Source organism: Dermacentor andersoni, chromosome 7 (assembly GCF_023375885.2).
Source record: "Dermacentor andersoni chromosome 7, qqDerAnde1_hic_scaffold, whole genome shotgun sequence".
Classification (NCBI taxonomy): domain Eukaryota; kingdom Metazoa; phylum Arthropoda; class Arachnida; order Ixodida; family Ixodidae; genus Dermacentor; species Dermacentor andersoni.
The window spans coordinates 53,886,114-53,947,763 of record NC_092820.1 but is presented as its reverse complement, the minus strand read 5'-3'; the positions used below and the strand labels follow the sequence as shown (position 1 = coordinate 53,947,763).

The following is a 61,650-nucleotide window of genomic DNA, read 5'->3' as shown; positions in this document are numbered from 1 at the left end:
GTTTTTGTTAATAACACTAAAGAGGTATACAATCATACTCGGGAGCTTGCTGCGCATGCACATAGTGTTTAGAGCTTCTGAGGAGTCTTCCTCAAACACTCGCGGAATACAACGCCTTGTGAATGCTGCTGTCGTTGACATTGACGTATTGTTAAGACTCGGCAGAAACTTACGTGCCTACGTGATGTGCGCGTGGGTGCAGTGAAGTGCGGTGAAGTGTAGTGATGTGCGAATGAAGAAACGACGAAGTGAAGATATATGTGGTGTAGTGCAGTAAAGTGCGGTGAAGTGCAGTGATGGGTGAACGAAGCGGCGAATGAAGTTATATGTGGTGTGACGAAGTGAAGTGCAGTGTCCGTGTAAATCCAAGAGGTGACGAGCAGTGAGGGAAGTTTTCGCGGAGCGAAAACTCGGAAAACAGGGGGGCCATTGTCAGGAGTGACAAGCGCCAACAAAGAAGGAAGACGAGGAAGAAGGAGTGGAGTGAGCGCGTGGAGCGGCCATCTTGGAGAAGAGGCGCGCGCAGGGAAGGACGTGGTGGCCGGGCGCAGCGTTCCAGGAGAAGACGGCCGGAGATCGCCTCTCTGGGTTCTGCCCCAGTTCCTAGGCGACACATCGACGTCCCGCCCGAGTACCAGGCTCGGCGAGCAGATGTCCAACGTCCCCGGAACTACCGCTGGCCCGGACCTACCTGCCAGGGCACGTCAGCGTTTGTGACGCGCGGAGGCTGGCTACAGTCAGTCACCATCCCGTAGACACGCGGAGGCTGGCTACAGCCAGTCACCATCCCGTCCAGAGAACTAAGCTGGGCCGGCGCGCACCGGGAGCGCCAGCCGGCACGAGCCGCTCTCTGCCGGAGCGCGACAGCTCCTCAGCGACCGTGCCTGCGTCACGTCGGCCGGGGCATCGGTGACGCCGGACACCAACAACGACTAAAGACTACCAGATTACAACGATGGACCACAGACCGCGGGACGCCGATACCTGCGTCGAACAGAACCGGTGCGATAAGCGCCCCTACTACAGCGAATAGACGATCGCCTCACAGACGTTTGTAAACGCGGTAGTGTGAGCGGAAAGCTTAGGAAGGGAGGACGCATTCTGTGTGCAATAAGTGTCAAAAGTTACCCGGTGTTCCTGTAGTTAAGTCCATATTGAATTAATGTTACGTGTGCTGCATCTTGCGTTCGTGTGTTTCTTCTGCCCGCTCAAGCTAGCGTACCAGGCGTTAACGTACGCGTGACACCCTCTTACGTACACCTCTGAAATGGATGCAGCATAATTTTCAACTGTTTCTTCGATTTCTTTTATATCTTCTATATTTGAGCTACTTTATTATTTGGCCATTGGGTTAGTGCCAGTTCATGCCAAACCACATAGCTTGAATGTGGCACTGTGACACGGGGGGCATATAATCCTTACATGTCTTAAGATATATATCGTGCTCTTCACCTTGGTTTCTTACAAAATAATCACACAGCGTCTTCATCCTCCCAACCATGCTGCCAGGGCGTCTGAATCTGTGCATTATGCCTATGAACCTGATTTCGTATTTGCATTCGGGCGTACCTTGCCATCACTGTGGTACAAAAACCAGCATTGCCTGAGATTACACGTCGCATAGAACGAGAATAAGCACAATTGTACACATGTTTTTTACTCGTACATCTATCTAAGGCTTCACGCAAGCTTCAATTCACATATATTCTAACCACCGTGTCGGATCTTTATTATTGTTTTTAAAAAAAAGTATGTTTATTCCCTACTTTTCGTTAATACAGGCAATTTACGCCGATGTCGGGCGTGTATGGTATGATGGGTACACGTATTCTCGGCATAGAAGGCCAGGACGCCACTGAAGAGGTCGAAGTGTCTTGCTTCACAAGTGGCGCTTCTGTTGCCGATCCCTCGCTTCCGAACTGCCTCTGTCGGAGTGCGATCGCTGCGCTGGATTTTCCCGATCTCTCGGCTGGCCACATCCTCTCGTTCAACGAAACACCAGTGGTCTCGGAGATAGGCTTGTGCCAGCATGACGAAAGTACAGCGCAAAGCGAGTGTGCTTATCCGTGTTGGTCCTAAACTGTACTGTCTCGTTACCCGCACGGAGACTTCACCTACAATGCGTCATTGCAGGTATAGAACTGCAATTCTGTATAGAAAACACGAAATGCACGATTGCATCATCACAACTGATTCGAATGTTCCATCAACGAATGTTACAGTGTAAACCGGCCTAGAATCGTCTCTAAGGTTCGTTCTTTGTACAGCGAAAGCTTTACTAACCTCGTCGAACCGAGTTCAATTCACGTCGAATCGCCGTCAATTCGACCTTCATTTGACCGCAGCTGCTCCGTAGGCTTGGTAACGCATCACGTGACTCGCCGCTGCCGAAGGCGGCGGCTTTGCGAATGGGTTCTCCGCAGCTGGGTCGCTGCCTGATCACGTGGCTCGACACACGCCTGGCTAAAGCAGCAGACTCAAGGTCGGATTCTTTGCCCTGGGAAAGCACCGGATCAGACGCCTGGCGCGTGGCAAACTGGGCATGTTTTTATCATCCGGCGCGTCTGACTGCCGCACCACCGTTTTGCCGCAGCCAATGACAAGCGGCGGGCATGTGACGTTCTCTGAAGTTCCGTGCACAGAGGTGGCGCCTGTGGGCCGGTTTCTCGCCTTCTTTTTTTTCCTGGCCAGCTACAGCTCGTTTCTGGCAAGAAATAGTTACCAGTACAGTAAAATGATCTCGAACGTATGCCTATTCTGCAAAGCAGCGCCTAGTGCACTAGTATTAAGCCACTGGCGAGATCGGGAGCCGCGATGCAAGGACATTTCGCAGGCAGAAAGCACACACCGACCGTCTGAGCGAGGCTGCTCGCTTGGCTTGCACGTTTGCCCTTCGCAACGACTGCGTCGAGTAAAGCTATTGTATTTAATTACGGGCGACCTAAGACTCCAGTGTTAATTGTTTTGCCTAAAAGAAGCGCTCTTCGACGAGCTCGGGCTGGAACGCAAAAGCAGTCGGCCGCGGCATCCGCCGGGCTATTCCTACCGGCCTTATCGCTGGCTGTCAGCGGAGTCGTGAGTTGACAACGCGCAGTTGCGAATTGCTTTCTCACTCGCAGTGACATAATCTTATTGGCAGTGTTCGCGCATTACGCAAAGTCGTTTATATTGCGTTTCTTGAAGTCTTGATATGAAGTCTTCTGGGCGTACAAGCTGGGGCGCTGCACCTGAGTGGAGCATACGCGCTGCTCGCTGGTTCGGATGCACGTACCGCGTGCACCCGAGTCCTCGTATGCCGCATGCCAGAGCATTCATCACCACACGTCGGATCGGACGCCGAGTCATGCCGTGTGTCTGAATGTATGGATGGATGGATGGATTTCATGAGCGTCTCCTCTGGAACGGGGCGGTGGGTTGCGCCACCAAGCTCGGGCTATTATACTACCTATGTCCTTCCTAGGCTAAAAAAGAAAAAAAAGAAGAAAAATAAATATTCTGAACTACCACAACCAAGATTTCCGACCCCCCATTGCGAACTTTGCTTCTGTACGTCTCCGTGTTTTCTGGTTTCCCTGCTTTTCTTCCACCATTCTTCCAATCGCCTCTTACTAATCTCTATTGTGGACTTGTTTACTTTTCGCCTGCTCTCACTGAAACCAAGGGTTTCAAGAAGGCCAGTGGTGCCTAAATCGACCGCTGTGCCGTTCTCTTCACATTCCAATATAAAATGCTCACTGGTTTCCTTATCTTTACCGCAGCAAGCACATGCTTCTTCTTCCGTCTTATATCTCGTTTTATTTGTGCGTGTCCTTAGGGATCCCGATCTTGCTTCGAAAAGTAATGAGCTTCCATTTGAGTTATCATAAAATGTTTCTTTCCTCATTTCGTTTTTTTCCTCTTATGTGATTACTTATGGCAGGTTTCTTTTCCGTGGCTGCCACCCACGAGATTATTTCAGCCTCTCTGACTTTCCGCTTGACGTTCTTTGCTGCTGTGTTGCCCACCCTACAGGTCGCATACTTGCTGCTATGGTTCCTAGTTCTCTTACTCCACTGTGAATCAAAGTTTTTTTCTGTGCAGATACCTCCAACACTCTTCCAGCCCAATTACTTTCTTCCATATTCCTCAGTAGTTCTTCATAATCAAATTTACTGTGAGCTTCTCTCACTTGATAACTAATCCAGCCCATATCACCCTGCACAGCTTCATTTTGAGCCTTCCCGTGAGCGCCCAATGCGAGGCGACCCACTGACCTTTGGTTCTCATTGAGTCCTGACAGTACCCCTGATTTCAAACACGCAAGCGCATTTCGAAAAGTAAGTCCTGAAACCATTACACCTTTCCACATACCCTGGAGCACCTCGTGCCTATTGTATCCCTATAAAGCTCTGTGTTTCATTATGGCTGCATTTCTCTTCCACTTTACTGTTATTGTGTTCCCTGTGTTTCCATATATCTATTGCCTTCGTTTATTCATATACCAAGTATCTATATTCTCTTACCCGAGGTATTTCCTGGCCCTGTATTGCCGTTGTCTGTTTAATGTTTTCATAACATCTGATTTTCTAACACAAAACTTCAAACCTAAATTATTGCCTTCCTGTCCACAGATATTAGCCACACGTTGCAAATCACTTTGTTTGTTAGCTAGCAACACAATGTCGTTTGCATAAAATAAACCAGGAAGCTGCTTCTCTACTGCTATACCCGCCGCCTGTGTGTATCAGAGATTAAACCCGATAATACTTTTCTCTGGCCCACACTCCACCCTCACCATGCACATCATAAACAGCAGTGGGGATAAAGGGCACCCGCGCCTCAGTCCCTTGTTGATATCAACTTTCTCCTCGCTCCTCATCCCTTCCAATTCCACGCAAAGGGTATTTCACGCAAACGGTATTTTCTAGGTAAATCTCTCTAAAAAGCTGTAGGGAATCGTCACCTAATTCTTCCCCTTACACAACATCCCACAAACCGTTGCGGTCTACTTTGTCATACGCTCCTATAATGTCTAAAAAGGCCACATCCCCTATGAAAATGACCATTGCCTTTATGTTTCCTTCATGTTTCCTTCTTGTGCCCTATGTGACCTTTATGATTCCTTGTCCTTTGTGTGACCTCCGGGACGTCAACTTTGTGTGTACCACGTGTTTACTCATCCTAACGTATACCTCGAGGAAGTGACCTTTATTAGACCTTTAGGATGTGTCCTTCACGTTTACGGCAGGATGTTAACTAGATGTGCACTGTGTGTTGCCTGAGTGTACACTTGAGTGCACATGTAGGTGACATAGAGTGCACATAACAACTGTTTGTGCATATAATACAGGCAGATCTATCTGTACTGCGTGACAGCCATTGATACAGTCAGCAGAGTCATTGTAAGTACTAAATCTTAACTTATCCTTTCATTTGCCCCAAAAAAACAACCGTTATTAAAATTCTTGTAGGATGTGTCGTTTGTGTTTACGGCGGGATGTTACCTAGGTGTGCACTTCAGGGCACACGTAGGTAACATAGAGCATTAATCTATATGGTGCACTCTATGTTACCTACATGTGCACTTGAGTGCACACGTAGGTAACAATGTGCGCAGTGAGCATCTTTTGCAAATTGTATAGTCAGATCTATCTGTACTGTTTGTTAGTCACTGGTGGATTCAGGGAAGAGGTACTGCTTGCCCCCTCACACTAGAGGCATGCCGACCGGCACTAATTGTGGCTATATCGTGCGGAAAATCGAACATGCCATGAAATAGGATGGTGTATAGTGCCTTATGCCATGCATTCTCGTTATATATAAAGTATTTAATAGTTTTTCAACCTGCTATTCTCCAGTAGCAAGTCAGATGCAAAAATCTGAAGTATTTTACCTTATATGCAAGAATTGCATGAAAGTTTTGCGACAGCTAGGCTATGAAATAAAGTTGATTGAATGTTTAAGACGGTTCTCGTAGCAGGCGTCCTTCATGTTCATCGCAGGAGATCGCCTGGACCCTTATGAAAATGGTTATGTCCTTTGTGTTTACTGTATGTTTCCTTGAGGTCACATGAGGAAATGTCCTTTATGTTTCCTCCATGTTGAAATTTGGCCACTGCTTTTATGTTTCCTTCATGTGTCCTCCCTTTATGTATCCCTTATGTTACCGTACTTTATGTTTCCTCCATGTTGAAATTTGGCCACTACTTTTATGTTTCCTTTATGTGTCTTTCCTTTGTGTATCCGTTATGTTACCGTCCTTTATGTTTCCTCTATGTTGAAATTTAGCCACTGCTTTTATGTTTCCTTCGTGTGTTCCACCTTTAGCATCCTTTATGTGGCCCCAGTGATTAAATCCTGTATTTTATGTAGACATGCACAGATGAAGATTGCAAGGTTACTGTTCCCTACAAGATGCAGCATACAGATTAGAACACTGCTATGGCACAGAAATTCATGCTAGCTTGTTCTAAAATTACAAACTAATTAGACTTCATAGAATATTTCAGTATAACACTTGGAATACTATTGTACGTTCCTCACCGCAGTGCTGCTGCTGTTCTAGTTATGTCTTTCTTACTAATATAAAATGTAATGTTTGGATGGAAAGATCACGCTGTATTGGTGTTTGTACTTTTAAAAGAAAGTTTTCACTGTACTTTGTAAAGGTTTGTCTGAAATTACGAGTATTTTATTGGACTATCTGTATGTTACTTCAATTTGCCACGTCTGCTCACAGCATACCTCTGCAATGTGGTGCTTGGATGAGAGCTCACAGGGCACCTGAAAAACAAAACAAAAGGAAATCTTTTTCACTTATTCAAAAATATTCATATAAGCAAGAACAGCTTGGCCTGTATGCACACAGCTAAGAAACTTGCAGCAGTCAGAAATAGCACATATAAAGATCAGGGCAACGAACAAGCTTTTAACTAATTGTTGTTTGAGCACTGTTATCTGCCATTCCACTCAGGTATGAAACTGTTCACAAATTATTTTAAACATTATTGCAGCAGCTGCTAAGTATTACATCAACTTTAGGACTAGGCAACTGGCCAATAAACCTTTGTGTGCTACCTCAAGCATCGAGGTTCCCAAAGTTGAGGCCCTCCCTATGCCGTGAGCAAGAACTTGCCAATATTTACCAGGAAAGCTTGCTAATATCACAGGCCTCCCATCGAGCAACACTACTGTCTACGCCATAAGGTGCTGTGGTTAAAAGTTAGTTGCGCACACATTCTAATGCCAAATTGAAAGGCATTACAATATCCTGTGCATTTTTCACATTTTCACAGTTTTTGTAGTTCTTACCCATCTTTATTGTCAGTTACAGGCTGCAGGTGTGCATTCTACTGAACGTTTAGCACAACACTTTACTGACTTCAGCATGCCACAGAAGGTGGCGGGCAAACATGCTGTGTATGTGTACCTACAGCAAACTTAATGGTAGCAGCATCTGCTTCACAAGCATGAAAAGGTGTTATTCGCGTGGCGAGTTGTTTAGGCTTTATCAAAACTGGACACACTATCAATAAACTTCATGTGAATACATTATTGCAATCTTATGCTTTCTGAACAGAAAAATGATGAGTTAACTGGTGTTTAATCTAAGACGAACTGCATTATATTTCATCACGTGCTCGTCATAGAGCAAAATGTGGGAGGCGATCGACATTTGTATTAAGCAATACCTTCCATCAATGCTGTATCCTTTAAGAGTTTTCAGTTGCATTGATATCCTGCAACTGCATGCTGCTATTAGATTCAGCGGTGGTGTTTAACAGGCGGGCGATATGCTGGCACGCAAGGGAGGCGGGCTAGCTTAGTATGTAATCAATGCTTTGCAAACTTCCACTACCAGTGAATAGCATACTCTAGTATCTGCATTGCAAGTGCAGGAACTGGAAGCCTAGATGTCACTGTTGCTACCTTAATCTGATAACACCACAGCGGTGCAAGCGAAAAGCGTTACCATGCCATGCCATCATTGGTGTGCTTTCCCTACTGTGCTACATAGCGCCAGCCCACATGCCTCAGCATGCCTGACAATATTATTGTGTATATCTTGTGTTGCTAATAAGCACAATGGCATGATTGCCTAGCCCAGTATACAGCTTTCTATCCATAAGAATCCGGCCAACAGCTCAACAAATCAGACAGCAGTCCAAGACAAACTAAGATACAGGATGCCAGCCAAAGCATCGCATTGTGCAGTGCAGAACATGCCATGAGCTCTCATTTCATCTCTAACCCACCACAATCAAAACCAGTACAAGTTGAAACCCAAACTGCCAAGTCACACATACAACAATCATCAAAAGAAACAACCACTGTGTCCATGCTTTCAGCTGAGGCTGGGAGATCTAGTTGGCCTTGAAGCCGCCACCATTACAGCAACAGTCAAGAATCCTTTGGAATTAACCAGACATAGTAAGACCGATTGGAGCGCTTATATTATTAAACAGACAAAAGTCTGTCACTACAAGAATAGTGGTTAAAAAGCAAGATGTTTGTTGCACACACAATTGTGTTGAAAAGCTAGGGCTTGAAAGCCAGAAATTTAGTTATGTATGGATCTTGCGACGTAGCGCATTGTTATACAACTTTTGTGTGACAGCATTACTTAGGAGACTTTCTGCCTAAACCATGTCTTTAGGTGGTTAAAACCTTTTCGTACAATCACCGCGAGCGCATTATTCACAGTAGGAAATATCAATTCAGTGAGAGTGCAACAAATAATTACACTATGTCAAAAAGTGGCTGTTTCAAAATTGCACCAAGCGCAGTGTAGCTCGAGCGTGAAGCAAGCCTCTATGTAACAACGAAAATCTAAGGTGGTGAGCGTATGGTACCACAAACCACAGATGAATGCATACGTTCTAGGCAGTACTCCGCATTGTTTCCATGTCCCTGGAAGCTTGTGTATTAGGCAGATAAGTAATAAAGATGAGAAGGTAAAAAAAGGTTCTCCACATTTGAGATAGATGATGGCATAGGACCAGCTTTGTCTTATCAAATGAACAAGTGCAGCGAAACGGAGAAAAAAATGCAATGCAACAGAGAATGCTCCGCTTTCAGCTGTGCTACCATGTGGGCTTGCAACTACTTTACTGGGCTGACTTTTATGATTCAGCAGCATTCTATACCACATTATCAACGAGTGAAATTTCTGTTACATATAAAAGAGACCGGCTTCCACCCTGAAGCCGACGAGCTCTTGGGACACACATTGAACTTGCCACATTAAAAGGCTAATGGCTTGTTGTTTGCTTGAAAAATTGAGCACTCATACTGTGACTAGGAATTTGGCAGCTACCTAATAGAGCAGCAAACTTTATTGTCTTGATGAGGGTATTTTTAGGAGATGAATTATGGTATGCAATGCATATTTGTGACCGAGAAAAGGGAAGAATTTAGGTGTGCAGCTACTAGTGCGAGTAGTGACTACATAATATTTCAGGTAACCACAGCCTTCTGTTTCTCTCGGGTGGCTCATAGACACCCTCATGCTCCTCAATGATGTTTCTAAAAAAGCAACCTGGCTCGAATAATATATAGTCTGTCTAGAGAATATATTGCATAGTCACTCCAGCTTTGTTTATATTTGTCTAAGAAGGACCAAATTTACTTACAGTGCGTCAACTGAGGGCTCCCCGGATAAATAAAAGATATTGTGCAAGTGATCTGCTACTAGAAATCCTGGAAATGGCACACACAAAAAATGATTCCATATTGCACAAGCATATCCTACAACTAAGCGCAGCGACAGTTTTTTACGCACCTTGTAAAAGCATGCAGGTCAAGTGCATCGTTGTGCGATCCGATATGTAGCAGTGCAGCAGGTTCCTACAGGTCGTAGGCTTGACTCAAGAATCCGCATAACCTTCAACAGTAAGAAAGGTTTAATTTATTGTGATGTGAAGCTTCAAACGTGTGATTTACAGTGTCATGTGGCATTGAAAGAAAGAGACTCACACATAAATCTGTGCCTGTTTTACAGATGTCTCATAGTTATATCTCATGTGCTTACATTGTTATATTGTAAAATTCAGGCGAGAATAAAACCAGCAGCTAACACCAGACTACCTGGGAAATTATCACCAATACCTAAATACGTAGTGAACCAAAAGAATCGATTATGAACGGTCTAAAACCTAGGCCGCAATTTTGTAGCGATGCCTTTTCCGATGCTACTCCTTTTCCTCAGTGGTCGGACTGACATTCCGCCATCGTTATTGACTAGTACAGCCAGCCGTGGACGGTGGGTTACAAGAGAGGCAAACATCGAGCGGAAAGCATCGCAACAAAATTGCAGCCCTTATTTACGCAGTGCTACAACCCACATATTATAACAACAATCGCAGGAGCTGACATCATGTTCTTCAGATGAAAATATTAATGAAAACGAGCGCCTTATTGACATGCATCGATTAAAAAGAAATTTCGCTGTTGTAATATCGGTCTATATTTGCCGTGCAATATAGAAGAGAAATATACGAACACGACGAAGAACAGAAGCAATGCAGACAGGTTCTCGCGAAGCTGGGCTTCAAACTGAACTGTATCAATAAAATAACCTTCACACATGCAAATATCTGCTCCACTGTCAAAACACCGCAGTCGCGTTCCAACTTGCGATGCCCACGACACAACTACATGCATTACACACGTAATTTGCAGAAATGATATCCACGGAAGAATTTCTTGCCGGGAAACTACCGAGGAAACTGGAACTTTCAGCGTTTACGTAAATATTTGCCTATTAGGTCTCAACAATCAGCGGTGGTAGCACATCACTGCAGAAAGCAAGCGGTAAGAAATAATAATTTTCACGGAAACTCCCATCGTGAAACGGTTTGCTAAATGGGCACAACAACATGGGCAACATACTCTCCGAAAGTGCTCTGTTGTCGTTGCACAAAGTTTACTACATGAACCATAAGCTGCGAGAATGCGCGCAAGCGTCAGACCTGCTTACCTTCAAGATGTGAACAGCAAGCGCTCCTTCGTCTTGCAGGCACCACGCGACGACGCTCTTTCCAGCGCGAACACTGTCGAATCGCCAATGAACACCACCGCACAAAAGCACAACTTTCAACAAACTCTTCCACGCACTATAATTCGAAGCCACAGTACCAGGTATTTCACGAGCGAACGCGGACAGGCGAGAACAAAGGCAGCTCGGACGGGCGCTGTAGTACACGTAAGACACCGGCGTATCACAGGAAACATAAGGCGAACTAATGGCGTTACACGAGTCCAGAGGTTTCCTGATGGTTAATGCACACGATACGGATCACAGTTTGTTTAGGCACTTCCAAAATATGATTCAATTACCGTGTAACTGCAACGAGCACTCTCACCGCTCACAGAAACGCAACGTGGTCCAGCTCAATATATCATCACTAGGGTGCCTACACGCGCACCCGCTCTCCGTTTAGGGTGAGGACAACCACGTTGTCTACTAGCGCGGCCGCCATTTTATTGTGCGCCCGCGGAGAGCGGGCGCACATCGAGGCAACCGAGGCAACCTAACCTTCACACTGCCGCAGTGCTGCACTGCGGCTAACAAGTCAATTTAGCCTCCGAGATCTACATTTGCTTTCAGGGCGTGCAGTTTGCAAAAGCACGGCCTTCAAGATTTAATTTTCTTACTCAGGGAAAGTCGTAGCTAGATGGAAGGCTGCTATTTAAACACAACTTATCGATGTTTGAAGTGCCGTGGTGTGCTGCCTTGTTTTTTTAAAGCATATACAGAGATATCAGACGAACTATGTGCGAACTTTTGCCGGCGAACACGAGACAATCAGCGCGCAGCATGTGCAGCTCCGTCTTCTTGGGATGGCGGACGGTGTACGGGAAGCCGCGATAGCTGCGAGACCCACCGATCAGAAATTCCGAATCACCACACATATACGCGCTTCTTATGGCGCCCAGTGGCGTGTTTTTGAGAATGTGAGGCCTTATCTTGAATAGCTGGAACCACATTTCCTCGTAGCGTAAGGAATAAAGGCGAAAAAACGTGGCGATGGCTGGCTTACAGCGGCAGCGGAACTTCGCCCAAAGTGAAACAGGCGTACTGCTTGCACGCTCGCGTAATCAAACAAATACGGCCATACTCCGCATACAACATTCATACTCAGCCAACTGACAATTATAAATTATTCAGTTGTACGCCCAAGCAAGCATTTACGGGATCCGCGCTGCCCTACATCTACCCCCTGCTAATTAAAACAAAGCAATGACTCGTACTTGTGGTCAGCGCGAAAGCGACAAGGACAAAAGGAAGAAACACAGCAACACGGCAATGCTTCTTCGGAGTGATTGTTCCTTGTTTCCGCGTTGCTATTGCGCTGTTGCTAAAAGCACGATGAATCGTAACGAACTCGCCCACTTTGCTATCTTTCTACAGCAAGCGCACGCAGTTTTGAAAAGAAAGGCACTTATAGCACTGACCGCAGGTTCCGCATTGGTTAGTGAGCGAACTTTTGTGTATAATTTGCGTGAGTAGTAGAGAAAACGTATCATGACAAGCCCGACGGCTGAAAAAAGAAATAGCGTAGAAAAAGCAACATGTTACAAAGTGCTTGGAAGACCGTGCACGGTTTTGAGATGGAGCCGTGGCAGCGTCTCCCAATGGTCAAGTTTTTTTTTCTTTTTCAGTTTAGAGTATCAGAAATGTTACAGATATTCAATTTCACTAGATTCTTTCGAACTAGGCGTTCTGAAAGTGAGCGGCAGCTCCAGTTCAGCTTTGGAAGTGGCAGCGCTGGCATTTCCCGCTGACGACTGCAAAGATATCTTACGAGCGTAATATAGAGACAATCGTAACGTACTTATTAGATATTTACGTGTAATGAGGCTGTCATGAAACCAATATAACACCGCCAGCAGCTACTTAAATGGTAGGTTGTATATTCATGTACGCTCGCAGCAAAGCGGCGGATTGGCCCCGGAGGGCCCCCCTCTTTTTCGGTTCATGTAGCGCAAACTACCCAACACTGCGCGTCGTGCCACCGCGTCTATAGCCGCCGCGCAATTGTTATTTGTCGTGATAGATAATTCCCTGCATGAGGCTTTGATGTGCGTATGTACTGTTGATGGCGTCGCCATCAATGCGGCCAATATAGATCGGGCGGGCGCCCCCCCCCCCTCATTTGTTTTATTTTGATACGCCAGTAGCTAATACATCTTTCAGATAGATGAGCTATCTGTAGCATATGTGAAAAGATATTTACTGGGTGCACTCTGGTTCCTGGATGTGCACTCGAGAGAGTACACAGCCAGGTAATGTAGAGTGCACACACAGGTAACATCCTGCTGGTAACACAGGTAACATAGTGGTCATATTTCTGTGATAATACTAATTACAACTAGAAGCCATAATGCTCACTTTCTTGTACTGAAAAAGGTGATTTCATGAAGGGTACAAGGAAAAGAATTTTACAAACTGCATAAGCCACAGTGCGCTCACTGCCAGATGTTCTAGTGCCTAGCTGTGTGGTAAAAGTCGCACTGCACTGTGCTAGCAGCAAAATAAATCATTCTCTTGTACCAGCAAGCACATCATAAACTTCAAATCATCCCCAGTGACAAAAGCCCTGATGTCTGCACTTTTGCAGAAGCCAGATATATAAAATAAGTAGATTATTTCACAAACTGCAGGCGAAGCGGAGCATCGACGAGCTGCTCCTGAGGGGATAGCTCGCGCATGTTGTCCATCCGCTTCGCAAAAGCGCTGGGCTATTTCTGTCCCCTTCCTGTTTAGGATGCCATTTAGCCCACCTGCTACTATTACAAGGTTGTGCACGTGGGTATTTTCCGCGAGCTTTTCTTTTGCTCGCTCCACGACAGAAGCCAGTGTCGGCCCTGGAAATGTCCCTACCGTCACTCTGTGATCTCCTTTGTACCTCCTGCTGAAGAGGAGCACCGCGCTCGCCCAGTCAGTGCGAGTTTGGCCATGGACTAGAGCAAGGCCGGGCCGACTTCTCTGAGCGTTGCTTGGGAGGCTTTTAGCCTTCGTCGCCAAGCGGCGTCTGCCCACTCCGCGGATATCGCCCGGTGAGTTGCTTTACTGGAGAGGGTCCTGAATGCGGCAGGCGTCGCACCGTCGAGATCAATGTAGCGACGGCGTCTGGTTACGCTTCGACGTCGCACAAGTTTGCGGCGTCTCTTTCCATGTCTAGCACTTTCACTTTCCGTGTGGCACAACAAGCGTCGCACCATCGAATGATGCCTGTCTACCAAAGACTAATCCCAGTCATGTCTGACCACCGGCCTAGGCACGACCGTCCTACCTAAGTGTAATAATTACAGCTAAATCAAAGATTAAACAGGGGAAACCAAGACTTAACCACGCTAAACTAAGCTTTCGCTTTGCTTATCGAGGGTTAGCTGAGATAAGCCGCAGCCAAATTTATTTTTCCCGCGCAAGTGTTTACGTTATTCCGTTCTGAGCAAGAAGCTGTGCAGCGTAGCAGTAAAACCACCACGTGACACTGCGTTAGATTCGGTCGATGGACTCAGTGTAGCATATGTTGCAGGCAATCTGAACTAAAATTTCTTTACTGCTTTGCAGCGTATGCACCTCTTCCTGCCAAATATTCTTTTTCAGCAGCTTCTATGAACTGCACCGCACTCGTACGCCAGATGTCATGAGCGTCATTGGCATCTTCCTTCCTGCCGTCGACACATGCAGTCTGCATCCGGTGGCGCACATTAATTTTGAATAAATATCCCAAAGATTTTCTGTGTAAATTCGAAGCCTGCTCTACCCTCCACGTGTCCTCATTATTGTAGAGCCTATAAAACGTCCATGCTTATTTACACCCGCCGGTAGAGTCCCGAAGACTAAGACTGCCGTAAGCAACTGATTGACGTGAAGCTGAAGTTGTCTCTGGTCGCTGCGGTGAGTTAATTTTAGATTTCGTTCGTTCATTTTTCCCACTCCCATTTTTACTCTAACATGTCTGTTATTTATCAAAATTGTACACGTCTTTCTTTTTCCTTTGTCTCCAATGGCTGCGGATAGCCAAACGTACTTAGGATACGCATGGTCCCAGAACACTTCTAATCAAACAAAAATAATTTTGTGCGTCGAGTTCGTCCGACAGAATTAGCTGGTTCTTTTTTAATGGAACCACCAATATATATGTAATTAAGGCACATTTACGCCATTATGAAGAAATTATAAAGTTTCACTACAAATAATGTTTCCATGTGGCTTCCCTTAACCCTGCACAATGTGGGCTAGTATAGCGCATTCATTCTAGGGGCATGTGAATATTCGAACCTTGCGAATAACGAATAGAACTGTGTCCTATTCGATTCGTTTTCGAAGCGAGTAGTGAATACTCGTAAATGCAATTATTTTGCGAATACTCTTCGAATATTGCAAAACGTCAACTGCGTCCAAAAACATAAAACTGGAGCAAAAGCATGATAAAGTTTCGTTCCCGCGGGCATAGTATGGACATAAAATATGAGAACTTGCGTATAGTGGGGCAGGCTACGTCGCTTAAGTCGCCTTACTTTACAGGCTATACAGCGATCATTCGCTCTATCTGAAGAGTCCTGTGCATGAGAAGAAACTGCTTGTTTGCTATTAATGCTCCATTTGTGCTTGTAACAGGTACTATGTAATGACAGAAATTTTAGAATACTAGGATGTGAAGATCATTTTATAATAATTGTGATAACAGCTGTTCCTTATTCGAAAACTATTCGAAGACTATTGAATACTCGATTCGATTTGCTTCTGGCACTATTTTATTCGTATTCAATCCGGCTTTAAAAGTCACTATTCGCAAGCCCCTCAACAATTCTTTTCGATTCGTTCTATTCCTGTTTACTCGTGCACCACTGTGTACCGGCTGGTCATTGATTGGAATAGAATCCTTAGCTTGCCCAAGCCCTGGTTCATGTTTCAGGTTAATGGGAATTTCACTGACTTCAGCAAAAAATATATCATAAAATACCTTTTTGATGATTGTTCTGAACGCAAGACCAGATGACGCGAAATTGCTTTGCGAATAAATGATGAATTTACCCCACTGAACACAGTAAACAATCTCTAAGTTTTACGCATGCTAGAAGATGTATCGTTTGCAAAGCGAACGAAATAAAATATTGTGATATGAGCGATGGCTCACATATTGTGATGTGAGGCAAATATTGGCAAATATATTGGCAAGTATGGCAAATATTGTGATGTGAGCGATTGTGATGTGAGCGATGTCATTCTTTTTTCCGTGCAACTGGCAGGGAACGGCTCGGCAATGATCTGCGTAGAACGCGTAGTGCCCATTCTAAGTAGTTGAGTTAGAAGTGTAGTGCGCATAAAAAATGGACTTGCTTCTGAAAGCGAACTCGCCGTTTCGTACACCGGCGGTGCACTGCAGGTATGAAGCCTGCCTCGGTAGCTCTCTTGTCTGTTTCCATTTTCTATCACTGCCTGAGATACGAGTCTTTCTTGGAGGCGGCAGTCTTGAATGGCTTAGACGAGCGAGATGGCATGGAGAACGCTTCCCCAACTGTGTAAGTCATTTCTTCGCCTTGCTTTTGTTTTGCTGCGATATAAATACAGCCACTCACTACGGTGAGCTAAGGGGGCTGTCATAACATTATGTTAACGCGGGTAACAAGCGAGAACCATGCACAGGCAGGAGGGTATCCTGTAAGTGTCCACTTAGTGGACATGTCCATTTAGTCTGCTGCTGAAGTTATGATTGGCTGTGCTGGGGTACGCATCACAAGGAGACAGGTGGTCCCAACCAATCGACATTTAGCAGCAGTGGGAAAGTATATGTCCGCTAGGTGGACACTTGCATAATTCTCCACTCCCCTGCCCCCTTACCCATAGGTCCATTAATCGATTGTCATGCACCGAACGTGCGAGCTCTGTTCTTTAGGGGCTGAAGATGCGAATAAAACACACGCCTGTCTTCGCTACAAGTTCCCACGGATAGGAGGGCGTCATCCATCCTGGTGACTCAAGGGGATGAGAGGACGACCGGGTCTTAGTAAGGTTTGAGTTGCTGCACGTTTACTGTCTCACTTCCACGGCGCCTTAAGTCAGCCGGCAGCGTGAGCGGCTGGACGCGGTAATTGAGAGGGGACGTCTGTTGTACGACGCGGTAAGGACCATGGTACGGCGCATATAAGCCGGGCTCTTTAGTTTGGCTCTGGATACCTTGAACCACTCCCGAATTTTCCTATAAACACCTCGCCAAGTACCACTGTCATTACTGCGGTACTTGGCGAGGTGTTTATAGGAAACATCGGGAGTGTTTCAAGGTATTCAGAGCCAAACTAAAGGGCCCGGCTGATATGCGCAGCTGGGTCGGTTGTTATCGCGACGGAACCTTTACTGCCACCGGCCTTCAGTCGTAAAAGAAGCTAGCGACATTCCTCGGCGTTTCTGGAGGCTTCTGACAGCAGCATGCACTCGGATTGGCCAGGCCCGTAAGGGAGAATTATGTCGAGTGTACATGAAGGTTCACTGCCATACACTAGCAAGAATGGGGAAAAGGCCATCACGGCCTGTGAGGTGGTGTTGTAGGCGTAGATCACATATGGTAAACCCAGGTCCCAGTTGGTGTCGTCGGACGCAATGTACATTAATAGCATGCCGCCCAAAGTGCGATTGAATCACTCAGGCATGCCGTTTGTCCGGGGGTGAAGGGCAGTAGCTGTTCGATGGACAGTGCGGCATGCAGTAAGTAGCGCATTAACTGCGTCGGATAGGAAGACACGTCCTGTGCCACTCAAAAGCTTCTAGGGCGCACCACGAAGAAGTAAGAAGTGTTGCAAGAGAAAATACATAACGTCGATTACTGCCACAATTGGTACGGCAGCTGTTTGTGCATACCGCGTCAGGTGATCTACGGCAACAACAATCCAGCGATTACCAGCAGTTGTGCAGTGTGAAGGGATTTATACGTCGGTGCCGACGTGATCGAATGGTTGAGACGAGCGCGGAACGCGGTTTATGTAACGCAAATATGTAATGTCAATATGTAATCAATTTATGCAATCCTTACGGAACCTTGAACGCGTGGCAGAAGTCTTTCGGCGCAATGTTCGCGTCTGCATGAGTATGCGTGGTGGAGGACCGCAGTTGATGAAGAGCCAGTTGAGGGTATGTGCGAGGACGCCGGTCCTCGAGAGATATCGAGTTACCGTAAAGCAAGCGAGGAAGAAATCCTTCGTCGGCGCGGAAGCTGCGAACGGTCACAGACAGCGTTTATGATGGGACAGACAGACAGACAGACATACATACACATACACACACACAGAACATACAACCGACCGACCACTTGTCCAACCGAACTGGCCGGCTAGCCGACCGACTACCGACCGACCAACAGACAAACCGAGCGCCGCGAAGCCAAGGTTGGCTAGGCAAAGAAAGCTTCGATAGAAAAATATATGTTTTTCAAACGCGCAACTACTTGGCAATCATGTCCATGAAGCTAGCCTATCGGAAACTGTTCACGAAACAGATTTGAGGCATCACTCTACCTTACGGTTAATCAAAAAGTGACATAAAGCATTTCGTTTGCTCAGTTTCAGCTCATATTTTCAGAGGAGTGACTGACGTGTTCGCTTTAGGTTGCAGTCGAAGTCTCTGCAACGCATCATCACAGACTTCGAAGAGGGAGGCCACCGCCTCGCCGAGGTTTTCGAAGACAACACCAATGCTACCGTCAACTGCAACCTCATCGGCGACGAGTGAGTATTGGTGAAGCTCTACTTAGGGAGAAAGACAGGAAAGGCAGGCAGATTAACCAGGTTACATCGTTCTTACTACCCTACACAGGGCTTGGGCCAAGCGGTAACAAAATGAAATGATAAGGGAGGGGAAGTGATGCGCGCGCATGCGCAAAAGGTTCGCCGGTCAAATGATGGCTGCCACAGAGCCCAGTGGTACTTAAACAGTGCTGTACGGCTCATGTGGCTTTCCGGGCGGATGATGGTCAACTCTATTGTCCCAATATATTGTCTTATCTCGACGCTCTGCCAGCCAGGGCAAAGAAAACAAAATAATTTTGTAAGACATCGTGGTCCCGCGCAAATTAGCAATTTCAGCTGTTTTCTTAAATGAGTGACCGAATGACGAAGCTTGCTGAAGCGAGCAAGTCGATCCTCTCCCTGAAAAGTTATTCATTTTATGTGCCTTGACAATTTATGCCTCATAATTACACACAGCTTGCGTACTATGCAGGAACTAATCGCACGTAGCGCAGTTTATGCATGCTTCTCGCATTGAATAAAAAAGATGCGATAGTGTTGTGAAGTAACATATGAAGTTTCTAGTCGCGAGGAAGAAGTCAGAAAAACAAAAGCATTTATTTGATTTACATTAGAGCTAAATATTTATACGCGCTATTGCATGGCAACATTCTAAAAATGAAAGAAAAAAATGAAATGACGGATGCCGCGCATATGTACGGATCGATGATAAGCGAAGATTTCGTTCATGTGCTTACAGAAATTTCTCCACTTCTCCTTCGTAGCTGAACGCTTCTGGCTGAATAAACACTCTGGCTACATTTTATTCACTTAAATTTTCCACACTCGACTGCATCTGTTGCCGTATTGTAAATCTCCATCGCCGACTTCACTTTTTTGTTGCGGACATTTTCACTGAAGTGTAGTTCAACGCTCCTCGCTCAATGCATGCGCTTGTCCACTTTTGTTTTCCTTTTCTCTTTCTTTCTTTTTCCTTTTTTTTCTTTCTTTCTTTCCTTTTTCAGAATTTTATTTTGTTTCCGACTTTATCACTTCTTAGCTCGTGTTCTACTTGTCTATTCGAACGCGTAACGCCATCCGTTGCTTCTGTATTCGCCGACAGAAATCTACCTTTTTACATCGAAGCTGTAAATGCTAGGATTCCGTGCATTTTCGTTCTCCGTAAACAAAAACTGGCATTAGCAATCGCTCATACCCCCGTAAGCATGCAAAAACTGTAATCGCTCATATCCCAGTACAGCAGAGCCTACAATCGCACAGAAATAGGAAGCGAAGAATGCTTACATTCTTTGGAATGACGCATACAAAATACAGAACACCACCTCGAAAACTATCATCATCAATGGCCCATACCGCCGTTGCGGTTACAGCATGCAAACCTGTAATCGCTCATAGCCCAGTAAGGCAGATCTAGGCTACAAGCGCCCAGCAATAAGAAGAGAATAATGCTTAGATTCTTGGGAATCACGCATACAACATACAGAACCGCACGTCCAAAACAGTAATTATGAATGGCTCATACCCCTGTAAGCAAACAAAAAATTAAATGGCTCATAGCTCCATAAGACAGAGGCGACAAGCACTCAGCAAAGTGCAGCGAAGAGTCTATGCATTAGTTGTGTTCTTGTGAAAACACACACACGATTGTTGTGTTCATATAGGAGTTTTTGGCCAAGTACTGCACCAGGGTGGCCAATCCTGCTCTGGTGAGGGAGTGCGTTACCGGTTCTGGTCACCGGATCAGGCGACACTACAGGCCTGTTTATGCAATTTTATCAACACGCGGATTTTTTTTTAATCCAGTGGAAAATTGCGCGGCACCGGAATTCGAACCACTGACCTCTTGCACGCGAGGCGGGTGTTCTACCTCTACGCCACCGCTGCACCTGACCGGGGTAATTGGAGAAGTATGGGAGAGGCATTTGCCCTGCAGTGGGCATAACCAGGCTGATGATGATATATATATATATATATGAGGAGAGGGGGTTAACCGAGGGTCCCAATTTTTATTAGTCATATCATAAGAAGCCAAGAAACACTGACACCAAGGACAACATAGGGTAACTTACTTGTGCTTAATAAATGAAATAAAGAAATGATCCTATAATGGAAATTAAAGTGCATGTATTTTCATCCACTTCAATTTCCATTAATGGATAATTCCTTTATTTCAGTTATTAAGCACCAGTAATAGCCCCTATGTTGTCCTTGGTTTCAGTGTTTGTTGGCTTGTTATGATTATATATATATATATATATATATATACACAGTTGACAGGAAAGGAAAAGCGAGGAGCAGGCTGGCAACGGTCTACTCTTCAGGAAGGAGGGGACAGAAACACAGGAAATGACGCATGCGACATACAAAACAGCCTACGTTTCAATAAAAAACAGGCTAAAGAAGCATGCGAACCACATAACTGATAAGCCGCTCGTGATAGCAATGCAAAGCCCGTAGCTCTTCCCGGAAATGTTTGCAGGTCAAGATTACTCTTCCGCAAGCTGCCACGGCGACACCAGCTTTCGACACTGGATGTGACGTCCTTAGCCTTTAGTATATAATATAACCAGCATAGCAACTGATTTCAATGTCATTGCAGCGCATCTGTGGGCCGTGTTGTGCTGTCAAAATTATCATTACTCTAATTCCTACGATTACTATAACTGTACATCACTACCACTACTCTAAAGCCGCAAAGCATTGCATACCACCTTCATCAGTTAATAATAATAAATTATTAATAACATTCTTTATTATATCCAGTCGCGTCATGGTTACAAATCCAGCCCGCATAAGCATCAATGCTTGCGTGCGAGGCTGGGCAGTCAGCTGGTAGTACTTATATGTTTACAAAAAAAAAGAAGTATAGGAAAAAAATAATATTGTAAAAAATTATATTGCATAAAAAAAGATGATACTGCATCAAAAGAAAAAAAAACGATTGACATTAAAGATAACTTCACAATCAGGTAGGCATGCTTCAAATCCCGAAGAAAAAGTTTAAAAAATATGGGTATTACGTATCACCCGTCACCTTAAATGTGATTTATTTGTTTCACTGTTCCTGCGATATCATTCTCATTCAATGTATTGAAATTAGCCGGCACGTAGAAAGCACGAGTCCTCTTGTCGTAGTTTGTGTGCACACGAGGCACCACATATTTTTCTGTCTGACGTCGTAGGCTGCGAGATTTCACGTTCAAATTGTTGAAATTAGTAGAAAAACTCTTACACATGGCGTCGAACAATACTTGTTGCTCGACAAGCAGCATGTCTGACTGGTACATTCTGAGCAAGACATCTTCGCAATGACCAAGTGTTCCATACGAGAGACTATGGGCAATTATTTTTAGGATTCGGATAATTATCTGAAGTGTACTAGAAGAAGCTACGCCTTAAGTTGTTATTCCGTACCTTATGATCGATTCACGAAGTGCTTTGTAAACCATTTTCCGAACGTTTACATAACAGAAAGATATTAGACGAGAAAAAAGGGGGTTAACCGAGGGGCCCGATTTTTATTAGTCATTTCAGTCGTTTCTTCATTTCGTTTATTAAGCACAAGTAATTTGCCCTATGTTGTCCTTGGTGTCAGTGTTTGTTGGCTTCTTATGATATGACTAAGAAAGATATTAGGGCATACAAATGAGCGCATACAGCACGTAAGCGCCTTGCAAGCTCTTCAATGTGGACATTCCATGGCAACGTGTCGTCGAAGTGTAGCCCCAGGTATTTTCTGTTATTTACCATTGTTACCGGAGGACATGAGCATGCAAGGCAGTCACTGGTGTGGATAAACAGGGGAAATATGCGCGACTACTTTATATGGGCTCTGAAAACATACCAGTTAGTCTTCAATTTATTAATAAACATTATGTTGTAAATGATCAAATCAAGTAGTTTACGGACATTATACTGCAATACTGTAGCGGCGTCGTTGGAAAGTTTGTTCGATACAACCAAAGCCGTGTGATCCGCGTATAAATAAATTTTGGATTTTAGTGGTAAGCAAGCAAGATCATTCATGTAAATGATAAACAAAAGCGGTCCCAATACGGACCCTTGCGGTACCCCTGATTTAAGACACAACAAAGAACTATAGGACTCCCCACACGGAGACACTGCGGTCTGCCTGTTAAATATATTTTTTTTTTAAAAATCAGTAATGCGGGCCTCTGAAACCACATCTGCTTTGTTTTGATAGTAACCGTTCATGACCTAATGTGTCAAATGCTCGTTGGAAGTCAACGAAAATAGTCAAAACAACATTGTTTTTATCGATTTCGTTACAGGTATAGTCATTAAGATCTAACAGGCACACAGTACTCTGTCCGGAGCGAAAGCCAAACTGCGCTGGGTTAATAAGGCTAAACCTTTCACAGGATGAGGCCACATTAACATAGACTATATTTTCCAATATGCTTTCCAAAGACGAAAGAATTGAAATTGGTGAGTAATTCTAGTAAAATTTTCGAGATCCTTTCACATAAAGATGTCTCACAATGCAAGCTTTCATGTTTTCATGTATCTCACCGGTTTTTAATGTTTCATTTAAAATGTAAAGCAGTGTTGATTTGAGCACATCAAAATTCGCAGCTATATCTATTATCCTAATTTTATCAAAACCTAGAGATGTTGTTAAGCTCACGGGCCGTATTATATCCCACAATATTGTTTCATCAACGGTAGGCCGAAAAGCAGAATGAATGTTCGAGAACGTAACATTGTTTCGGAGATTTGCTGGTATGCACCCATTTTATATGTTGTTACCGACTCGATAAAGTGTTTGTTAAAATCATTCGCTACCTGGAAAGCAGGTGACTGGCGAAAGGCGTCCGCAAGGGTATTATCAATACTCTTTTTTACAGGTCTCCCTATTAGAGTGTTAACCAAGTTCCATGTTTTACCGGTATTACCACTGCAAGCTGAAAACTTGCCTGTGTGGTAACGCTTCCTAGTTGGTCTGTTAGTTTACTTTGTTTCTCATTTGCCTAAATTCTTTCTTGCAAGAACTGCAAAGCTCCATTATTTCGTTATCAATCCACGGGCTCTTCTTATTTCTTCTTTTAAGCTTTATTTTCTTTACGGAGCAAAGGTGAATCTCTCTAAAGCCTCTACAAACAGTTCGTAAGCCTTGAGGTGGCTGTGCCGCGTTAGAGAATCCTAGTTAAATGTTCCCACACGTTTATCCACTTCATTAGAATTGAAAAGATATTTCGATACAGTCTTTGTTTCAGTTAAAGCAACAGCATCTCCTGAAAGTGCTATTGCGATAAAGTAGTGGTCCGATGCGCTTTCCTTGATAACACAGCCAAATGAACTATATTTGAACATTTTGTGCTGATAAGGTCTATACACGACCTTGTTAAACGACGACCGAGAATTTTCGTGCGTGTATAACTCGGAATATTGTTTTCCAGTCCGTAGCTTGCCAAAAGTGTTAAGTAATCAGATGTTGCAGGCTTATTTCTTGCAAAAATGTCTACATTAAGATGGCCGGCCAGAATAATGCTGCTTCTGTCTCTGTACTTTTTGAGGAAGCTTGCCAAATTTTCTAAGGATATATTTATGCTAGTGCTCGGCGGCCTATAAACAGCACATACTGTAAATTCCAGATCTCCTTTAGTCATCAATACAGTAACTACTTGAGCATCTTGAAAATCACAGGACACTCTCACAATGTCAACCACTTTTCACATAGACCCCTACACCACCACCTCTTTTGTTATCCCTGCCCAAAAAGAAAGACTGAAAAGCATGCAGTGCAAAATGACCGCCTTCGTCTTTTCAAATATTGATTTCTGTTGAAATTAAAACATGCGCTGATGACAATGCTTTAGCTAGGTGAATCTTTAACATGCCCCAGTGTTTGCGCAGGCTTCTCAGATTCACCTGGGTTAGCTAAAGCAATAAGCTACTGGAAAGTTCTGACGCCCACTCGTCTTTCCTTGGGAGCCATTGTTCAGTTGAGTGTACTTGGTCAACCATTACAGATTATTTTATGTAAGCCTTATTCATTGTCAATGCGTAACACTGGCGTTCCCTCGCGTTTCCTTACAAGTACTTTGCCATTGCGCACCCAGACGAAGCAATATTGCTTATCTTTCGCCAGCTTTTTCTTATCCATAGCAGTTTCTTCACTCGGGAAGTTAGATTATCGTTCAAGTATATATTTTTCACCCTTCAGTCTATTCCGCTTTGCAATCCATCGCTCTTTTATTTCACTCCTTGAAAATCACACCAGAATAGGTGGGACAGAGTTAGCTTTGCCTTTGATTCTGTGCATGGCTTCAATGTCGTCTTGACTGGGCCCAGGAAGTTCGAGTTTGGTTGCAAAAGATTCCATCACCTTTCGTAGGTCCTCGTTATCAGTCACTTTGACACCATGGATTTCTAAATTGCTTCTTTGTGAATACCTTTCAAGATCATCTGCTGCTTGCTCCATATTCGATAGCCAGTCAGATCTACCCAAAAGCTCGGCTTCCAGTGTACCTTTTTGTTTCTTTCCTTAAGTTACTTTTTATGTTCATCCAACTTTTGCATAATTGCGTCATACTTAGAAAAAAGCAATCCCAATGATATCTCCATACCCTGAATTGCCGTCCTCTGTACAAGCATTTTCTGGTTGCAAGCCTCGAGCTTGGCCAACTGCACGTCTTGCTGCCTTTGTAACACAGCTAGTCGATTCAGTACATCAAGTTTGGCCAGTACATGTGTCAGTGACAGCTCGACTGATACATCTGTTGCTCGATTCTTCTGGGTTATGCCGTCACCGTCTCTAGTTAGCAATCGCGATGCACGATTTACGCAAGTCAGACACACCCACTGTTGTCTTGCCTTACTAGAGAAGTTTTTTATGTTCGTTTTCGTAACACACGAACACTTTCCTGCATGATACCGATTGTCGCACTCGGCACGTGTGAGGCTCTGCACAACAACAGCAATCGATTTCATCCGCGCAAGGCAATCAAACTCAGCCATCATGGAAACACTGGTGCAGTCTTGCGGAGAAGTATGCAACAACGAAATAAACAATAATACCTAATTAGGCATTCTCACCTATAAAGCAAAGAAGTGCCAATCTCTCCTCTGCAAGTACTCCGCCGGACTGCAACAGATGCCCAGTAGGCAGCGTCTCTATACCCTGCTGGTTTCGACATCTATTAGACATCCTTTGTCTAATAAACATGAACTGCAAAAGTCTGCATACAGGACACTTGCAATGCTAATGCTTTCTAGAAAAAAAAAAGCGTATCATGCCAGCACATCAAGGCTGTTCGTGCGGATTTCCCATGGGCAATTACTGAGATAAAACACAAACACGAACAGTAATATTTCAACTGTTAGTACATTTGTAGATTGGTTGCACACAGAAAAGGCAATCTGTGCGAAATGGAAAGCTGGGTCAGTTAGGGAAGTTGCAGAATGAGACTTGCCACAGGAAAAGTCAAAGACCAGGTCACATCTATTTGTCAGCTGTAGCACAGTTAAGGCGCAATGACGTCCGGAGGCTCGTGGAGCACACACATACAGAGGGCCGTGTTCGTGTACATGCGTCTTCTTATGCCCTTGGGTCTGCGCGCTCACCTGTTGTTTTTAGGCACCCGGAAGAACATTGCAGGGCTTCTTTTTGAGGTATTTGTGCACCACTGCAGGATACACGAGCGGTGCGAGTCGTGAAACGGGTGAAACATCGCGGAACATAAGCACACAACTATCGAGGACCACGAAACTGCCCACGCCGGTCAACGCACAGCAGCGTACGCTTCCCGATAACAGAAAATAACGAAACGTGAAACTTCATGCAGCGGGTTAAGCTGGCGCCGGGCTGGCAGGCGCGCGCGAAGATAGTCGTTAGTGAGGAAATTACGTGGCAGGACAAGGTAAGAGGAGTTGAGAGAAGGGGTGAAAGAGCACGACGTGCGGGATCGGCGCGCGGTGCGCGCGCCGATCTAAGAGGCTGTGCAAGGGAAGCGGAGTTGCTTTCCCGACCTCCCGATGGATGGCGCCAAGTACGTCTGCCACGTAAAACCCCTTAAACTTCGTAAAGTAGTGCCACGCTTTGAAGAATGCCGCCTCCTCCTCCAGCTCTCTGGCCGAAGCCGACGCCGCGTCGCTATTGGCCTAATGGCAACACGTGGCCCCTTGCGCCGGCTTCGTTTGTTTACAGTCGCGCTTCAGTGCCATCTTTGCTCGAGAAGCGACGCTTGTTGGCGGCATTCTTTCCGTTCCTATTCTGTGTTGTTTTGATCTTGTGAACGCCTTGAAGGATGTTTTGTGGCAAGTGCGACGTCGCTTCACGTCATTTTCTGTTACCATGACCTGCTGCGCGTTTGGATGCCAATATAGTTTTAGAAGAGGCAAGAATATGTTCGCGATACCGTCCGGTAAGCGCAACGGGTTAAGAAGAAAGACATGCCTTCACCGAATCGGGAGGGAGAACTTCCGACCAACTTCCTCCGCGCGACTATGCGATGTAAGTTGTGGCTCTCTCAGAGTATTGTATGTGCCAGGCTTGCGTATTGTGCTGCGGGCAATAACGTAGTAGATATTGCACAGTTCAGTGCATGTTGTCATTTGTACGCACGCTTTAACATGATTCTTACGCAACGTCTGCTTTGCTTGTATGCGCACTACGTGGTCGTGTTAGTCATGCTTGGTGCACTTAATCGTTTTGAACGCCAACCGGCTCGAGTTCGCGGGCACGCGAGGTTGCGTGGGATAACGTGATTACAAAATTTTTAAGATTCAGCGCAGTCCTTTTGATAAAATTTCAGTCTCGATCATGAAAGCACCTCAGGAGGGCAACTCTCTGCCTTTTGTGGTTACTTACTAGCCTTCTTTATATAGACTAGCTTTGTTTTCCACATTTGTTCGTGTTCCTCGTTGGCGGTCGCCCGGTGGATTTGCGATACAGAGGCACCGTTGAACAGCGTGCGTGCTCTCCCTAAACCGTGTTACGCGGTGCGTTCGTCGTCGAGCGACCGCATCATAGGTAATTGAGACGTATGTGCTAATTCGCGTGAGCTTTAAAGTGTGCAAAGCTTAAGATGCGGTGGTGGAGCACTCGCAAAGAAAACGTGCGGTCGCCCGCCCGTTCCCTGGCTGGTGTAGTCGTCGTTCGTGCTTAGTCGTTTGCTCGTTCGTTCGCACGCTCGTTTAGTCGTTTGCTCGCTCGTTTAGTTCGCGCGCTCATATAGTCGTACGCTTGCTCGTCTATGCCACTATTAGTTTCTACAGTCACTAGGTCTAATTGAGACGCGCTTGCTGTAGGACCCTTAGGCTGGTGCGTTTATTTACGCAATGAGACAATAAATGGTGCACACGGACTTGTGACTGCAAAGGCAAATCTGCAATGCATCTATGTGAAAATAAACTGTTAACTTGCAACTCGAATGCAGTTTCATATCATTTTAACCTATGGATAAAACATCATTTCACTTGCCGCAATTTCGGCCGCTTCATGGCGGGGGGATTCTTCGCGCGATCATGTCTTCACTAATAAAGTAATGTCTCGCAAATGTTACTTCGAAGGGAGTGCAACCGTCCTCAATGCATGCACCTCAGTGCAACTCGATTCGCGACAAGTACGTCACTTAGTAAACGGACGAACCAACGCACGATGAAGTGTTATTCGTGGTAAGTCACTAACCTGACAACAATTACTGAAGCCCACAGTGATCTTGTTTGAGATTGAGTGAAGCATTGTTATCGCGCTCCCGCTTCGCGCACGAATGCTAAAAACTCATTTTATTTTCTTGTGTACGCACAGTCCCGACTCGATGATCGGCCGCGGTATTTCTGTCGGCGTTGAGACACGAGAAATATAATAGCACCAGCGCCCACCTCTGAGGCTTTGCGCGCGCTTAGATTGGCAAGCACGCACGTTGGCGGCACTGTAGCTTGTAATACACTTTCGAACCTCCAGAGCAGTGATCTCCGTCAACCTGTGTACGTCATAGCTGATACGCGCCGCGAATTCACATGGTAAGGGCGGCGCGGATTCTTTAGGCTGAGGGCTTGCTGGAAGCCAAGAGGTTGCCATTCGATGGTAAACGTGTTATTTACAACCATTCGCAACAAGATCTTGCGACACGCCCTTGACAAATGTTGCGTACCTAATTGTAGGGCACGCGATACATTCGCAGTCGTCAACGCACAGCGTTAACACTCCTTCTGATACTTTTTTAAGAAATAGTTATAAAAAAATGAAACAAAAGCTGCCGTTACCGAATTTGTATAAGCATCCGACTAGAAATACTATGCTGTACACGAAGTTACGCGGAGCTGGAAAGCCAACGTGAACGCCTAAAGAGCACTGCCTTGCTATGCGTGCATTCACTCTGCGAAAGGTCGTCTGCTGCGCTCGAGCATCGTAGGCGGCGCCATGGTCGAGGAGGGAGCGTGAAAGAGAGGAGAAACGAGGAGGAGTGAACGCGGAGGAGGAGAGTGGCACTACTTTACAAAGTTTCAGGGGCTTTACTGCCACGGAAACGGCGGAGTTGCCGAGGCCGGGCTTCATAACGTACATTGGCACACGGCGATAGCTTGATGGGCCACCGAATGAGCCGTCCTGGGCCTCCATCTCACAAACGACGGTAGCTCGCCAGCACGTGAGCTTCGCGAGATAACATCATAAGAGGCGCGTGTAGATGGCGAACCCTTTGTCATGAAACGAGCCTCGAAGCATGACGTGGGCATTGTTTCCGGCGCTGCCTCTGAACCAAGTATCGGTACCTAAGCGGGCCAAGGTGAATTTTCATCGACAAGTATCTTCAGAAGGAAGGAAGCTTTTGAAATCGCATTATTTGCTTTGTCTCTGACGGCTCACTTCCCCAATACTATAACATTGCAACGTTCGTGTTTAAACCAGTAACTAAAAAGTTTAATAGCCAATTTTAATTGATTGGCGAACGCACTGGAATGGCTACTCGACCATCTACTGTCGGCCAGGCTGAAGGAACGTATAGGGCTGGCTGGATTACCGCATTGGTCAAATTTTATTTAAGAAAATTTTTTTTCATCCATACAGGTACCCCCATAAATATTTCCGAGCGCAGCTACAAAGAGAACATAACATCTGCTTCGCGTATCATGCCACAGCAAGGAGTAAAGTTGCCTTGCAGGACACTAATCGATAACATTTTTTTTTACAGAACCCTAATTCAACAAATATTGAGGTTGGTTCCGGCGGAGCTAGTGACAAGTGTAACAACCGCACAAATGGACGAAGTTGTCTACAAGTGTCAAGACAAAGAATCGAGAATGGAAGGCTCGTCCCTTTTAAGCGCAATAGGCGACGATCTTCAAAGCCTTGTGATATTTCCAGGTAAATATAAATTTCCTAATAGTGGCGCAGTATTATGCAAAAATGACGTATTTCCTCGGACTGTATTAATTTCGTACCATATTCGTGCCACCGAGTGGTCGATCCCGGTGACAAGGTGCAAGGCCTTGTGCGGGCAAATAATGGATATTTAAGAAGATGCAAAGAGAGAAGATTCACTAGACACTATGTATAACTTATTACAAGCTTATCCCCTTAGGGCTTATCACATAAAATGATAACTGCTTAGGCAATCCACGTGATAGAACAACTATCCCTTCAGCGCTGCGTCAAGCAAAAGTGACTGCCCAAAGAAGTTATCTACGAGGAATACGAACCATAGTTGAGCATGGCAGATGCCAGTGGAAATAAGCAAGCTTTCGTTTTCATAGCTGTGTACAGCCTCCAGCACACTTCTTGAGAGCGCAGCAGGGTCCATTGAGCGCTAACTAGCGCAAGAGCAAAGAGTCCTCCTTAGCTTTTCCATTTTGACGACTTAGGCTCCTCTGGCGTATGGAGGGATCGTTGAGAATATGGAGAAGTTTAAGTGAATTTCCGAGCGGGGAACACTGTTAGCATAGACTTGCCCATCTGGCAACATGTGCTCGAAAGCGTATTGTCATCGAATCAGTTGCCTGCACCTGTGCAATAGATAGGCGCGGAACGCACTTGTGAGCACACCGCTTCCGCGCTCTCCAGAAATTGATCGAAGGCCGGGGTGTTTAAGCGGCGTACATGCCTAATGAATTGGATACATCAGCTTCGTTTATTGTACGAAATGTTCGCGTATGCATTAAAACGAGACCAGATTGGTATTAAATATGCTGAAAACTACAGGTCCCCAGAAAATTGCAGCGCACAGCCATACAACGACGAATAAATATTAATGGGCACAAGTGCTTAATTACATTTCACTAATGACGCTATATTGGAATGTTGGTGTTCCATATAGGAACACCAGGCGCAGCGAGTTGCAGACAGGGACAAACAAGAAAGGAACGTGGTGTTGTAATCTCAGCGCTGACGCCCGTTATTGCAAATGGGTCGCAAGCCCCAAGGGTAGCGTTGGCTTGGCGGCCTGGGGCACAACTGGAAGCATCCGAAGGTCCGGCAAAGCATGAGTCGATGGTAACAGAACAACTTGTTTATTCTAGCATCGCAAAAGAGCGGCCGGTCAGGTTGACCGAAGTGGAGAGACAGGAGAGCACGTAACTCAACGGAAGAAATCGGAGCCTCTCTCTTGGCGTCCGGGGGCAGCTGCTCTTATACTTTCGCAGTTGAGGGCAAGAAGGAAGGCCTCGTGACGAGGCCACGTGACGGCGGGCACGGACACCCTGAGAGACATGTTGAGACGAGTGTAGTGACGCATCCGCCAACTCGGCGCCGGTCAGACCTCCTCGCCTCACACTTGGGGAGCTCCTCTCCCCGGCTGCCGCGCTTTGACAAGCGTGGGCACACACACACACACGCACACATGAAGACACGTGGCACTGAAACACGCCTGGACGCGCTTGGCGGGGAGGCTTTGCGGCAGCTCCGAACGGGCCAAAATGTCCGCCGCTTTGAACGAAGCCCCGGCGTCCGTTGCATCCGCGCCGGCTATACCGCGCGCCGTAGGCGAAACGTAACAGACCGCCCCGCCGGGGGAAGGAAATCCCGATGGTCAGCGGACTGCATCCGCTGTCCGGAGGGATGTCGCTCGATGATGCTCATAACCGAAGTCGGTCGTCCCTCGGCGTTTCTTGAGCGCAGCGCCCCGAGAAGGCCTCGTTCTCACGTTCAGGTTCACACAGGACACTGCAAAGTGACTTCGGAAGAGTGGCCATTTTTGTTCTCATTCCCAGCAAGCGTTAGAACTGCGCCGAAACTCAGCCGCTCAGTCAGCAAGCACGGCACAACCCTCACTAAGCCATGCCAGGCTCTTTCCCCTTTTATACTACTGCCTAGTTCCTTACAGTAGTCTAGCAGCACTCAGAACGCGTCCACAAATCGGAAAATTGCACTAGAAAGCACATCATCACTTTGAAACACTACACAAAAGCAATACGTTAAAAATCCTGCCTCAGGAAGAAAAACATCAGTAACAAACAATTTTGAGGCTGATTCCCACGTTAGGGGCTTCGACTTAAGCCATCGGCGTTACCGTTGAGACTCCCCTTTTTGTAACGCACCTCAAAGGAATATTGTTGCAAAGCGAGGCTCCAGCGCAGGAGGCGGCCATTTGTGGAAGAGATGGTCTACAGCCATTGGAGAGGGCAGTGATCCGTCTCGAAGCATGCGAAGCGGAGATCGCAGCGAGCGACCGTGCAGTAGCTCAGCTGGCGAAAGCCCCGTAGCCGCATGCGGCGCTGTCCTCAATGCAAACATCACCCCAGGCAGACACAGCTCCCAGTCAGTTTGTTGTGCAAACCACAATGCTCTCAACACACGCTTCATGACGGAGTGGAGCTTCTCAACGGAATTCGACTGTGGGTGGTACACTGAGCTGTGTAACAGCTTTACCCCGCACCTTTCGAGAAAGGCTGTCGTCAAAGCGCTAGTAAACACTGTGCCCTGATATGATTGGATTTCCGCAGGAAAACCAACTCGCGCAAATATGGACAGTAGTGCATTGACTATCTCAACTGAGCTGAGTTCTTTAAGCGGCACTGCTTCAGGGAACTTTGTCGCTGGGCAGATCACAGTCAAAATGTGTCTGTACCCCGTGGCTGTTACCGGCAGAGGTCCCACTGTATCAATAACGAGCCGTCTAAAAGGCTCCGTAATGATAGGTACCAACTTCAACGGCGCCCTCGATTTGTCCCCTGGTTTGCCCACCCGCTGACAGGTGTCGCATGTCTTCACAAAGTGGTCTGCGTCCCGAAAACACCCTGGCCAATAGTACTCTTGCAAGAGACGGTCCTTAGTTTTCTTAACTCCTAGGTGTCCGGACCACGAACCCCCATGCGACAAGCGCAACAGATCCTGACGATAGCATTGAGGCACGATCAGCTGATCGAACTCCACTCCCCTGCGGTCTAGATACTTCCGGTACAGGACCCCACCTCTTTCCACAAAGCGAGCATTTTTCTTGGCAATACCTTCCTTGACAATGCAGCGTATGTTTTCTAGGCTGCCATCCTTCTTTTGCTCGGCTATTAAAGCCGACCGGCTGACTTTTAGCAACCTAGTAAGTGCGTCTGACGTAGGCGCGATGAGCAAATCTGCAGATAGCTCTTCTAACTTTCCCGCATCGGGAATTTCCTCTCCAGTATCTGGTGCCTTTAACGCTACAGGCTCAGTTTTATTCAGTTCGGGCGTGCTCTGAATATCAGCTTGCTGCGCCTCTGACCCTTTTTCATTGTTCGACAACGTCGGCCCCGCAACTACCGCCTTTGCAGCGAGCTCCCGAACCTTCGATCTGGTTAAGGCCTGAACGCTAGCCTCACCAAACAAAAGCCCCTTCTCGCGCAGGAGGCGATCGGACCTGTTCGAAAATAGGTACGGGTACTGGGGGGGCAGCATAGATGACACTGCCGCCTCCGTCTCAAGTGCTCCGAAAGGTCCTTCAATAAGCACTTTTGCTACGGGCAGACACACGCTATGAGCTTCCACGGCTTGCTTGATTCATGCACACTCGCCCGTGAACATATCGGGTTCTACGTAAGAGGGGTGAACTACATCCATTGTAGCTGCGGAATCGCGAAGCACTCGGCACTCTTTCCCGTTCACGAGGAGGTCTCGCATGTAAGGATCGAGAAGCTTCATGTTCTCGTCAGTGCTGCATAATGACAAAAACACGACTTTTGTTTTTGTTTCCGGACACTGCGCCGAAAAGTGACCCGGCTTCTGACACGTATAACAAACGCGCGCTTGCCTCGTCTCGAACCGCTTTCTGCGTTCGGCTTCGGTTGCCGCCGTCTCCTTACGTTCGGTCGGACTTCTTTCACTCGCATCCGCACTACGTGTGTCCCCCTTTGCTCTCATGGGCGTGAACTTCGGCCTCTCAAACTTGGAGCCAAATTCACCCTTTTGACCGTCCTTAGCTCCACGAGCCCGACGCGTCACAAACTCCTCGGCTAGCTCAGCGGCTCTAGCCACCGTACTAACGTCTGGCCTATCCAAGACCCAGTACCGCACGTTCTCAGGTAACCGACTATAAACTGTTCCAGCCCGAAACCTGCAGAACTTTCTCGTGGTCACCAAACGCTTTCTCTTCTTTGAGCCACTCCTGCATGTTTGACATAAGCCTGTAGGCAAACTCTGTATATGACTCACTTTTACCTTTCTCATTTTCCCGAAACTTCCGACGGAACGCCTCCGCTGACAGCCTGTACTTTTTTAGCAGACTCGATTTCACTTTGTCGAAATCCTCTGCCTCTTCTCTATTCAAGCGAGCGACTACGTCGGCCGCCTCGCCGGGTAGCAAAGTGAGCAAGCGCTGTGGCCGCGTTTCCCGAGAGAACCCCTGCTTCTCGCACGTTCGCTCAAAGTTAACCAGGAACAAACCAATGTCCTCTCCAAGCTTAAACGGCCGCATCAGGTCAGTCATTTTGAACAATACTCGTTCTCCTGCACCGTGTGCCTGACTTACGAGCGCGTTCCATCTCTACCTCGAGACGCTTCATTTCCAAAGCGTGTTGACGGTCGCGCTCTCTCTCTTTCTCTTGTTGCTCTCGTTCTATCTGTTCTTTACGTTCACGCTCTTCTTTTTCTTTCTGTTCTTTAAGTTCGCGCTCCTGTCTTTTTGCCCTCTCCTCAATGGTCTCAAGGCATTCCGACAGCTCGTCATCCTCCGCTTCTGACTCAAGAATAGCCCTTAGCAGTTCTGGTTTTCTGAGTTTGTCTGAGACATCCAGACCCAACTCTCTTGCAAGCTCCAGCAATTTCGGTTTGCGCAACGACTTCAAATCCATGGCTGCTCTGAATGCTGCTTTCTCTACTGCCTACTATTGTCTTGCCGCAAACTAACCCGGCAGCAACGACAACCACAATTACCAGCTCTGTTTCTGACACTAACAAAAGCCTGGCAAAACTCAGAAGAAGAAAGTCCCGCACTCACCAAACCTCGCAGCCAAGAATTCAGCGCAGTCGTTCCGCTGCAGGCAACCAGTCATCACACAGGGCTCGTTGCACTGCTCCCGGATGGTCGTTGTGCTGCTCAGCATACAGTCAACCGCATATCTTCGCTGCTGGCCTCCGTTGTCGCGATCTCACCGCTGGCAGACAGTTGTAGTAATCGCACCGCTGGCACGAGTTGTTGTAATCTCAGCGCTGACGCCCGTTATTGCAAATGGGTCGCAAGCCCCAAGGGTAGCGTTGGCCTGGTGGCCTAGGGCACAACTGGAAGCATCCGAAGGTCCCGGCAAAGCATGAGTCGACTGGTAACAGAACAACTTGTTTATTCTAGCATCGCAAAAGAGCGGCCGGTCAGGTCGACCGAAGTGGAGAGACAGGAGAGCACGTAACTCAACGGAAGAAATCGGAGCCTCTCTCTTGGCGTCCGGGGGCAGCTGCTCTTATACTTTCGCAGTTGAGGGCAAGAAGGAAGGCCTCGTGACGAGGCCACGTGACGGCGGGCACGGACACGCTGAGAGACATGTTGAGACGAGTGTAGTGACGCATCCGCCAACCCGGCGCCGGTCAGACCTCCTCGCTTCACACTTGGGGAGCTCCTCTCCCCGGCTGCCGCGCTTTGACAAGCGTGGGCACACACACACACACGCACACATGAAGACACGTGGCACTGAAACACGCCTGGACGCGCTTGGCGGGGAGGCTTTGCGGCAGCTCCGAACGGGCCAAAATGTCCGCCGCTTTGAACGAAGCCCCGGCGTCCGTTGCATCCGCGCCGGCTATACCGCGCGCCGTAGGCGAAACGTAACAGTGGCATATTTGGCTCTGACACACAACAATTTATTTCGAAACTATTGAAAATCCTAATGTCATGCATACTGGCTCACTGCATATTCCAAGCAACAGCAGTAAAAGAAAAAAAAAATATTTCACAGCATTGAATGATTAGGAACTAGGGACAGTATTCACAAAACGCTCGTGTTCTGGAAGTATCCATAAGAGAAAGTTCTAGCCAATCCTGATCCTGCGCATATCATTAGCGAAGGCTATTGGCAAAGAGAACTTACGAACTCGAAGCTTTGTGAATTCGACCCAGAAAATGACAATCTCATCCCACACATCTGTCGCTGCTTAAGAAGGCTAATTCCTAAGCATACAAGGCAATCGATAGAGTGCTGTCAGAATTGGTATCCAAGCTACATGCTACTGAAAGTAACAGTGAATATGCTTCTAGAGACAAAGCTCGCAAACAATGTAAAAATTGCACGTAGAACTCCCTCTACCTCTTTGCACACTCATGCGTGCAGTCTCTTTAGGTGAGTGAAGTCTCTGCTAGTGCAATAGATGATGCGCACCGTGGCAGCTTAGGGGTTATGGCGTTGCACTACTGAAATCGAAGAGGTCGCGTGCGCGACCCTGGCCGCGGCGACCTCATTTTGATGGCGGCGAAATGCAAAATACGCTCATTTACTAAGATTTAGATGGACATTAAAGACATCTTGGTGGTCAATAAAATTCAGGAGTCCCCCACTACGGTGTCCATCGCAGTAGAATGGTCGCTTTGGCACGTAGAAGCACAAAATTTACTTTTAGTGCCGTCGATTGTTTGCTAACTCGTTCTGCTTCTTTCAGCGCAATCTCTGAAGCTTCAATGTCGCAGCTGCGGTCGTCGTCATGCATGCCAATGACAACAGCTTTTAAGCTGAGTCGAGCAATCACATTGCGGACAATATGTAGAACTAAGAATCCCTCTTCCGTTGCGCGTGCTGTTGTGTTCCCGCAGACGGTGATATATCGATTCAGCCTGAACCACATTGAAAGCGCCGCAATAAAAATACGACGTCAAGCACACACTCTGCACAGCTACTATGGTGCATAGTTTTGCAAGGTGGTCCATCTTTTCGCAGAGTAATTTGACATTTGTGCAGCTGAAGCTTGAGTGGGCAGAAGAAAGGCACTTGTACGTCGAGGATGTGCTCTATCTCCAAAAGCAGTGCGAGATGTCCTAAGAATTAGGGGATCTTAGCAACGTTTGCGCATTTTTCTTCTGAATAAGTTGTGCACTAGGACTGACAATATAGTTTAGCTTTCTGTTCTTTACAACAGCTTTTGCGACCAACATGAAAATAGGTTTCAGGTATACCTGACTGATTTGAGACGATTGGATTGTATTCGGGAAATGTCGCCCCTAATATTTCGCAACAATTTTTCCAGTGCGTTAGAAAACCAATTGGGTGCGATGCCACTTTCGACGAATTTGCGGCAGGCCCACTAAAGCTAAAAACGCTTTTTTTAGCCTGGGCCTTGAACTTCCGAAAAGTGTGGCATTAAAGTAGTGTAGAGAGGATTTTGAAAATTTTGTCAATTTTCGAGAGGTTCAGTACTCGCCTTTTGTATTTGTTCTTCTGCGAACATTGTTCTCTTCTTTTCCCAATATCCTCCTAAATATGTAGAATAAACGCCAGTTAAGAACTTGCCCCTCGAGCGTAAGCACTAATTCGAACGCAACAACGACTCCGGCGGGAAGAGCGTTTTCACATTCTCGTCGCTTTCCTGACAGAAACGCTTCGCGGGTGTCCATGGAAAACTTGGAATTTCGAATCTCCAAAAGTTGGCTTTTTCCGCAGTTTTAGAGCGTGTGTCTTTGTCTCGACCTAATATCGAGAGGCATGGCATTGAAACACCTTGGTATTTCCTAGTACAGTTAGCACCACCTATACATGAATCACCACTACGCAGGAACCAAGTGGTGCGGAGCCGGCAACGTGGCGAAAAATTATAGCGATTTGGGCAGCGCCAGCGCCACCGACATGTGCTGTCGGGACCATGACAATTCCGAAGATAGCATACCAGCCTTCGGCATGGAGCATGGAATCACAAACTACATGTTCTACACCATGTGAGTTCAATAACCAGCCTCTACGTGAACATGGTGGTGCGAGGGCGGCACTCGTGATGGTGAAAGCAGGAAAGTGGCGGTAGATATAGTTTTCGAAAGTTTTATATTTTCTATGCCTGCGGGAGAAACTGGTCAATAAGATTAAAAATAGAAAAGGAAAGAACGAAGCTGATGCCCTGTATTCTGAATCATTGGCGTCCTTACAGAAAATATTCAATATTGCGTTTCCGATGTTTAGGCTTGTAACTGCTTGAGTTGGAATATATTTACAGAACCCTGTGTGGAAAGGATTTGTACGTGTCAGAGTAAAAATAAAGTAGATTGGAGGGCTTCAGATTGATAGCAGCGGTTTTCGCCTTACGCGTGCGTGCGATGTGGTTAACACTCCTAGTAGAACCCTGGGAGTGTTAGCCAGCGCCACCACTCACAAAGCTTGGCGGCGGATGTGGAATATCTTTTCTTCCGCAGTCATCATGAGAATGTGATCTCGTCACGAGAACGTGATTTTTCAAAGATCACGTTCCCGTGATGCCTGCGGCAGAAAGGATGTTCCACATCCGCCGCCAAGGCTTGTGTGTGGTGGCGCTCGCTAACACTGCCAGGGTTCTACTGTAGTAGGAAACATAAATACCCAACAAAGTGCATGGGGAAACGGCGCCGCGGTAGCTCAATTGGTAGAGCATCGCAGGCGTAATGCGAAGGTTGTGGGATTGTTCCCCACCTGCGGCAAGTTGTTTTTCATCCACTTTCACTTCCATTAATTTATCGTTTCTTTATTTCACTTATTAGGCACAAGTAATTTCCCCTACGTAGTCCTTAGTGCCAGTGTTTGTTGGCTTTTTATGAGATGACTAATAAAAATCGGGCCACTTGGTTAACACGCTTTCTTCTAATTTACCAAACGATTGAGGAGCTTAAAAAAATTGTAAGAGTAAAGTTGAAGATTAATACACAGAAGACAAACATAATGAGCAATAGTCTGGCAAGGGAACCAGAATTCAGGATCGCCAGTGAACTACAGTCTGTGAAAGAGTGCGTTTACCTAGGTCGATTAAAGGGGACTGTGATCATGAGAACGAATTTTACAGAAGAACAAAAAAATGGTTGGCGTACATACGGCAGACATTGTCTGATCCTGAAGGGAAGCTTATCATTATCATCGAAAAGAAAGGTGCACAATCACTGAATTCTACCAGTGCTAACACATGCGGCTGAAACTTGGAGGTTGACAAAGAAGCTGGAGAATAAGTTAAGGACCGCGCCAAGAGTGTTGGAACGAATAATGTTAGGCGTAACGTTAAGAGACATGAAGAGAGAGGTGTGGACCAACATGCACACGGGGATAGCCGATATTCTAATTGACATTGAGAGAAGAAAATGGAGCTGGGCAGCCCGTGTAATGCGTAGATTAGAGAACCGGAGGACCATTAGGGTTGCAGAATGGGTGCCAAGAGAAGCGAAGCGCATTGGAGGACGGAGGAAAACTAGTCGGGGTGAAGAAATTAGAACGTTCGCAGGCGCAAATTGTAATCGGCTGGCGCAGGACAAGGGTTATTGGAGATCGCATGCAGAGAGAGGCCTTCGTCATGCAGTGAACATCGAATATGGCGATGATGACGCATGCAATGGAGTCCATGTTGATGAATTGAAAGGATATTGTTCGTGCTCTTCTACGAATGTTGCCTCCAACCGATACCAGGCGAAAAAGCGGGAGCCTTTCTTCGCACAATATTATACCGGAAATCTGTTCACGGTTTCGCATTGGGGATGAAACAGCGTTATTTTTCGCCTAGTTTCTTTCCAACTCAGAGTTTTTTGAACAACTGTGTCATCTGGATCAGTTTCTCGAGAGGATCGTTTGCCCAAGCCTTCGTTATTTAGATTGATTTTACAATTCCCAATCAGGGTTATTTCCCAGTATCCTTTCAAGTAGGTCGGTGCAAACTCAGTCTAATAAAAGGTGGCTGAGCCGCTCCTTTCTTAAACACGCCGCCACTATCTGTCAGCCGTGGCCGCATTACTGTCCACCCACTCTGCGGTAGGTGGACAGTTCGAGACCCACCGCCGGCACCCACCGAAAAAATGGGTGCAGGTGCTCCCGAACCCGGCGCCCGGTAGTGTTTGGGGTGTACTGCCTGGGGGGTGCTCCCGGCTGCAGAATTGTCTAGTTTCGGCATGCAGCCCGGAAGGGTGGATACGTTCTCTGGCCGTAATGCGGACACGGGTGCATTAATCACTATCAAGGTTGTGTGGTAAGACGGCTTGCAGCGAATATCGGCGAATAGCGAAAATTTTGTAGGGTTCGTGGGCGGTAATGCAATTCACATTCTTGGGGAACAATACCCACTTCGTGGTGCGTATCTAACTTCACTGACGCCGCTACTTAATGAAAAATATTTTAAAATTGTTCCGGTGGTGCGCACAATCGAACCAGAGTCACAACAATTCCTCAAAAAGAGCCGCCTGGAGCATTACCTCAATGCTCACAATCAGAGAGGGAGTAATATTCAGCGTTCGCACGGCAACGAAACACCAAGAATCTCGAAGGCCACAGGTGGACGTCGCGGCGGCGCCACTAGATTACACAGGTTCTCCGGAGGTAAGCACTACGGTGGAGCCCGGCGGCAGTACATGCCTCATACAAAACGCGCTTCTCAGCGTTCTCCTACACCGGCGTGGAACGCGCGTGCTGCGCAGTGGGGCCACTAGATGGCGCACTTTGTCAAGAGAAAACATAAGACACGTTTAGAGTACAGGTGGAGAAAAAAACAGGGAAGTGAGTGGTAGGACCGGATCGGGTACAGATATAAGTAACGGTGCAAGGTAGATATCGAAGTTTTAAGCAGGAGAAAAAAGATTACGGACATGTAGGCAAAATGGTAGACTGAAAAGCGTGTACTGCATATTTGATTAGCCCAAGCAGGCTAGTTAAATATTTGTCACTAGCTCTTTGAAAAGGATGCCAAAGATCATCATTATCAACACACATGAGTGGAGTCCAGCTACGCTATATACTTCATACACGAGGCGTTTTAGGGCGTAGCTCTTAGGCACCCGTTCCTACGGTGAGCCTTGGCGTCCTTCGTAATTGAGCGAACGAGCGGAACGAAGGATGAAAGTGTGAACGCTGAGCGCAGCGGGGGATGAAAGACGGTGAACAACGAAGAGAGCGCGAGAAGGAAAGCCGAGGAGGAGGACAATGGTGAAAGCGTGCGAAGCAAAGTGTAGTGCCGTGCAAGACGGGCTCTGCGGCGGTGATGGCTAGGAAATGTCGCCAGAGTAGCGACCGTCGTCTGTGCACCAATCTCGCCGCCGGCAGCATATATGGAAACAAAGCACTGCGTGAGCCGAAGTCTGTCTGCGGCGGCTACTGCGAATCGTGCCCACGCGCTGTCTTTCGCAATCTCCCAATTAGCAAGGCACACGCGCCACTCTCGCTACGTTTTCAACGTGCCGCACGAGAAAAATTGTCCGCGCCAGGGAATGTATCGCGCACAGACATGATAAAGGATGCACTCACATTTCGCATTAGAATGTATCTTAATTGTTGGTGGATTCTTTTTTGTTCTGCACTCGCATGCACCGGCGCGCCACGCATCCCGCAGACGACGGGAACATCTAGGAGCGCACCTTGTGGCAGCGCCGTTAGACGGGACAGCGTGTTCAGAGGGACGCGCCAGAGCGTAGCCTGTAAAAGTATGCGTCTAATACACGACGCGTTTCGGCGGTGACAATGCGGTGTGTCACTGGATTCCTTTATTGCAAATTGAATTAACGCCGATGTTCATCGTGAGAAGAGTTCTTCCGGAATTTCCTTTGTCGCCTCTTTCTGATCAGTGCCCAGCCGCTTCATTTAGCCAAGTATTGACTGTACACCCTCAATCTATTCACATGAGATTAGCGGCTCCCATAGACTTTTCATACACTTACATTGTGTTCTCAGTATATCCCGTCATTACTGCGTGAAACTGGACGACACCGCTTGTCTTGTTCACTTTCTTATAAAGCGGGGCATTGCCAACTTGAAGTCTGGTTTTATGCTTAAATAGCATCTGACGTACCCGCTTACGCTTTTAGTTTCCTTACATACATTTTTTCAGAGGGCTGCCGTCATTTTCTCACCCCCGGTTGCTCAAACCAAAACTGTATTTGTATTTGCCTTTAGTTGTCTTTACGAGTACTTGTTGCGTTTCACAGATAAACTTTGTATATAACCAGTCAATTTTCTCGCCCTTACGCTTCGAATAAGTGCGATTCGGTAAGCATGGAGCTGACCAATCATCAAGCGTCATTCATCGTATTGAACTTAGAAGAGCAGCGACAACCGCTTCATGAAGGTCGTTACGTTGCCTACTGATAATGATAAATTTATCAATGGCTACATGCATAGAAGCGCGAAGAGGCAATACGGAGTGCAAAGTTGTAGAGCAAAATGAAGACGGCGTCTCCACGCAGGGACGTCGTCTAAACTCAATAATAACTAAACTCAATCATAAGTAACGTAACACACCACAGTAACAAATTAAGAACTTAGCCAGTAAACTAATCACATAATAATAAGTAAGTAATACACCAAATAAGCTAACTAAATAACTCAGGTAACCAGGAGATCTAATTGCCTAATCAGACAAAAAAGCTAATCAATAAATTAGCTACGTTATCTTACGTAAATAGCAAAATTTTTCGCTAACAACCTAGATATAATTACTACGCAAAATGAATTAAATTACTAAATAATAAACTAATACCTAAGTAACACAGTGATCTAGAGAACCGAATATACCGAACTTATCCAGCTAACTAACTTGAGAAAGTGCAAATAGAGACAGCTAAACGGAGGCCTACTAAGGTTGAGGGGGGCGACGTCAATCATAAAACGATGTCATGTATAATTTTAACCCAAACGGATCGCACATTAAATTAATTTGCCAAAAGTTCCCTTTGCATGTTCACTTTACAAACATGATGAAATAAATGTGAGAGAAGCATCTTTCATTGCGATAGATTAGCATGTACGCGCAGCTCGGCCATTTGGCGGGGCAGATTGTTCACCTTACACGTACGCCAGCACCTCCGGTGCCACCTTCTTTCGCTATGTGGTACTTTCGGAGAAGATGAAAAGTATTCAAGGACCCTCTCATATCACGCTAGGGCTCGGGCCGGGCCCCGGCATAAACAACAGTCTGTGCAGTGCTGTACTTCGGACGCGTCCTAACTGAGCAGACATGCTATGAAACTTGCGAAAAACGATACCCCAGCAGTATAATCAATCCTGATAATACGCATAAAGCGACCACTTTTTATTCGCAGTGGTGCGGTACAAAGTGCACAGTGATCTCTAGAAACAGCCTCAAAGTTAGTACTGGCATCGGGAAACTTCGCTCGGCCACTTCATCTCAGGACACTCGATTCCTGACACATCCACTTGCATATCGCTGGTTCTCCACTAGGTAATCGCTCTCTTTTTTATATAGATTTGATTTTGAACACACTTCTAGGCACTGTAGAGAGTAATAGTTACACAACAAGAAGTGGAACTACATAGATTACGGCAACTAGGTGAAAATGATATTCGTGCGGTGCTTTGCGCCTTATATTTTTTGTATTTCCCCTTTTCTCTTGCCTCTCGTCCCTAGCTTGTACTAAGTTAGGCCTCTGGTATTGCGAAGATCGACCACTCTGCAAGACGTATGATAAGAAAAGAATAGATTCAAGCGAACATAATCCTTACAGATAGCGACCCCACACTTTGCTCCCGTAGACAACCCCGGCTAGGGAATCTACGTGGTTTTATCTGAATGGAATCGCTTATATCACTGAATGCTTTCTGGGGCAGGATTGCCAGCGCTCATCAGATACAGCTCTGATGCGCGGCTTGTGTAGAGCAGTTTCTCTTTGACAAATACTGCTTCCCTCTGAAATGTGAGAACACATTTATTTTGTCGTACGATTCACGAATGCTTGCAGGCCAGAAATTGTAGGCGCACTGTTCTCTTTCTTTTAATTGGAAATTGTCACCTAAAGTAGCTAAAGCAAATGTAAAGTTTCCTTCAGGCTAATCTCCATTTTAAAACCGAGTGCAATTATTTCAGCTTTTACTTAGGTAAGCACCCTGACCATAATTATAAGAGAAAAGAGTACGCTACACGAACTGCCTCATGTTTCTAATCTCGAGTTGCAGCCTGCTTGCTTCAATACGCATGTCGATCAACTTCCGTCATTTTCACTGAAACAAGCATCATAGCAACATCAATTCCTTGCTCGGCTTCGACAGAGTAAACCCAAACACAATACTTTCTTTTTGCCTGCTCCTTAGGACCAACTGCCCCGACGACCATAAGCTCTTCAATTGCCTCCAAAATGTTAGCAGCTTCACTTCTGTGACCGTGGGGACGATCTATTTCGACATCCTGAAGACCCACTGCTTCGAGTACGGATATCCTACAATTTGCACGGATTACAACATGTAAGTCCCATTTTACTTTGCCCTTTGGCATTCAACTACCACCACCTAACACCCGAGTCATGCTACCGGTCTCCTTAAACGCTTTGAAATAGCTGTATGGAAATGTACCGTAAATTTACGCGCGCGCGCGTGCGTGCGCGCGTGCGTCCGTGCGTCCGTGCGTCCGTGCGTGTGTGTGCGTGCGTGCGTGTGTGTTTGTGTGTGTGTTTGCGTCCGTGCGTCCGTGCGTGTGTGTGCGTGCGTGTGTGTGCGTGCGTATGTGTGTGTGTGCGTGCGTATGTGTGTGTGCGTGCGTGTGCGTGCGTGCGTTTATGAGTGTGTGCGCGCGTGTGTGTGTTCGTGTGTGTGTGGGTGCGTGCGTGCGTGCGTGTGTGTGTGTTTGTGTGTGTGTGTGTGTGGGTGCGTGCGTGCGTGCGTGCGTGTGCGTGTGTGCGTGTGTGTGTGTGTGTGTGTGCGTGCGTGAGCGCGTGTGTGTGTGTGTGTGTGCGTGCATGTGTGTGTGTGTGTTTGTGTGTGTGGGTGCGTGCGTGCGTGTGTGTGTGTGTGTTTGTGTGTGTGTGTGCGTGTGTGTGTGGGTGCGTGCGTGTGTGTGTGTGTGCGTGCGTGTTTGTGTGTGCGTGTGTGTGTGTGTGCGTGCGTGCGTGAGCGCGTGTGTGTGTGTGTGCGTGTGTGTGCGTGAATGTGTGTGTGTGTGTTTGTGTGTGTGTGTGGGTGCGTGCGTGCATGTGTGTGTGTTTGTGTGTGCGTGTGTGTGTGGGTGCGTGCGTGCGTGTGTGTGTGTTTGTGTGTGCGTGTGTGTGTGGGTGCGTGCGTGCGTGTGTGTGTGTGCGTGCGTGTGTGTGTGTGTGTGTGTGTTTGTGTGTGCGCGCGAGTCTGAGTTTGTATGCGTTTGTGTCATGGAGCAAGAAACATTTAGGAGTGGAAACTCCGCGGTTGGCGGCGACCAGAAAAGGTTACAAGCCCGCGGAGCCGTTATCGTGCTGGCGGCGCCTGGCGGGCTGGAAAGAAATTACCGCCGTTGAGAGCGCGCCGGAACCGCCGGCCCGGGCGCTGCATTTTTTTTTTCGCTGCGGCTTCTACGACGCGCCGCATGGCGCCGCCACTGTATAACGGCCCCGTCGGCGCATACAACAATTGTGACTTTGTCTCGTCGCCCGCGCTCGCTCGCGCTGACGGGAGTTTCACCTCCTAAATGTCTTACTCCGTGGTTTTTGTGCAGTGCCCGCCTGCGGCGTTCATGCAACGTTCATGCAAGGCGTTCATGCAATATCTCCAGGCAGCAAGTTCCAAAAGTATGACGGTAAACATTGTCAACGCGTGCGTCCACAGCCGGTAGGGTACGATATAACTTGGTGAGGCCACCTAGACGGAGAAGGTTTCGCGAATTTTCTGTATATGGTAAGGGAAGGAGAGTGTGGTGCACATATTAGGTTGTGTAAGAACTTTAAGGATTCTGAGCAGCTACAGATGCTGAGAGTTGCGAGATTGAGGGTAAAAAATTTGAAAAACAGGGAAAGCCTCTACCAAAACATTGGCAGATAAACGAGATTGCGTTTTTTGAATGATTTCTAAGTTATCCGCATTTGAGTTTCGCATGAATTCCAAACGACACAGGCATGCTGCAGAAGTGACCGGATAAAGGATTTGGGCGGGCATAATTTAGTATTTATTGGAGCTGTGCCCCACGTCCACCAAAAGTGACCTATCTTTTAAACTGATTTGTTACAGATGAAATTGTTTTATGAGACTGCGACATGTCGACAGTAAAATAATGAATATTACATTTATATTCGGACACTTTTTTCAGTGCACAACCATTGAATTCGTAGGAAAACGTGGATGAAAACAAGAACACTAAGAACGACATGTATAAGGAATTCCTCAAATTTAAAGGCTTTTCCAAGTTTTACACCGCTGACAGAGTTTATGAAAGCAGTCAATAGGAGGGATGTGATCTTTTGGTGAGATTACCCGGTGATAAACTGCGCAATCATCCCCGTATAAGCATATGTTGCGAATTACGTTCGACAGCAAGCTAACGTTATACATTAAGACGAGTAATGGCGCCAAGTTACAGACACTGTAACACACCAGATGACGCTTCAACAGATGGAGATTTAGTGCTCTTGAAAGAGGCGTTCTGTGAACGACTGGTGTGATGCAGGCGGCAAAAATCGCGATCCATTTAAGAAGAGAATAGTTGTATATTGTGAGGCAGTTCATTTTTCTCTAATTGTTGCAAACAATTCAAGGAGGTGGAGCTTCTCATAAACAAATTGAGGACACAGCTGTTACTTCCAAAACACACACAAATCTTTTATTGTAACAAACGAAAATAGAAACGCATAATATAATAAGTCAACGAAAAGTCATAACAAGACGGAAAATATAGTAGGAAGTAATCAGTAACCACGGCACTCGAGTTAGGGGCAGATTATGAGTGTGAGCGTGCGCGCAACAGTTCGACGCGGAGAGGCGGAGACGAGTCGGCGAAAGAAGTGGCATTTGTCTCACAATAGTGTCAATGTAGCTGACCGATGAGCCAACCACCAGAGCACAGCTCTGGCTTGGAGAAGGGACGCAGCCGGCTCGGTCGCACGAGCAGATAGAGGCGACGTCTCGGCCAGCTAGTTGGGTGTAAACACGGGCCCGTAGGCCGAGATCTTGCACTCAGCCTGCGGGCTCAGAAGTTCGCCGACCTCGGGAAACCGTCCGGGCTCGGGAAGAGTAGCGACGCCTGGCAACAGAATGGCAGGAGGCCCCAATTCGGGGTAGTTGTGCTGGTTCGGGTCCGGAAGACGACGGCCCGTCTTCAGCTCCCGGTCCGGTAGCCGATCTTCAACCTTGCGTCGCTTCCTCGAACTTTCCCCCCCTCTTCTGTCAGCGCGCATTGTTTTCCTGCTGCTCTGGCCTCTTCTCCCTATTGACCCCTGGGAACTACAAGCACTTTCCGATTGGATCATTTTTCTTTTTGTTTTCTTTTGTTGCGGCGCCTTCGCGTGCTTGGCGCTCTTCGCCGTCGTCGTCTTCCACTCAGAACTAAATTCGCGTTGGCACGTACAATCTATAGCGTTCTCTTCTTCCTTCTCCTTCCACAACACTATATTCGAGCACTTCACACATCACACATATACAGTGTGCCTCACGTAACTTAAGCCGAACATTAAAATATGGAAATGCTACGTAGCTGGACAGAACCACAGTCATGTTTGCCGTTGTTTGCAGATACTCAGAGCATTTCTGTGATTCCAGCGAATTACATAATTAGTCTTGACTAATAGTTCAACTTCTCCAATATTATAGTTGGATCAAAAGTGCCAATGAGAAAATTGCAGAGACACAGGAAGAACTCCTCATACATATTTTAGTTGCTCGATGCGTGCTACAGAAAAGTGTTTTCCAAGCGTGAAAGAAGCCGGAAAGTACACGCAAAATGGCTGCACGACTGGCCACTTGAGGCACTTTGCGTGTATAAGCGGGCTTCTTTCACGCTTGGAAAAACACATTTATGTAGCAGGTATTGAGCAACAGAAAGCTCAAACAACGTTACCTTGGTTCTGCTCAGTTACGTGGCATTTGCCTATTTTTTTATGTTTGGCTCAAGCTACGTTGGACACCCTGCATACGGTGTCCCAACTATCATGCACCATGGATTTTTCGCTAACTGCTTCAAAGTTAGCGGAACTGTGCGACCAGCGCTCCTTACGCCTAGATTGCTTGAAATGATGCGCGAACAGCCAATCAATATTTCTCACCTTGCCTGGTGGTCAAATCCTACCGGAGTGTCATGTCGTAGTGCAACGGGACAGCAAATATACACGAGAATCCCAAAACGCAGAGCTATGTAAAAAATCAAAGAGGACGCCGAGCAGTTAGAACGCTCACATGAGCCGCTGGCCTCCCGCTCGGTTCGGTCGCCTGTCTTGCGCCTGCAGCTGGCATGTCATTTACGTGTCTCTATAACTGCTGTCATACGCCTAACTCATTACATTCAGTTGGAAAGAATAAAACAAACTAAAAGATTGCCTGTTAACCTCATTTCACATTCCTCTTTTTTTTTTTTTTTTTTTACGATGCTCCCGCAGCTAACAGCTGCTGTGAACACTGCAGCGTGACTTGTTCTCAGTTTTTGCCGTGTGTTCGCTCTTGTTGACTATCTTTCTCTATGGCGCGCTCATTAGCGCTGGTTGCTCGCGTAAACTCGCGTAAACACAAGCGCTGTCATCAGCGCTTGTGTCCTGTCCCTTATACTTTGTGGTTGCATGTGTTCGCGCTGTAAACAGTTTTCATGTCAAGCGGACGACGTAAGCGAGAGACGCTTTTAGCGACATAATCGTGCGCTTTGAGCTAGCTGCTTTATTTTTTTTTACTGAGAAGGAAAACTGGTGTGCTTCACCAAGGCCGGTAGGTTTATTGTCTTCCGTAGAGTTTCTATAAGCAAAACGCAAAATTTCGGCACGTTACGAAAGCAAAGCGCGGCATCAGCGCGATATTGTACGCCTCGTGGCTGAGCCATGCTTGCAATTCGCGATGTCCAGAGTATAGCCCTAGCTTTGCTTGCTTGAGCGTGTTTTCGTATCTTGTCTGTGTACATTACCGTAAATGTGCGGCATGTTAACGACTGTGTCGTGTCATGCAACAGTGGGCATGCTATAGTTTCATGAGTGCTGCCACCAGCACAACATCTCCGGCTACAATAAAATATTTCAGGTGTGCTTACCACACACTTCACCACATAATTCTGTGACTGGTGGCAGAAATGCCCTAAAATAAGTGAAGGCCCATCGCAAGCCCTCGGGAACATCAGCACATTTTACTGGTCCGCTGTAACTCGGCTTAAAACAAATGCAATTTATTCAAGTAACGGTATAGTGAATGCAGGAGCAGACCCGTTCCCACCACGTGGCTCAAAGCATTTAATCTTTTCTACTTAACGTTTTGCACGCAAGCACCATCGAAGCGAACATACAGTTTTTGGTTGGGCACCCCTTACACTCCGCTCAGAGTTAACACGCGGAGGAATCGCAGGGAACGGCGTAGATCTCGCGTTTAGAAAAGCACATCTTACTGAGATGCGAGCGACGCGCTATCAGCTCGGCTGCAAAACGACCAACAAGCGAAGCAGACGTGCTCTACTCAATCGCCTGCAGATATACTCCGGTGTTTCCAGAGTCCCACGCAGTGGCCGGAGAAAGAAGTGTGATACGTTGTGCACGTGACGCCTTGATCCGCGGTCGTTTGCGCCCTCAGCAGGGAAGAGAAGAGATATTTCGCTGCGCTTGTTCAAAAAAAATATTTTGGGCTCACCGCAGCACTGTTCTTGTTCTAATTTCGCATAACAATCGCATTTTCGCGTCGAGATTGTTTAGTTTAACCCTTGGGGCAGTTCGTTGCTTCGTTTTTAAGAAAAAAGGGGAAATTTACCTGCGCTTATGGGGATACGCGCAACTGGTGTCATAAGCATAAACTGGTGTCGCCGTCCACCGTCAGCTGCAGAAAGCAGTGTTTCATGGAGATCTGCCGCGTGTTGCCCAGCCCTGGAACAGGCTTTATAAGGCTGCCTTTCAGTAGAATAGTAAGAAGTAGAGATTTGCCATAAAAGGCGTGGAATTATTGCACGCCGCCGTTAATAGAAATGGCATTTAGCCGGATCATGACAATGTTGCTGCTGCTGTGTTTCAATTTATCCGCCTAATCACTCTCGAATACCTAAGTAGTTTCTTGCATTCGCGTCCTACTTTCATCGATTTCTCTACGACTTTGTTACCACAGCAGCTCCTCTTCATAAGCCACTCACCTGGGCAGTCGTTTTTGCTTGCCGTGGGGGCGCAGTGGTAATGATGATGCGCTGCTCACACCGAAGGCTAGTGAAAGCCCGGCCTTAGCGGCCAGCTTTCGATGGGGACGAAGTGCAAAAACACCCGTCTACCGTGCATTGGGTGCACGTTACACAATCCAGGGTGGCCAAAGATAACTCAGCGTCCCCCACTACTGCGTGCCTCATAATCATATTACAGTTTCGGTATGTAAAACCCGACAATTTGATTGTTATAGCGTAGGTGTTTATGGCAAGTATTCAGTGGATCGATTCCCGTAAAACAAAAACCGTGGGCCGATCCAGAAGACAGTGCAATACTGGGCCAACCGGCGGCGGAGGTGAAGCAGGCTTCAAGCGCAACGCCAATTGGCAAAAATAGGTTTGAAATCTTTGGTCCAAATATAACCCGTATCACATATTAAGCTGATCAGAAGAGATACTATACTCTGACCGTGTCGGCCACGTCTACGTTCTCACCGTCCTCTCTTTGTCGGCGTTCCAAGCGCTTGCGTGTCTCCTTTCCTTTCCTTCCGCTCTTTCGTGGTGGTGGCCCCATCGAAACGTCACGCGTGTCTAGTTTCCTCCGGCTCCTCGGGGGTCGTGGTTCCGTCATCCACGCGAAAGTGTATACCATCACGGTAAATGAGTCCGTAGCTATGTTCAATATTCTTTCTCACCTTTGTGTCGTATGCTAAACAGGTTCGCTCTTCATCTACGCTCACGGAGTGGAATGGCTCATGATTTTTTTCACCTTTTGTCTGATCAGGTGACTGTGACAGCCCCCCTTCTACTTCATTCTTCTAACACCTAAAGCAATGCCTCACGTCAGGACCAGAGCAACACCACTTTGATCCGACCGCCTCCACTATCGCACACATTGGTTCCAGTTGACCGAGAAATAACGTTCTCTTTCTCCAGCGGAATCGTGGGTCCGAAAAGCAAGTCGTCGCGTATGCGAACCGTGCGTACACCATCTCTAGCCGAGAAACTACTCCACCACAGAACAAGAATGCCTCGCTAATGTCTGGACAGTTCAAAACCTTTCTCCTATCTTTACGAGTGCCATTTGCCAATCGTGACTGACCATCATGGTCTATCTCGGTTGTCATCTCTGAAAAAATAACAAGGACATCACGGCCGTTGCGTGATACGTTGGCAACAGTATGACGTCTTTGTTCCGAGTCAGTCTGGCAGACGCCATCGAGATGTCGACGCTTTGTTCCGCTTGCCGCGGTCGTTTAGTCTACTGCCTTTTGCATCTCCGGTCCCTGTGCTACCATCTCGCCTAGTGACAAAGTATATGCCCAGTAGCCCAGAGCAGCTGGTCTCCTCAGTGAATTTTATTTTGCATTCTGACCTCCTCTGGCTCCTGCGTGCAGAGCCTTACTGTCGCGCGCATATCGATCGGCTCACTGGTTTGGTACTGCCTCCCAACAGCAACTTATGGCAGTAGCTTTCAAGCCTTAAAGTGCAAGACGGAACTTCATAACGCAATAAGTACCCTCCTGTTGGTAACTGCTAGGCACCGCGGTTGTCCCTTGCTAACTTTGCCTTAATGTTTTAGAAGCCTTTCAAACACTGTTGGCAAGTGTGTGGCTTCTGTGCGTCATGGCAATGTTCGGCATTGCTTACTGCCGGTCTCACCCAACTCTTTCCATTCCATGAGCAGCCACTCCCTTTGAATTTACATTTGGGTATATATATATATATATATATATATAATACAAGGAAAAGTTCCGTGGGTCCGGTGCATAGGTAGTTGAAAAAACGGAGCACACTTACGAAAACTGCATCTTTAATGGTTTAACGTTTCGGCCGTGGCACGGCCTTCGTCAGAATAAACAGATACAAGTACGCACCCGCTTTTATAGGCATATGCACGTGGGCATAATCAGCAGTGCATGCACGTGTACACTTGCAAATAACAGAAAAAAAAAACAGAAAAATTGCAGCAGAATGTATAACTCAAGCACGATAAATAATATGTATGACAAATCATTATGATATCACGATGATTATACATGAAGTTACAGAATGACATCAAGTGCGACATGGCAAAACTTGCAACAAATTGATTTGGCATGATTTGTCAATGCTGTACAAGAACAAACACATCAAGATATGACAGAAAGGCACGACATTTTCCCTACGCTTTCGTTGATACCAGATGAAACAGTGTTAAATTTATGAATGAGAAAGGATTCCCTTACTTCTCGATCATGGTGTGATTTGAAACCTGATTGTATTACTGTTACTTTGATGTTGTCAAACGTATGGCCTGGCAGTCGAACATGTTTAGATAATGGAAGGTGCGGCAAGCTGTTAACGTGTGCTTTGTGGTTGTTGAATCTGATACGAAAAGATGTTTCGGTCTGACCGATATACTGCATCTGGCATACTGAACATTCAAGCAGGTAGATGATGTTAGTACTGTCGCATGTGAAGTCGCCGTTGATTTTAATAGAAAAATTGGATGCTGTGCTTCTAGCAGTCTTTGACGTGGTCATATGTGTGCAAATTTTGCAACGGGGCTTATTGCAGGGATGACAACCAGCAAGAGTAACCGCTTTAGTCTTGGAAGAGGTTACTAGGTCACGCAGGTTTCTAGAGCGGCGATAGACCACTCTTGGTGATTCCGTGAAAATATTTTTAAGACGGTCGCTCTGTGTCAGTAAGTTATAGTGCTTCCTAAGAATGTGCGACACGTTAGGAATAGATGCAGAGTGTGTTAGGATAAGATTAGTTCGTGAAATAGGCGCCGATCGCTTGTCCGTGCAGATCAATTCCTTTCGGTCGAGACAGTCGGCCCGTTTAAGGGCATCGTCAATTATTTGCGAAGGGTATTTCTGTGCGATTAGTGCGTTACGAAGCTGGTTACAGTTGCGAGTGAATTCAATGTCGTCCGAACCAATTCTTTTGAACCGGACAGCTTGGCTGTAGGGAATGCTCGTTTTACAATGTTTGACATGGCTGCTTTTGAAATGCAGATATCGCTGTCGGTCAGTGGGCTTTCTGTAAAGATTTGTCGTTAGGTTACCATTGCACAGAGATACCGAGACGTCAAGGAAGTTTATGCTGAGTGGAGAATAGAGTTATATATATATATATATATATATATATATTGCTACGGCACAATATGCGCGATCACGAAAGGCCAGCAGTGTGAAGACGACGACGACGATTAGAAGCGAGCGCGGGCTGTTGCCTCTTGGCCAAGCGCAGCGTATTTTCCTTGTAAATATATTTGTACATAGCTTTTCGTCTGCGTCTTCCTACGTAACATATCTGGTGGAGGTGGACGTTCCCTGTACCTCGTCACGGAGCTTCGCAGTGGACGGTACGTCGAGCCTTCCTTCATGGCTCCCGGCGACGACAACCCGACTCCGCCGGCTCCGACACCTGCTGCCACTTCGACGACCTACATCACTCTCCCCGCTCCCCGTGATCCTGGCGTATTCTCGGGCCAAGATGGGGAAGACGTCGATGACTGGATCAGCCTGTATGAACATGTCAGCCGCAATAACCGGTGGGACCCTACTATTATGCTCGCCAACGTAGTCTTTTACCTCGGTGGCACACCTCGAGTTTGGTATCGCACGCACGAAGATGAGCTCACCAGTTGGGATTCACTTAAGACACAGCTTCGAGACTTGTTCGGCAACCCCTACGGTCAACAACTTGCCGCGCAGAAGGCGCTTTCCGGCCGTGTGCAGACGTCAACAGAGCCCTATGTCACGTACATTCAGGACGTCTTGGCTCTGTGCCGCAAAGTTGACACCCACATGACTGAGTCAGACAAGGTTTCCCACATCCTCAAAGGCATTGCCGATGACGCCTTCAACTTGCTCGTTTGCAACAACGTAGCGACGGTGGATGCTGTTATAAGAGAGTGCCGCCGCCTGGAACTCGCCAAAAGCCGACGTATTGACCAGCAGTTTGCCCGTCTGCCCAACACCCCAGCGACATCTTCCTGTGCCGACGCTCCTCGTCCCAACAACACTGCCGATGTTACCAGGATCGTCCGGCGTGAGATCGAGGCCGCCTATCCGGCTGCCTTCGACTCCAGTCCCACCAACACATCTGCAGTCACGGTCTCACTGATCCAGGCAGTTGTCCGCCAGGAGTTTGAAAACATGGGTCTTCACACCATCTGCTCGGCCCATCGCCCTAATACCCGCCCGGCTTCTTCGATTTCGCCCCGTCCCGCATCTTCTTACCCACCACGTTTCCGCAACCCATCTGAATGGCGCACTGCTGACGACAAGCCTATTTGTTTCCACTGCCATCGAATCGGGCACATTTCTCGGCACTGTCGTAGTCGCTGGAGTTCCCCGAGCCGGCCTACTTATACTGCCTACTCTCGCCCCTCAGGTGGCCCTTCTCGTCCCTATGCCGCACGCTCCGATAATGCCGCCACTGATTCTCCTGCAACGAACCGCCCCTATTCTCGTTCGCCTTCGCCCCAACGACGACAATCTCGCTCTCCCCAGCCCCGTCGCTCCTATTCGCCGACTCCCTTCGGACGCCGCTCCCAGCCGGAAAACTAGACGATGCAGCGCCTCGAGGTGACGCTGCATTGCTCCCTACGCCGCCAAATCCTCTACTGACTTTGCCCACTCATCTGAACCTTCTTGACGTGCAAGTCGACGGTGTTTCTGTGTCTGCTCTCATAGACACTGGGGCGCATTTGTCCGTAATGAGCGCTGACCTTCGTAACCGGCTCAAGAAAATTATCACGCCCGCCACGACGCCTGTTGTCCGTGTCGCCGATGGCGGAACAGCCCCCGTAATTGGTATGTGTACCGCCCGCGTCTCCTTCGCCGATCGCTCAACAATCGTGCTATTCACAGTCATCGCCCACTGTCCCCACGACATCATCCTCGGCTTAGACTTCCTTTCCGCACATTCTGCTCTCATCGATTGTTCCGCCAGTACTCTCCGCCTTGACCTGCCTGTTCTGGATCCTGCTGAACCACACCCCAGTCGCCTCAGTTCCGCCGACTTCGTTCGCTTGCCACCTTCGGCACTGACCTACGTTGACCTAGTGTCATCCCCACCAGTCCCCGACGGTCACTACATCGCGGCTCCTATGCAAGACGTCCTCCTTACACATGGGATCACAGTACCCCATACAGTTTTATCTATTACGGCGAATTGCGTCTGCCTGCCAGTGGTCAACTTTGGCTTGACGACACAAGTGCTGCCACGTGGGATGTCTTTCGCCCAGCTTTGTTCATTCGAGGATCACTCAGTAGCATCCATTGCAGTAGACGACACTTCATCCGATACTCCTCTACCATCGCAGTCGGCAAATTGTACCATCGCTGACTTACGGAAAATGATTGCCCCCGACTTGCCCTCCGAGCACGCTCGTGAACTCCACCGCGTTCTGTTTTCCTACCACGATATTTTTGACTTTAACGATCGTCCTTTAGCCCAAACTACAGCTGTCAAACATCGCATTAATACCGGCGATGCCCCTCCTATTCATCGCCGCCCGTATCGAGTGTCACCAGCTGAGCGTCAAGTTATTCACGCAGAAGTTCGCAAAATGCTTGCCAAGAACATTATTGAACCATCATATAGTCCATGGGCGTCACCTGTAGTACTGGTCAAAAAGAAGGATGGCTCATGGCGCTTTTGCGTGGATTATCGGCACCTTAACAGGGTTACCAAAAAGGACGTGTATCCCCTACCTCGGATTGATGACGCCCTTGACTGCCTCCACGGTGCTCGCTATTTCTCTTCTATTAACCTTCGCTCCGGCTACTGGCAGATTGCCGTGGACGATCTCGACCGCGAGAAGACTGCTTTTGTCACACCCGACGGTCTTTATCAATTCAAAGTGATGCAATTCGGTCTATGTAACGCCCCTGCCACTTTTGAACGCATGATGGACTCCCTTCTTCACGGTTTCAAATGGTCCACGTGCCTGTGCTACTTGGACGACGTTATCGTATTCTCCCCAACGTTCGCTACGCACCTCGAGCGCCTCTCAGCAGTCCTGGACGTTTTTCGGCGAGCCGGTCTGCAACTCAACGCATCGAAGTGCCAATTCGGCCGCCGCCAGATTACCGTCCTTGGACATCTCGTTGACGCGAACGGAGTGCAACCGGACCCAGGCAAGATCCATGCTGTTACGCACTTCCCTGTTCCGAAGTGTGTCAAGGATGTGCGCAGCTTCATCGGCCTTTGTTCGTACTTCCGCCGTTTCGTGAGAAATTTCGCCGCCATAGCACGACCACTAACCGACCTTTTGAAAAAAGACGCTCCTTTCCAGTGGGGCGATAACGAGGCCTCTGCATTCTCTCATCTAATCGACATTCTCACAACGCCTCCCGTTTTGGCCCATTTCGATCCTTCTGCGCCTACCGAAGTCCGTACTGATGCCAGCGGTCACGGAATTGGAGCAGTACTGGCACAACGCCAGCGTGGCCACGACCGTGTTATCGCTTACGCCAGCAGGCTCCTCTCACCCGCGGAGCGCAACTATTCCATCACTGAGCGTGAGTGTCTGGCCCTAGTTTGGGCGGTTGCGAAATTCCGCCCATACTTATATGGCCGATCCTTTTCCGTTGTCACAGACCATCACGCGCTTTGCTGGTTATGCTCACTGAAAGATCCTACAGGAAGACTTGGTCGCTGGGCCTTACGCCTCCAAGAATATTCGTATACTGTCACCTATAAATCTGGCCGACTACACAAGGACGCTGACTGCCTGTCTCGCTACCCGGTCGACGAGCCTGACGACGCCGACAGTAGTAGCGCCAACGGCATTTTCTCTGTCTCTGCCTTCGGTAACATCGCCGATGAGCAGTACCGAGACCTATCGCTGCGAGCACTTATCGAGCGTCTGCGCTCTACACCTACCGACGCATCCGTTCGCCGATATGTCCTCCAGGGTGGCATTCTGTATCGAAGGAACTTCCTCCCTGACGGCTCTGACCTTCTTCTTGTCGTGCCAAAACAGCTACGACAGACTGTGCTCTTTGAGATGCATGACGCACCCACTTCAGGACATCTTGGGGTAACCCGCACGTACGACCGCGTCCGCCGCCGCTTCTATTGGCCTGGTCTCGCTCGCTCCGTTCGACGCTATGTTGCTGCCTGTGATCCCTGCCAGCGTCGGAAGACACCTCAGGTGCTACCTGCCGGTCATCTCCAGCCGATCACCGTCCCTGTGGAACCGTTCTTTCGTGTTGGATTAGACCTGCTCGGTCCCTTTCCCACGTCATCTTCTGGGAACAAATGGGTAGCCGTCGCGACTGATTACGCCACCCGATACGCTATCACTCGGGCTCTCCCTACCAGCTGCGCCACTGACGTCGCGGACTTTCTCTTGCGTGACATTATCTTGCTTCATGGCGCCCCGCGACAGCTGCTTACTGACCGTGGTCGAAACTTCCTCTCGAAAGTTATCGCTGACATTGTGCGTTCCTGCTCCATTCAACACAAACTGACTACTTCATACCATCCTCAAACCAATGGCCTGACAGAGCGGTTAAACCGTACTCTTACCGATATGCTGGCCAAGTACGTTTCCAAGGACCACCACGACTGGGACATTGCCCTTCCTTACGTAACATTTGCGTACAATTCTTCCCGGCACGACACCGCCGGATTTTCTCCCTTTTGTCTACTGTACGGTCGCGAACCTACCTTGCCCCTAGACACGGCACTTCCTCCTGCTGCGGTCTCAACAAGCGAGTATGCGCGCGACGCCATCGCCCTCGCTGACCATGCACGCCAGCTTGCCCGTGCTCGACTGACGGCCTCACAGACCACTCAGCAGTGTCAGTACAACGCCCGCCATCGTGACGTACAGTTTTCACCTGGTGCGCTCGTGCTCCTGTGGTCGCCCTCTCGTCACGTCGGACTTTCAGAGAAGCTCCTTTCGCGATACACAGGGCCCTACCGCGTGCTGCGCCAGGTGACGCCTGTGACTTACGAAATTGCTCCTGTGGCCTCAACCTCGTCCTCTCCTGTGGCATCTAGTGATGTCGTACACGTCAGTAGGCTCAAGGCCTACTACACTGCTTCCGAGTCCGATCTTTAGTCGCTCCGGGACGGCGCTTTTGCAGCCGGGGGTAGTGCTACGGCACAATATGCGCGATCACGAAAGGCCAGCAGTGTGAAGACGACGACGACGATTAGAAGCTAGCGCGGGCTGTTGCCTCTTGGCCAAGCGCAGCGTATTTTCCTTGTAAATATATTTGTACATAGCTTTTCGTCTGCGTCTTCCTACGTAACAATATATATATATATAAATAAATAAATTGCCACGTGTACTTGTTCATCCTTGTTTTCGGGGACCGCATTTCACCCGCTAACAGGTCACACTTATTACTTTGCGCAAGACGTGCCCACATGTTTTGGAACTTCCTCAAATGTTATATTTGTTTCTATCTGTTGAGTATGTTCTCGCTGAGCCTTGTGTCTGATCACGGTGTATGCGCGACGTGAATAATGTTTTACTTTCTGGAAGGTATACGAGCACCGGCGATTACGCTACAACGCACAACGAGTCGTTTACAGAAGGCGACGCACTTGACCCGCAAAAATAAGACTTTCAACCTTCGCCGACTGTGCTCTCCGCTATCGTCGTGCTTTGAATGTCAATTGCTTTTAGGGGCACAAGTTCGCCAAACAAAGAGTTAGTTTTCAGATACATGGTTCTTGCTACTGTGTTATTCGCAGTCACTACTATGTGGCAATGTATAGGGAGTGTTTTTCTACATCAGGGTTGTTCCCAATTACTGTGCTGCACTAGATTTGAATACATCACAAAGTGTTTTGCAGAGAGCGGCAAAAGCTCGTCATGCCTAAGCGCCACCCCCTTTCCGCCCACGCAGGAAAGTGGAAACTCTCCGCTAGTTAGCCAAGCTATTATGAAGATGGCTGCATAAGACGGGGTGAAACTGCCAAGCTCAGGAATAAAATGGCGCCTCGGATTAGGAGTCAGTCGACAGTTGTCTTCTTAACAGCTTCATTGCCGCGAAGAGAAAACTTCCTTAACTTCCTTAACTGCCTTATGACACAAGCAATTAGTCGTCCGCATTATTCGGTCGCGGTGAACCAGTCAACGTCCTAATTTTCTCTTGACGTTGGAACCAAGCAGACGCCTTCCTGTTCAAACCATGTGGTCAATACCTTTGCTCTATTTAGTCATGTGACGCCAATAATGATTTTCTGAAATGTTAGACTAATTAACAAAAGCAAGTGTTGGTGGCGGAAATGCGCAGGAATTAGGTTAACATATATTTTGTAGTTTAATCTTACACTTCGCTGTTTCAGAAAGTCATTATAGAGGCTTACTCATCTCTCATCTCTCCCAGTCAGATCTGAACTTGTACTTTACATTATTCTTTTTTTTTTCTGACGAAGGCACTTTTTTATTTTCAGTTTGCTCATCCTGTTGTTGCAAGATCCTTGCCTAAAAAGAGAGCCAGACACGTCTAAGCCCATGCAATGGCAAGTCATCGGCCCGACGCCCTTCTTAGAAACCTTCATTGAGAGTCGCCAAATTGGAAGTACAACCAATTCTTCCTTGTCACGCTAAAATAATCATAACGCAGACTAGCAAGAGACTCAAAGAAGAAAAACAAGGAATGGAAACATCCATCTGATTTTGCAAATACTGAAATGCGCCAGAAATAATGTGTCTTTCCCTCATGTTTATACGCACGCTTTTTCAGGAAATAAATCAGATTTTAATATTGTCATTTTCATCTTGTTTCACCAGTCACTCTTTGTTCCCGCAAGCTTGTTTTTTTTTTCTTTTCCATAAAGTACCTAACGCGTATATGACACCTAGAAGCCTTTCAATCGTCATCCCCTTAAAACTTAGCAGTATACTCATCGTCATTCTGTAATTACAACGGAATACTTATCGCCACTATCGTGTATGTAAAACGGCACCTCTCCTCTTACAATTTTCGTCATCATTGTAGCATTTTCTGCTACTTCTGTGCCCAAAGATCAATCAACACTCTCCTCAGTAATAGCATAAACTCTCTTTATGTTAGGCGTTTCCGGCGGTCGGTGGGTCCCTCAGACCAATGTACAGTTGCTCTCTGCGTCTGCTGTTCGCTGTACTTGATCGAGAAGAGCTCTCTAGCTTTGTGGATCTTCGCTAGCAAGCCAAACTTTCCGCTGCCTTTCACTCGACATTTGCGCCGTAAGGGGCGAATTGGAATTTGGAGGCCATAGTTTACACGTTCACGTTAGTCTCTTACCCTTCCGGTAAGACACCCGCCTCAGTAGTCCTTTTTAGTGTGAAGGCGCCGATGAGCGCACAACCTGTTTTGGGTCCAACGAAGTTTTTATGATACTAAGACCCCGAGCCCGATTCCTCACTTGACTTGCGCTAAGAAATAATTTCTCCTTTGTTAAACTTTGTTACGCAACTTTGCCTGAGATATGTTAAAGAAAGAAGTAATTAGGAGCTGCGTTGCGAATAAAAACTTCACACAAACAGAATGAGAATTAGACTAAGCTACTACAAACGGCCTTGTCCGCCATGGTTGCTTAGTGGTTATGGTATTGGGCTGCTAAGCAGTAGGTCGCGGGATCAGATCCCGCCCACGCCGGCCGCGTTTAGATTGGACGAAATGCAGAAACACCTGTGCACGTGGTCGACCCCGGTTGTCTAAATCATTCTATAGTCTCCCACTACGGCGTACCCCCTAATAAACTGATGGTTCTGGCACCTAGACCCCTATTGCTAGTTTTTTTTTTCTAACTGCCTTTTTGATACTACAAATGAAGCAATAAAAATAAGAAATAACACAAAAGAAATCGTTGTGCTACGCCGCATATTGATGCTTAACTTGTTTTGTATTATTTATTTTTTTACGAGACCAACGTGCATGGTTTTCCTATTTTACTTTATTTATGCTAAAGCGCGCAGCTCGTCTGCCGCTAAGCGGTCGCTCAGACGCAGATGCGTGGGTTACGCAAGCGCAGCCCAGATCGGTTCGCGTGTTTGGGCTGGCATCGTGGTTAGCGCTTTGCAGGTGTAAATGAATGCCTTGAATGGCACGGTGCTTTGCGTACCCGGAACTTTATGCAATCGCCACAAGTCGTCCCATGCCGAACTCTCATCTACCAGGACGAGTGGTACCTTGCTGAGCAGATGCGTCTCTAGGTACCATCCCACCGAGGATTCAATGCCCACTTGTCTGTAGATGTACGTCCTCATGTGCCAAAGGCACACGCCTTCTTTGAGTAATAGATCAAGAACGGAGAATTCAGAAAAAAAGGAATTGAGTGTATATTTAGAAGTAACAGAGAGCGAGTGCAAGTTTACAATATATGTACGTTAGAGTCTAAAAGAAAAGTGAGTTTGGCGGTTC

The 61,650-nt window shown here is 47.1% G+C and overlaps 1 protein-coding gene and 1 pseudogene across 1 annotated transcript; one reads left to right on the top strand and one right to left on the bottom strand.

Annotated features, from left to right (window-relative positions):
- The first annotated feature begins 15,476 nt into the window (after positions 1-15,476).
- Positions 15,477-60,037, top strand: LOC126534428 (uncharacterized). The gene is made up of 6 exons (XM_050181704.3): positions 15,477-16,515; positions 18,592-18,711; positions 29,889-30,061; positions 37,853-38,012; positions 44,329-44,478; positions 59,699-60,037. Exons 1-6 carry the CDS (start codon positions 16,382-16,384, stop codon positions 59,853-59,855), a joined length of 894 nt encoding a protein of 297 aa, XP_050037661.3. The 5' UTR covers positions 15,477-16,381; the 3' UTR covers positions 59,856-60,037.
- On the bottom strand, positions 50,581-50,761 carry LOC140219645 (U2 spliceosomal RNA; annotated as a pseudogene).
- Positions 60,038-61,650: the final 1,613 nt, after the last annotated feature.

Coding starts and splice junctions, on each gene's coding strand:
- LOC126534428 (XM_050181704.3), top strand. CDS start 16,382: ATGAAGCCTGCCTCGGTAGCTCTCTTGTCTGTTTCCATTTTCTATCAC. Junction 18,712..29,888: donor TGCAACCTCATCGGCGACGA/GTGAGTATTGGT, acceptor TTTTTTTTACAG/AACCCTAATTCAACAAATAT. Junction 38,013..44,328: donor AACTACATGTTCTACACCAT/GTGAGTTCAATA, acceptor CCTGCTCCTTAG/GACCAACTGCCCCGACGACC.